Source organism: Saccoglossus kowalevskii, chromosome 4, assembly GCF_978046115.1.
Source record: "Saccoglossus kowalevskii chromosome 4, keSacKowa6.1, whole genome shotgun sequence".
Taxonomy (NCBI): domain Eukaryota; kingdom Metazoa; phylum Hemichordata; class Enteropneusta; family Harrimaniidae; genus Saccoglossus; species Saccoglossus kowalevskii.
In genome coordinates this window covers 18,676,716-18,748,804 of record NC_140644.1, presented here as the reverse complement: position 1 = coordinate 18,748,804, position 72,089 = coordinate 18,676,716, and the positions used below count along the sequence as shown (strand labels likewise).

General features: G+C 35.2%; 1 protein-coding gene and 3 long non-coding RNA genes across 4 annotated transcripts; all 4 read right to left on the bottom strand.

Moving 5' to 3' along the window:
* Window positions 1-31,778: 31,778 nt before the first annotated feature.
* On the bottom strand, window positions 31,779-33,332 carry LOC146746672 (uncharacterized). Its single transcript, XM_085498286.1, has 3 exons — window positions 33,248-33,332; window positions 32,437-32,568; window positions 31,779-31,933 (listed from the first exon to the last, which is right to left on the bottom strand). Exons 1-3 carry the CDS (start codon window positions 33,330-33,332, stop codon window positions 31,779-31,781), a joined length of 372 nt encoding a protein of 123 aa, XP_085354412.1.
* A 97-nt stretch (window positions 33,333-33,429) lies between these two features.
* Window positions 33,430-33,930, bottom strand: LOC146746671 (uncharacterized). Its single transcript, XR_014929170.1, has 2 exons — window positions 33,775-33,930; window positions 33,430-33,487 (listed from the first exon to the last, which is right to left on the bottom strand). It is a non-coding gene; the product is annotated as an uncharacterized LOC146746671 (long non-coding RNA).
* A 4-nt stretch (window positions 33,931-33,934) lies between these two features.
* LOC146746670 (uncharacterized) lies at window positions 33,935-34,637 on the bottom strand. Its single transcript, XR_014929171.1, has 2 exons — window positions 34,591-34,637; window positions 33,935-34,031 (listed from the first exon to the last, which is right to left on the bottom strand). It is a non-coding gene; the product is annotated as an uncharacterized LOC146746670 (long non-coding RNA).
* Window positions 34,638-36,902: 2,265 nt separating this feature from the next.
* On the bottom strand, window positions 36,903-37,392 carry LOC100378528 (uncharacterized). Its single transcript, XR_013421346.2, has 2 exons — window positions 37,221-37,392; window positions 36,903-36,996 (listed from the first exon to the last, which is right to left on the bottom strand). It is a non-coding gene; the product is annotated as an uncharacterized LOC100378528 (long non-coding RNA).
* Between the last annotated feature and the right edge of the window lie 34,697 nt (window positions 37,393-72,089).

Sequence of the window (72,089 nt, the reverse complement as noted above, 5' to 3'; positions counted from 1 at the left end):
GGAAACACTTGTTACTGCTTAAATGGTGAGTTGTTTAATATTTCGGCCTAAAAAAAAAACGAGACCCGATATATCATATTTTTCGGTCGGTCGCTGAGGGCAACAAACCAATTTCTTGACCTTATACTAAAAACATGTATGCAGAAATGACCACCAAATCATTACGTTGATGAAACTTTCTGGGACCAGAATGTTGCTGTATGGCACGCAAATAGCCACAACTGTGAACTACTACATACAGCTTGCCCCTGGGTGTGAAACCCAAAAGGTTGCTTCGCAGGAACGTTGGTTGAAAATGTCGTACTCAAGTACAGTGTTTTCCATTTTTTTTCCATAGTTTTTTTTTTATCCGAACATTAAGCACTTGTTTTCTTTCATTTTCATAAGATAACAAAATAAAAGAAACTATTATTATGTATTTTTAAAAAAAAGTTCGAACAAATGACGCTAGCGAGGTCTGGCATTTTTAATTTTTAATTTTTAATTTATCAATTTAAAGATCTGGAGTCAGTTGTATATACTGGTTTGTGTGAAAGAGCTGTTTGAATTATTTTCTAATTTATATAGTCTTAGTACCACACATTTCTCATAAATAAACACATTCGTGCAAGAAGGGATTGTTCAAATAATCATTAGACTTGCAATCACTATCAGTATGCCCCTTCCAGGGCGCCAACAACTATAACACACCACTAGATACTGGTTGAAGCAACTGTTGGTCAAGAGCAATCCCTTATTTAGCTAGAATTGTTTCAACCCGAATGTCTAAATGATCTGTTCAGTATATAGATCATGCCAACTTACTGAAATTCACACTATATGCTACAGTATACAAAACGGTTCTGAATAAATTGTTTCGCATTTTCAAATACGGTCAGTAAAATGCTCTCATTAACATTTGTACATCGTTTTATAAATTGAAGTGGGATGTAAGAATGCATGTATATTATTGTGCCATGATTTAATTTTTAGTTACTTGGATGGCGTAACATTTTAATAAATTCAATCAAAATGGAGAATAGTCATTAAAAGGTTTCTCTTATTGAGATGAGGTTGCGAAAATTATAGTATGGGTTCAGCTGGTTGATGTGAACTAGCATATAATACAATGTGTTCTACAGCCAGTAATTTTAAGAAGTGTAGATATAACAATATAATGACTAAAACAATGTATTGGTACATAATTTGTTTTAACACATGCCTATGCATATCTACCAGTGAACTTAACTTACTTGACGTATCGATATATGTTACACTCATCAGACACATACATATACTCCATTATATCACAATGTAATAGCTACACATACCTAATTCGCCTAACAAATCTCCTCTTCTTTTTTATTGACGTTTCTTTTATTTCAGTAAAATTCAGGCTGTTCGCTTCAGGTTTGCTGTTATGACTGGCATTCACATTTCTGGATGAAGACATTACTACATTTAATCCCATTTTAAAATAAGTATTTACAAAATACATCATCTTGCCCACAGGCGCACATTATATATTCTCCATAATTCACAATTCTGGCAATATAAAGGAAAAATACCTGTATAGTATCCCAGTGGAATTGTTATTTCCATCTAACTGCTGTACAGTTTCAAGTCTATTCGTTTCAATTTCGCTGTTGTGAGTAGCGTTCACATTTCTGGATGAAGACTTGACTTCATTGAGTTCCCTTTAAAACAAGTTGTCACAAAGTAAAGACATAGTGGAGAATACCAAAAGATACAATACAAAGTCATTATCATAGAAAAGATTATTTAAGTAATATTTATGTTCGTTGTTGTGCTGTAGTTGCAACAAACATAAATGAATCCTGTTTATTTTTTTTATTAAATATTTAATTGGCATGTTCAAATCTATAATTACTGTCATCATATTGTATCATGTGGACACCAAAGCGTCATATTGGAGAGTTAATGGAAATAACCTGGAGATAGCACGACTTAGCTGGTCATGCTTAGTCAATATAAATGAATCTTTTGCGCCTCATTATACATATACATTGGAAGATTTGACCTCGGATCAACTATATAATAATAACTATGTTGTGAAAAACACCCCTTGACTATTAGTACCAAAGAATGGCAAGTCCTCTGCATTAGTATTTGTCGGTCAATGTCAAAGTAGGAGTGAATGCAACACAACGTTTGTATTGACACGGACGCCATACTGACAAAGACAAAAACTGCAGGGCGTGTGAACTAATTTAGCTTAAAACATATTTTTGCTGATCTCAATCTACAGTAAGATATTTATCTACTGTTTGTTATTTACGTTTGGGTCACGCCGAAAAACCATGTTAGGGTTGGCACACCACTTATTTATATGCTTGTTTTTTTAAGATTTACGAGACGCGTGGTAATGTTAAGTGCTGGGTACATAAATGCGTGTGAAATAGTGTAAACATTTCCGTATTTGTTGAATAAAAAAATGTATCAACTAAAGTAGCAGTTTTTAATGTCTTCGTGGACAAGAGAACGCTTTGTAAGACAATTGTACAATACACATACATCGTGTTATGTTTATTTGACACTAGTGCATTGGACCACAAGGTGATCACGTATTGGTTTTAATGACTGCAGCACTGGCTAAGTTATATAACCTTGGTCATATGACCTTATATTGAGTTAGAGTTGAGTTTACTCTTCTTCTCCAGTAGCACGCAACCCGTATGTTTAATTCTGAAGGCCATATAACAAACATTGATTGCAAAATTAGTATGGTGTGTTTGTAAGACATTTACATATGCACAGCTTCAACCTAAACCTAGGAGAGAAAATTGAAAGGAACTGCGGTAATGTGGAATACATGATACAAAAATAGTTATAAAGCTTAACAAGCTTGGTAATTAGCAACAGCTCAAAGCAAAATCACTCTAATGTTCGCGTTTAATCGGTGACAACTAAAGTTTAAACTATTAAGTATTTATTTTAATATGCTTAACATGAATTACACAAATAATTAAAACTTTAGCATATTGCAAATTCTTTGGTTAGATACGTATGTGTACGTACAGGAATTGGTCAATTTAATGGTGCGAGTAAATAACAAACATAAGGCTTAGAATGCATATGCAGAAATATGTACATTTGCATTGAAACAGGCGGTAGCAGGCATGCGTAGAACTATTCACCAAGACAAATAAATTAAAAACGATTAAACATTAGAAAATAATTAAAAATATAGCTTACATATTGACAATACTTCGGGTAGATTCGTCTGTGTAAGTAGAGGGGTGTTGTACAATATAATAGTGCGAGTACATAACAGACATGATGGTTAGAACGCAGAGATAGAACACGTACTTTCGCAATGAAACAGGCGCCATGATGACGATAACTGGTAGCACCTACATGTACATCGCCAGGCATGCGCAGAACTAGCAGTTATTACGTAGTGTAGGTCCACACTAGGCGAACAATTCTGTCAATACTGATTGCATACACTTAAATTCATAGGTACACATTTTATGATTTAAGAGATGCATCAGAAAGGCGAGAGTATCATTGTATTCAAGATTGTATCTACTTATACGGGTACCAGTAAATATTTTCACACAACGGCACGCCTCATTTGAAACAGGCGTGGACAAATTGAGTAAATATAACCGCTGATACTTTTATGACACAGTGGAAGGGTCAAATAACACAGCATAGACGAGTTCCCGTAAATACTATTGAGTCATAAATACCAACTAAAAGGTCCGATCTCCCCTAGAAATTAATGAAAGGTGAATGTCCGTTGTCGTCGTCAACAATTTTATTTTCAACTTCTTTGGTTGGCCTCATGCCATTTGTAAATACTTGCTGTTGGAGTAGTGAGAAAAATTGTGTTCTTATAACCGTGCAGATCACAAGCATGGAAATTGGTACACATATATTTTGCTAAATTGTAAACATTTGGGGATATACAACCTAGTCAGCAGCGCCTCCCATTGACCAGTGTAGTAAAGAAATAATGTTCGCCTTAAGGTAGCGAGACTATTATTTGTGTTGAAAATTACGATTTTCACATTTATTTATTAATTGATGAAATGCACTATAAACTTTCATGTGATAAAGTCAACATAACATAGAATGCCATGTAAGTTGGTTAAAATGTAGATTTTCTGAAGGGAAGCAAGGCAGCCTCAGTAGTGTTCTCCAAAATCAACAACACAGGTTTAATCTGTGTGCCTATAAGTTTCAAAGATAAACTCAAGACAAAGCAATGTTAGGATGTGTTATCAGTAGCTATCTGACACACAATGAGTGTTTCCAAAGATTTGAGTGGTTTGTCTTTGCCCCTGTTTGTTTCACAGATTAGTCATTTGCATATGAATGTGTCAGACACAAGGTCACACAGCCACTGAAAAAAATCATTGATTTTGGTGTTTTCATATGCCGAATTTATCCAATTATAGCTATCCCATTCCTTTATTTTTTTGGTTTCCAATAGCCTTACACATTTGGATGTCCCTACACATGTTAAAGCAGACCTTGATGGGAAAACAAATTGATTGTGCCGATAAACAAGCTTGAAAATCTTTGCTGTTACTTCATGGACGTTTTCTAGGAGTTTATGTTTTTCAAAATACAAGGTCTTTAACAAAAAATAACGTATACTTATTGTCGTCGGATTAACACCAAATTTTCACAGCTTTAAGGTGACAGTGAGAGGCACTTGAATGTGTCCAGACAAACTATTTCATCGATTATTTACCAACGAGATGTGGTTTGAGTTGGGGGCAATGCGACTAAAACAGTAATTGAAATTCAGCACACTATTTTTTAAAACGCGTTGCTTGCATAAAACTGACCAGACACATTAAATTTACCAGACTATTGAACAACTAGGAAAAGTGAAAAAAATACTTCTTATCGCCAGCATAAATGCGTAATTATTTTTTTTACAGAAAAAGTAATTGTTCACCTTTGATTAAGTAACGGGTCATAGAATGCAGATACGGGCATGGCAAACACACCTTTGTAAAACTTGAAGTCTGGCGATTCTAAAAATATATACTTTCCTGGGTCTATTTGTAGTCATTTGGTCACAATTAGAAGATGAAAACAAGTATGCAAATAATAGTCCCGCTACCTTAAAACATTAATGTTATAGGCTGGTTTAAATCTGGCTATACCTTGCAACACAAGAGGGACAAGCTTGTAGTTAATTTTTCCAGTCCTTTCTGAGTTAGAATCTGTGTGACATGTGGTCGGTCACTGTGTATCCCAATAACAAGATGTTGTCATGGTAACTATGACATAATGGCATGATCGCAGGGGGCGAGTCAATAATAAGGAATATCTGTGTCGCCGTGAATAACATGCCATTGGGTTGAATCACAACTACTAACTGAAATGTTCAAATATTGCAGTAAATCATAAGTGAATGGCTTATTACGGAAAAGATAATATTATTTGGGAACTCTGATTGTGCCAGATAATACAAAAACGAGGAAATGCAACGTTTGAAACTTGTACGATACAATATTAAGTTGTTTGTGTTTAGTTGTGCAAATAGTCATAAAGTAAACCACACATCTGATGACCTATGACATTAAATGATTGCGCTGCATTGGCTCTGGTTAGTTGGTATTACATAAAGTCAGAGTTTACAAAATTATATCTTCTTGGAAAGCACACACACCATGTGTTAAAACCTAAACTTTATATATCCGTGGACAGTAAAATGCATTGATCGAATGGTAATCCGCAATATAAAAACAGAAACCAACTGGATATAGGCGAGGAGTTACAGATTTTTTCGCAGGGTGTGTCATCTCTAAAATCCGAGTGGTGTTAGCGGCGACAATGTGATAAGTCTCATAACGTATCCTACATGGTGAAGATTCATTTCGATTCGCCTAACAACGGAAATTTGCTGTTTTACTACTTAAATGCCAGTGACACAAATTGAAAAGGAAACAAATTCCATTAAAAAGAAAACTACTTAGGTTACTTTTGGTTTTGGCAGGTTTGACCGAGCTTTAGCGAAAAAGGTCGACCCCTTGAATTACCTGATTCACGGAATTCATAAGTACTACAGATCACCTGCCACGCATTTTGTGACATTGCGACTGATGCATGGTGGGAGATTCCAATCGAGGTAACCAAGATGGCGACCAAGAATGCATTATTTTTACGTTTGTGTATTTTGACACTGAAAAGTTAGGTACAGTTTAGATCAACCGAAAATATTTTACTTCAGTTTTAAAATGCTGTTGGAGAAAAAAAAAAACTTTTTTTTTTTCATGCACGTTGTAAAAAAAAGGAAATTCTGATACTGCTTTACGTGGAAATAAAATTGCACTATCTGGCCTGTTATTTCTCATACGTGAAAATAAACTCCCGCGTAAATTAAGTATTTCACAGTAATAATAAACACTGCAATAAATATAAGCTTTCAAACCCGAATTTATTTTGTGTGAGTACTACAACACATACTCCGTATATGCTACTCAAAAACATGGCACTTGAAATCGAAATAAACCATTATTACACTTTGTCAAGCTCGGAAATTGTGTGTGTGTACCATCTATGAAATATGTGTAGTATTCACACAAAATATATTTAGTAATCATGTGAACTTAGCATAGATTAATTCATACCCGCTGGTTCAAATACGTGATAGTTGGTTTAAAGCATCTTCAAAAAAATATTTTCAAATAATTGTTTTTTAATTTTTCTTGAATTTTGTAAAATAAAAAACAGTAACTGACAAAAGCCGAGAAGGGACTTCTCACTGTACGTTCGCCAATTTTCAAAAAAACATACATTTTGGGTTGGAATCTTTGAGCAATCTGCACGCAAAATCGGTGTCCGGATCACTTGTGTTCAGAAGACAAAATTCACTAATGCTTAATATTGTTTCAACATATTTAATATGTCAGTACAACAATTAGCTATTAGCGCATCTTTCTTATGCCTGTATTACAGGGTTTTTATACCATTAAACAATAGCATTTTTCCAACGGTGGGGGCGCTAATTAATCTGGTTTGAATGTTCAATGTAGAGGGTGCTATTCCTACATGATCATTGGCCAAACATTAACTGACCGAAATGTAAACAAATTCAAGAGCACACTATATTTGTAATAAACTAAAGATACTCAATGTTCAAACGATGGGGGCGCTGTTGTCTTAGTCTATGACGCAACTTTTTTTTTACTTGATGTAATGATTGGTCTCAACATCTGATGTCTCAGTAACAATCTTCGTTTAGCTAATATGTGCTGACGTAATGTTTATAGTTCGTTCAGGTATTATATATATTGCTGACGTCATCAATGAAGCTTGTCGTTTTATTTATAGATTTACTCAAGTGTTAACGTTGGTGATGGCTGGAAATTCCTTTCTCAGTTCCATATTCAAAACTCGATATCACCGTTTATTCATTTTCTACAACCTCTGTCAGGTGTGGTGCACACTCACCGTCAGAATCTAGATTCCTTAAATATTACGAGTGTTCAACACAGGATAACTCATGACTCAGCTCTGCTAAAGATGTCTTCACAAGGTCGTAGAAGTGAATTCTGTTCCATGTAATGTAGGGAAGTTGAAAATGGGTTTAGGAAAATTAGTCGTCTCTATGCCAACTTGTAAACTTCACCACTCGTTTCCTCGATCGATTGTTCCTGAGTCATTCACTCCTTTTATATCAAAGTTCAACATCTAACAATGCAATCGTCTGTGAACGTTTTCAACTGGACGCCATTACGATAATGTCTTTGTGTAACGTGATCTATTTCTTGTAAATCAGATGCTGTGTGTGCCCCCATTGCCCGATTCCTCATTAACTGTTAAAAACAGACACCCAAGTATATCATAATATCCTAAATAAAATCCGTAATCAAATACAACTAGTTATGTTTCAAAATACACGCACGATACATAGTAAATAATCGATACCATCCTGACATATTACTCAATACCAAACAATGCACTACATGTTATTACAAAAAATAAAAACGAAGGAATCTTTGAAAATCACCAAAAATTGCCGTTAACTCAAAAAGGTTCTATCTCTGTTTGTAGTAAAAGCCCAAATGATCACATAGGTTTAACATACGTACTTTTAATAACCTTCAATTCCCTGATAATATATGCAAATTGTATTTATGTTTATAGAAACAATTTACAGCCACTGATCACCAATCAGTATTAGTCAGTATTGTTTAGAACATACCTTTCCAAATAATTTGTCTTTTGTCACAGACATTGTCAATGATAAATATCAGAAGCTTATTAATTCCAAGGAGGGGACACCTTAGAACAGGTACATGTGCTTTAACCCCGGTAATTATATCTTGTATATTACAGGTGTGTGTACAACTCTGCATGATATGTATGTTTGTTCTCATTATTGGCCATGTTGAAAGTGTGCTACCAGCGTACACACCTGCTTCTTATGGAGCACATCACAACGGTGTCAGAGAGAATTTGATAACAGATTACTTTAATGCTTGCACTTTGTCATGGTATATACAATTCATTAATTCTGTTACTGTATAAGTTAATGTTCTTCATTTTGACCAGTTCAGTCTGTGTAGCTAAATGGAAGTGGAAAGTGTAATGTTTGTGAGTCAATAAAGACAGACACTGTTGCAACATGTGTGGCCACGTCCAAGCTTTATTCCAGACTGCCCGTACTCCCAAAATCTACAGACTCCCTAGCACAATTGTCATTCATAATATATTACATACTACAATGAACTACTGACTCGCTAGCACAATTGTCATTCTTAATATATTACAGAAAGTGTATTGACTACATGTCAATGTGGAAACAGTTGAAGTTGAAATATGGAATGGCTGTTAACAGAGACATTGTACTTTGAGTTGTTACGTCTTGTTGACTCAGATGGTGTAGAGCGGCGTAAAAAACACAGGATGATGAGAAGGAAATACATTGCACTCGGACTAAATTTTATCTGGCACATAGACGGATATGATGAATTAAAACCGTTCAGGTTTGCAGCGATTGATGGTTTCAGCAGAAGAATACTATGGTTGGAAGTATCTCTAAGTAACAACAATCCAGCAATTGTTGCACATTATTACCTTGACTGCGTGAGGCAGACTGGATTTATACCATGGGTTATTAGATGCCACTTTGAAACAGAGAATTTTACTGTTGCCTCCTTACAACCACTATTCAGATGGAATGATTCTGATGATTTGGCTGAAATTAAAATCATGTATGCTAAAAGCACTTCAAACCAACGAATTGAGGCATGGTGAAGCATGATGCCCAGGGCACGTGGAGAGTGGTGAATCAATTATTTTAAAGGCTTGAGAGATAATATTTCATAATTACGATAATATACATGTAGAATACTTGAGGCTCTGTTATATGCATGTTCTACAGAGAAAGCTCCACGGCATCGCTGTTGGAATTTACGTCACATTACCTCAAAACGAAATTCAGAATGTGTTAGCGGGAAACCTGATATATTGTACTATTTACCATCTTTGTCCGGTTGCAATAATTATGGCAGTGTAGCTGATGTGAACACTTTCAGTATCTGAGTTGTATGCTTTCCAACCACATGGTTGTAGTGATGAGTTTTTACAATTGTTAAACGAGGTTAGACCAGGCCAGGACCCACCAATAACTGTTCCTGCAGCTAAAGAACTGTTTGTTAGTCTGGTGAGTGATATTGAAATGTTTTTGGAGTGAATGAAATATCTTATATTGAACTTTACTTACACATTCATGCAATTGTAACTTACAGTGTAGTTTGAAAACATCAATAATATCAGTATTTTATTCTTGTTCTATCACGTACGTTTTTTTACGAATATATATCTTGGAAAAAGTGCACAAGTAAGTTTTCTTTGTTGAATAGTTTGTATAAGTTTACGGATATGGCTAGTAGCTTTGTTTATCTCATTGACATTTTCACTGCTTTGGTTCTTTTAATCCTGGATTATTCACTGTTCTAAGAGATTTATGCTAAAATACATATTTTACCTGGAAATTGATTGCTAAAAGGGCATGTTTGTCACGGATTCACTGTCTTATTTTTAATAATGTTAAATAATTAATGACATAATGGTATTAATAGTAAATTGAGCCTTTCCTTCTCCTGTAGTCAATTTGATATGCATGCATTTTAACAATTTTTGACTGCATAGCTAAAAAAAATGAACGATTATGTTTTTAATATATAACATTTCAGTCAATAATAACGTTAATCAAAACGAATCATATTGACTAGTTGAAATGCATACTTAAAATTTGGGATTCTGTACTGAATAATGAAATACAAAATCATTGCGTAAGAGTGATTATTATGGTATATATGTAGTCAATTAAGGCTTGCTTCAAACCATTTCACAATTGAAGAACATCGAACTAACACTGTCGTTATATTGTCAAGCAGACTCTCGAAAATAGTTTTAGACGTGTCTCATTTGAGAAATAAAGCGTTATTTAAATCTTTCCACACATCAACTTTTAAAATTTGTATTTTCATTAGGTTTGTGCGCGTTTAATTGTGCATATATGCGTTCATTTCATTTCAAGCAATTTTTCTGCACAAGCCGGACATAGTGTGGCGAATTGCGCCCTCTGCCGATTGGGCTACGAACCCAACACATTTGGTTTAAAGCCCTGTCGGCGGTAATTACTGCAATGTTATTGTATTAAAAATTTTCGAATAAGTGTGTTGTGTAACATGCACTACCACGCTACTCAAAAAGCACACTCATTAACCCTAAAATAACTTTTATTTATATTGAACATACCGGATACTATCGGCATAATAGTTTGAGAATACAGGGAGCATTTTAAATATGTCAAACTACACATTACACCACAAAATATATTTCTCGGTGAAGTATTTTTCTAGAAACAAATGCAACATCTGAAGAAGCAATGTACACCCAATCCAATGCTGCAGTTCATAATAATATATACCAATTACAGCATGAAAATGAGCCTGATTTTCAGGCTTATTAATGCAACATTAATGGCTGTGAAAATTATTCATAGATCTAAAAAATATACAATCTCGTCATAAAATTCATCTATCTAAGAACAAATTGAAAATACTACTATTGCTATTCAATTGGATGTTCTGCAGCGGTACAACAATTACTTATGAAAGGTTTATTTTAAAACAAGTCATAAGTCGACAAAGTATATTGCATTTCCAAGTAAAGTTAAACACTGAAACGCTCTTGTACACCAACAATACCAAGTTTGGAAAAGATCAGCATAGATGATTATATCACTATATGCCACTGCGAGCAGCGTGCCATTGAAGTAATCACATTTATTACACTTTGAATCCTAATCAGCACAATTAGTGAACACTTGGGGTTTCTCATTCTCTAGATGATTATGATAAACAATATAATATATGTATTCTTAATCCATTTCCAAATAATGTAGAAACATCAACCCTATGTGCCACCGTGATCTGAAATTATCAACAAGGTTGGGAGCAATCATGACTTCATCTGAAATCAAATGCATGGTATGGCTGCCTCTTGAAGTACATCAATGATACAGATATACGTGTGTATACACAAAATATTGCTTTAAAGTCTGCGAATTTTGAATGAAAGACAAAAGAGAATGAAACAATTCTTCACATAATATCGATAGCGTTTGTGTTTTTTTCTAGATATTCAAGATTTGTTGCTATAGTTAACATGGCAAACAATAACTTGACTAAAATTTATCCAAGGACTAATAGTTTACTTACTTGGGAGTTTCTTAAATAGTCATGAAGTTACAATGTGAATCATTTCTGATATTTCCATATCAGAGGATATTATGTCATACAATGGCTGCATCAAACTAATTTGCACAATAAACTGGCTGCCAATTGAGTTCGACATAGGCTTCATGTTGATTAATTAAAGTAAAGTATGTAGCGAATCAGAAGTGCTATTAATATTATGTAAAGAGTTGTTTCATTCTACTTTGCATTTAATTTAACATATAAAGATTAATAGACTAGGACTTAACTATTCTGAAACTGTTCCTATCGTTTGTGTGTGATCAAGTTGGACATGCTTAAATAATGCTCTGTAAAATCAACAAGGCTGTTAGTCTTTTTTCTGGGTTATAGTCCAATCAATTATCAATATTCACAGCCAGCATATCATGGATATATGTATGTGATGACTTTGTTTTCTCTTTGCAACACTTACTATAGTGGTTCCATTACAGTAGCTAGGGCATCGCTATTTTCTGATCCCTTCGACATCGGGAAAACGAATTTTAAGGCATCATTTTCATCTCATTCATAATTCAGATAACACACCCCTTTCTTTGATAATAACTTGAATTTGTATCCATTGAGTAGTGGATCAAACTCGCATACAGTGTCTACATTAGGTTGTGTAAATGAACATAATTCACGACACTCTGACCTAGATTAAGCTGTTATTGTACACGTTACTTCTAAATAGCTTGACTGCATTTCTTGAAAGTAATAAATCCTCTCCTGTAGACTGTAGGGAAAATAACTGGCTCTCAGTATCAAAGTTCAATACCTTTTCCTCCAAACTGTTGCAGATACTGGAGTCTGTCTGAGAATTGCAGCTGGCAACTGTATTGCTAGCTATAGGTCTCGAGTCATTGCTAATATCTGACGTAGCTTCATGGATTCACGACTCTCACTCGTATCATCATCTGTTGTATCTGCATTCTTGCTTATCATAATGTAAAGCTTTTGCTGGCATAAACACCATGTGATTTCAAATACTCTTCTAAACTGCATTGTTCTCCATCAATGTCAGTGAACGAATCACTTTTGTCTCTAGCAAAATATTCTAACACTTTCTTCATTTCAGTGCTATTGCCAGGCATTTCAATGTACTTGAAACAATTTTGTAGCTTTGTTGATAATCGTTTCAACAGTTATATCTTCATCACCATAATCAATGGCCCTTGTACCACCTCCATCATTTAATTAACTACTGCTAATAATAAAATAATTGTTTGAATGGCTTTTCCGAGTGTAACCAACCAGGGTATAACTTCTTCTGTGTTGTTCGTGGTATAGGGAATCATGTGTATAAGTTAATTACGTTAAAGATATATATTTACATTTACTTTTCTTTACTCTCAACAGGAGTCTGAGCCAGATGTGAAAATTTATACCGGTGACGAAAAACGCCAGACAAACAACTCACGTCAATAGTAAAATTGGCCTGAAAATATATAAAAATTATATTATTTTGATATTGCAATTTACTGGTTAATGTAGACTTTATTATAAAGCATGTTGCATTTATGTGTACTATATATGTTACCATTGTTTGGTGAGAAATAAAACATTGACGTAATACAATATTCTTAATGTTACCTCTATAATTTCCCTGTAGTGCATGACCCTCCCCACTATTACCTTTCGCTTCACTGTTGTAAAGTGGATTATAGGCTCAGTAAAAGACATAATAATAGAAATAATTCTATTTATCCCCAATGGGACATAATGCGGCTCTTGCAGTTTCTGCAACAGAATGTTTGTTTTATGGGATGGAGTTGTTCGCACCATTCCCAATTCCCAACCTAGAGGACCAGTATTTTTCTTGTCATTTCTGCCGAGAGAGAAAGACCAGTCACCCTACGAATATCCGCTAGTCTTACCAAGAGAATGGCAGGGTTATTTTACGTGCACTGATGATATAAACAGTACACAGGACTGGCAGCTTTTAATGTTTTTAGGTACCTATTTACTCCAGGATGGAGAGTAGCAAAGGAAGTTAAGTAACTTGCTCAAAGTTACAACACCATGGTCATGCTAGGACTCAAACTCACAACCTTGTGATTGTAAACGCACAGTCCACGTAAACCACGTACCACTACGCCTCCCAAAACAGACTGGCAATATAGATCGCTAATTTGCTGAGCCCTTGTAGGTATTTTAAGATTGATTATTTAACTGATAAATGTGCTTGACAATTGTATGTTACACCTCAAAGAAGTCAAAAAACAAGTCATTGTCAATGACAATCCCTGTTGTGAACACAAACATTTTCTGTGATTTCCCATGTAGTCGGGGAAGAACAACACAACCAGTTGTTTCACTCTAGTCTACAGTTCCTGTTAACAATTCAGAACTACAGTGCACTTGAAGATCACATTTATAAAACCACAATGCTGCCACTCAGTGATCATTATATGGTAATATTATTGCACGTGCATTTGTATGCCATGATATAAGCTGTTACGTCCCTGGGACAAGGTCGAATTGTCAATTAAGACTCTGCCCCTAAAACTAACGTAGGGTACAAGCCTCCACTTCCGATAATGGAAGAATGACACAATAAAATTGCTACAAAACTAGATTTATTGCACTAGTCCAATCAATGACAGTAATAACAGTGAGCATAGTTTACAAATAATATCTAGTGTAATATAATAGGTGGACGTTTCATATAAATATATTCAACTATGAGCAGGGTTTACTGGAGTGTCATGTCAAACAAGGGCTCTATGCTAGTGCCAGTTTGCTGGGTTAATAGTTCGGCGAGAGTCTAGGGTCTTGGCTAGGTGAACTGTACTTACAGTTCGATAAACGACGTTTTCATTGACGAGAATAAATCTTCACTGAACTCTTGAATTAGCTGGTCAGTCAGTTCACTTGTAAGACTCCACAAAGAAGGAAAACACAGTCACGTTATCAGCAGCAAACTCGGAACCAGCGCACAGTAAGGGCAGCAACCACGTGCGAGACAACTTAACTTAACTTTTAGTTATTTTTGCCAACTGTTCATCTGGAGTCATTCACAGGTTTGAATAACAGTATACCGTGGGTGAAATGATAGAGTCTCAAGATGAGGAATGTATTTCTCTGATACATGGTGCCAATATAGTGATACGCGTTTTGCATGTGGTGGTGACGAGAAGAATTGCGCGTATGTGGAGTTTAGTAAATATGTCCAATCTGTAGGAGCCAAAAATTCCATAATTACCTTCAGAGGTAATCAGTTCAAAATTGTTTTTCTTTTGGCGGCCCAAATTTATTACCATCCCATTCATGGACATATGCCCTTTAGAAGTCACTTCTGAAATTGATATGCAATCTATGCATCATCCATCGGAATTTCTGTTTGGAATTGTTGATTTTCTGTTGAATATTGGCCTAATGCGAGTACATATGCCGACATAGCATTGTACTCTGTCTATAAAACAGACCAATGATTAGAGTCGTTATCTCAACAGAAAAGAAGTGACTTATCAGAATCAAGGAAAGAAGGACCAAAAACAGATCTTTTCAGGCAGTAGTGTCGCGTCATTCAATGTGAGAGGTTGAAAAGGTTGCAGGCGAAGCAGCTTGTTATTGAACGGAAGAAGAAAATAGAACTGAAAGCTAAAACCAAAATCAATGATAACATTATATACTTTGTTCTTTTGAAAAGCGAAGAAGACGTTTGGTTAAAGGAGCTAACCACTGGCAAAGAAAGTTGCACTGGCTGCTCAGCTTACGTAAAGGATGACCCTGTCAGAGTAGAACTCTGCAAAAGTGTTTGAGAAACAACCCTTCTGGCACGCACATGCAAAAATCTGTGCAGCAGCTTGAAGAAGATGTTTTACTGCTTGTGAATGAGGTCAAAGCTGGTACTACCACTGATAGTGTTGCTGGGCGCGTGCCACTGTTGTTAGGAAAGGGTGTGATGAGCACCTTTAAATGCTGGATTGGATACAGAGAACAGGTTATAATGTAGTGCCATGTTTTGGATTTTGGTAAGTGGTTGAAGTGCAAATATCACTAGCTTCTTTATATTTGCCAGCAGTTCAAACACAAACAATACAGGCCGTTTTTGTGCTACAGCTAAAGGTAGTCGAATAAATCAACTTGTATGTTCTTGAGAAAATACTATCTGATTTCCCAATTTTAGGAACTCAACATGATTGGAATTTAACATTTGACCTCTGAATCCCAAGTGGTCAGGTGACTTGTACATGGTTTGTAACTAAACATCTTCTGGTATGACCTATACAAACTGGTTTTCAGGTGACTATAAAAGAAAAAAATATTCTTTGACAAAACTGTATTTTGTAAACGTTGGGTATGGGTTCAAAACTATAGGGTTCTGAGAAAAAAGACAGATTGCCAGTTGTCAAAAATTGATTCACATATCTGATTGGCTTATGTGAGAAGAAAAAACGTTAGATAATCATATTTGCTTAACAATAGTCCAACATACCTACAATGTGCATAACTAATGTAAAAGTCACTCTTGGATTCAGCTGATGGGCGAATCGCGTCATTTGTACCAATTGCATTCAGGAAAAACAGTTAGCACGTAATTATTATATTTCGTGTCCTGTTGGCCATTGCACCATGCCACGGAAATAGTGCAATATATCATTAGTGTAATGTGATGAATGTCACGTCTAGCAACAGATGCACTCACTCTAAACAATGCACCCGCAGTGTCTATATTCAAATAATTACGCAACCATATAAGCACCATCAGGATTCGTTGTTCTGGCGTGGCGACAATTCGTTAAATATTTGTAATAGAGATTGCTGTGTTTCCCTACTCTGTAGATAGTTAGTAGTTGCATCTGTGCTATGGTCGCTTTCGACTCAATTCCCGCGCGTGCGCAGGTGACGATCCTCCCGCTTCAACGAATCACTATTTGATTGCAGAACCAGAACTTTTACGGCTCGGAAGAAATTATTAATTACAGAAGCCAATCGATTTTACTGTTTATTGAAAGTAATATCGTCTTTTAACAGTAATTATTGTGTGTTCTTTATTTGCTCAAACACATACTGGACGGAAACTTCACCAGCGTACTGGTCGAGAATCAGAACATCAAGACAGCCTTTGATAATATTGAAGAGCGCCATCATCGCCGGTTTTCTTTTTTTACTGAATTTTTGTTTATTGAGATTCCTCTGCTTTATGAGGGTACCTTTTCAATGTCATTAGACATTTGCATTTCCTGCCTGAAGGTCATAAAGATTGTCTACTCGCTGGAGGAATGCATTGTGTACAGTTATACCATTTGCCAGTATTGATCTGTTAATTAAATGGTGTTCTTCCGAGGAGGACTGAAACACAATTTTAACGTGTGTGTGCGGGTTTTGTTTACAATCTGAGTCAGAATATGTATATAGTCGCTGTCAATCCCTGTAACAGAGTGTTGTAACGATAACTAAGTAAAGTGCGTCATACTCGCGGTGAGAGAATCATGATTACAGCATATCTGTGTCCAATGAATAGGATGCTAAGGAGTTGAGTCACAACTGCAAAGTAGGTGGTCCGATTGATTGCTTAATTTCGTAATTGTACAACACTATGTCACTCTATGCAGTTAAGAACAACAATCTGCTGTAGAAGTGAATGTATTGAGTGAAGTCGAAATGTTTTAACGTCATCGGGAATACTGACTGTGTTAGAAAAGACGAAAGAATGCTGCATCAGACACGGTATGTGTTTAGTTGACCTTTGGTACAATATGTTACCAAGTGAAACGTACACGAAGTGACCTGTTGCATTTAACGATTGCGCTACATCAGCTCTGTTCCACCGCTCCCTGCTTAGTTATCGTTGCATGATGTTTGAGTTCACAAAATAACATCTTCCCAGGAAGAATATTATCTTCAATCATAAACTGCACAATTCCGTAGATGATCATAAACAATGCAGCGCATATTATTCAACAAAAAGATATTATAGCAGTGTTGTGTTCAATGTCAAAAACACATTTTGGAGTCTGTATGTGACCTTTACATATATATAATTAGTATTATAACCAAAATTGTCAACCTTAGAGAACGTTGTTTTCTTTGAGGCGCTGACACGAAACAGGGGTGGCGGCAGCTGTGTTTGACTGTGGGGGCGAAAATGTTATGGGAATGTCAAGCGACCTTTCTTGGGGGGCCGGGGGTAAGTAAGTAAAATAAAACTTTATTGACATTGGGTATTAAATTGATTACAATAAAGTAAATATGTTTTAGAAAAAAACGTACAATTAAATGTTGCCCCGGGAAAATTTTGAAATGCTGTTTCCTGCATTTTTGGTAGACTAAGCACATTTTAATGGTACACTTAGGTATATTTCTCTTACGTTTTATCGACAAATAAAGATGAGTGTTTCACCTTATTTTATCGTGGGGGCGATCGCCCACGGTGCCGCCGCCACTGCGATAGACAATATTGTTACATTTAAACTGATACAAACAAGCGTTGCTGACGTCACTGTCAGACGCTGGAGTAAACAATTACTAATATTGATATTCCCTAATTTTTTATAACTTTATGTAAAATAAAACGGCATGCAAGAAAAATGAGGTATATACATTTATTAACAAAAATACATCCATATGGAAATATCTGCTTACAACTGTTTTTTAATCCGTGTCGAAAACGTGCACAAAATGGTCAATCTGTGCACGTTTTCGACACGGCTTATCAGCCACCTCAAGTGCCAAATCCATAAAATAAACAACCAATGTCAATAGAGTAGTCTAGGTGTTAAAAATGGATTAAGTATTGGCAAACCAACTTCTGCTTAGGTTTGTTTCTAAACGCATGCTTTTTGGTACATTTAGTCATCTTTTTTTGAACTCAGAAGCCCCCAAAACCTAATATTACATGTATATACAAAAAAAAATCCGTCGAGATTTCACGTGTTCCCCGTAAAGGGGTTGCTGGCTGTTCCCTACCGGACTCCCTCCCCGATAATACTAGAACTAATGGTACTACACAATCATACCATGTCCTCACTTGGTGAGGCATGTCAAGCTATAAACGGGCAACAGTACTCATTTCGCCCAATCTCCCAGTTTTATCGCATTTTAATCAACCGCATATCACTTAATTTTCGACCGCAAAACAACCATATTTTCATCCCTTTCTTTACTCACTCGCTTATTAAAAACACTTAGCGCTTGTCCAAACACTGATCACTAGCAAGTGAGTTGCCGAAATGGTTGCTTTAGTGCTAAAGTTTGAGGATTCAACGAGTATTTAATTTCGAACGACACTCCCAATGCATCACACTTTGTATCGTTTGCGAACGCAACTTGAACTATGACCTCTTGTTATGTGAATGTTCCACAATAAGCTGATAGAGCAGGACTGTGTACCGTTTGCATCCAGGGCTGCTACCTCGTTTCAACAATAATATTCTCGAGACTTTTACGTGATATAGGCAATGCAAACTCCTTAGGGCAGAGAGCAGAGAAACCATGCACAGTTGGAGGCGTGGCTTGTTCAGCATTTTGTCAATAACAAATCACAAGACTTTTACCGAACCACATCGAGGTCACGACTCGGTTAGCCTTGCTCAACTGGTTCGTAACCAGTCTTGTGATTGGTTGTTGACAAATGCTGAACAGGCCACACCTCCAATGGTTTCGTGCGTTCGGACTAACCGTTAGGAATTCCTAAATCGAGTCAATTTGTGTAGTTTTCTTGATTTATTCTGCAGATATCGGTAAAATGTAGGTAAGGCTTTGGCGAAATTCGAAGGAGCAACTAATATTCTTCAACCTGGTATTTTTTTTAGATTTTATTTTTTATTTTTTTCGTCTGTTTTTTCGAGTTTAAAAAATGTGAGCTGGCTGGAGCCTTCATCCCTTGTCTATTTCTTACACTAGATACCAGCCGATACCCCCCCCCCCTCCGCTCATAGAGACTGCGTATTACAGTTGATTATAGTTCCTGGGCTCCCCGAGGTGATAGTTGGTCTGATTTATCATATAGCATTACAAACAGGAAGTCCTCCGCATGAGTCAGAGTACTAATATACCCCAGATCACAGTCCCTCAGTTTTTATGAATGGTCTTGCTATGGCTTGTGGGTAAGAATAGAAAATGCATTTCGATGAAGTTGTGATTATTCAGATTTTTAACAACGAATTTTTACTATTGAAATGAAATCACACGTCTGGGGTGAATTGTTAATAGGTGAAGTGATGTTAAAAAACAGAAGTTGTTCATCGTCTTGCGTACACCGCAACAACAAAGGATTACTTTTCATCACAGATCTCCAGTGAAGATAGTGTTGTCTGGACGTAACACAGGGCCAAAATTGAGCCCATGTGAACACGCCACACCGCGTTATTACTTCCAGACACGGCAGAAGGCATGGATCAGGAAAACATTCTGATCCGGTGGTGGTTTACGACGCACTGTTCACCATAACGCTTATGGATATTTTAGAGCTTTACAGACACAACAATTATCTGTTTATTAGTTTAGTGTACTACATTCATGTTTAGATTTGTGTAATAAGTACATAACCACAAAACACATGTTGTCTTGTCCCTGATTAGCTCAGTGTCAGGTATATATGTCTGGGTTTTCGTGGGTGGCGACACAGTATTAACGCGTCATGTGTGTATCTATGTTTAAATAAAAAAAGTAGTCAATTTTGCGGCGCCTCAAAGGAAAAAATACGTGTCAGCGACTTTCTCCAAGTAATGTGATGTTATGTTATAATACTGTCTCCATGCGTGAATATCACAAAATAACGGGCCGTGCTGTGTCACATTGCATTGTTGACGTAAACATCGGATGATTTGCGTTATAAATATCCTGCACTGATTTGAATACAACAAAATATTTCCCAATAAAAACGAACTTTTTTATATCGCACTGAAATAAAACTCGCACGCCGTAATTCACAACATCGTGACCACGCAACTTTAATAAAACGATGGATCGGCGATACAGTTTCCAAAGTGAATTATCATTACGTCTACGCATTCTACAAATATTAACAGCTATATTTGTAGTAACAAATTGGTTTATATATAGCCGGAGTTCACAACTTTGACAAAACGTTGATAAAACGCTGGATCGACGGCACACCGTTTACTAAATAAAATACCATTACGTCAAACCTTCGAGATCAAACTGTGTGAATATAATTAAGACGCTTTCGTTGACTTGAACGCATTGGCACTAAATACAAATTGGTAATCTCTAACAGAACAGGAATCTCGGCTCTCTGGACCAATTTTTATTAATTTTTCACCGGGAAGCTACATTTTCTAGTACTTGACTAGTTTAACCTGTCCGTATTTAGACAGAAAAAAACAATGATTCCGGTTGACCTCATTAAGAGCTATTTAGTGAAATCGGCAGAGCTCCCGGGAGCTTCGCGGAGCTCCTCGGGGGACATAGTAGCTCCCAGGAGTTCCGCGGGTACCGGGCCGGAAACTGCTTGTTTGATAGCATAATCTGCTTAGGGGAGGTGATCAACATATTTACCTAAATTTTAAGTATTAGGAATTTATTTTTGTTAATTACAACTACAATTGAAAATATAGCTTACATATACCTCCATGCATATTGTGACATATTGACATAGAAGCTTTGATTGCAACAAATATTGCGAAAGATTATATATGTTAGATTTTGGCGGTAGGTACTATATATATTGTCGCCCTGACTACTAGCTAGTTCTTTACGTCCGAGATCTAATGAGGTCAAAGTTAAGATAAAGAAACATAAACCAACATCACTTGTATGGCAATATTCATTTTTCCTGATGTCTCCTCAAATCAAATATTATCCCAACACAGATGGGAAATGTGTTATTGGTGATGGTTTGTTATCGCTTTAATGAGTTAACAATTTGTTTACTGTTGCTGAATGACCAATATTATTGATATAACCATTTATGTGCCAAAGTCAACTTTCACAAAACAAACCTGCATAATAATTAACTGGCACTTATGGCTATCTGGGTAGAAATTGATTAGGAAGTTATAGAAAAAAAGTGTCAACATATAACTTAAAAAAATCAAATGTTTTTCTTCATTGATTAAGCGTTTAGCGAAACAAAATGATAATCATTTTGTAAATTGTAAATTCAAAACTAACTGCGACTGAAAATTTCTGTTGGCGTCATTGTTTTGTATATCCCTGAAAACATTTGATATATAGCAACAATTATTGTTTTCTCAGTTTGATTTTTCCCCTTTATTACCTCATTCAGTTTCAACAGTTGGTAAAGATGTTTAAAATATTAATCGCGAGCTTGTGGAATATAAAATATAGCTGCAAGCAGCAGCAATGTAGTGGTTCGAATCTATAGTGATTGTTATAAACACACTTGTGATTGTAATTTAGTGAGTCTGATATTTTAGAAACAAGTTTTTATCGATAGGCTGGATGGAATAGATATGCTATCCAACAATCTGATGTACTGTGTAGAAATTAGGTGGTTAAGTATTCAACATTCCTGGTAAAGTGACAGTTAAGGAATGGCTTGTCTAGGTATAAGTGAAGTTGAAATAGGGTAAGTAGGTCACCCAGGAATAGGATGGAGAGACTCTTTGGAAATAAGGTAAGGAAATCATCCTGGAACCATGGTATGTTCAATTCAGGAATACAGTTAAGAGATAAAGTGTGTGACCAGTTCAGACATGAGTGTAGACAATTCAGGGCAATACTGAATAGAATGTGCAGAAAAATAGATAGGTAGACAGTATAAGAAGAGATAACAGTTCAGGTCCATGGTAGATAAACAGTGTGAGAATATGGTGAAATAGCAGTTCAGACACAGAGTGAGTAAAAATGTAACAAACTGTTTCAAACTGTGCACGACTATTTTGCATTTACGGTGAATAAATCATGAGTGGGTATATCGTCCCGGAATTGCGCTATCAAGATGCTAAACAGGTCCGTAACAGAGTAGGTAGACTTTTCAGCCATAGGGTTGGTAGACTGTTTGGGTATAGAACTGATGATTGTACAGAAATAAGAGTTGAAAAATAAAAGAGATAAAGTTCTTGCCAGACTGAGTTAACAGCGAGGATAGACAGTTCAAGAACAGATTAGGTGGACTGCTCAGAAATTGGGTGGGTTCACATAAATCACTTGAATAGAATGTCCAACAATCGGACACTTTGGAGTGCTTGAATATGGTAAATAGATCAGTGATAGAAGGTTTGAGTAGTTTTACTAGTGATTGAAGGTGTGTGTATGAGAAATTTTTACAATTGTATAGTTGCATTAGTGATTCATCATTTGTATATTGTCGCATACGATTTGTTTACCACTTCCGTGTGACTGAGAATGTTCTAGAACCATACTGTGTCTGGGTGGAATTTCTAGAAGTTGGTTGAATAGGTAATAGGACACTGTAGAAGGTAATGGAACATTCTAGAAATTTATAGTAAGTTCCAAACTCATTATGTATGCTGATGTAATGGTCTATTTATAGACAGTGTGGGTATATCAGATCGGAGATCTCGCTGAATTGTATTGGAGTTTAAGTATCTAGTTATTGGAGTAGTGGAGTTTTACCGCGTTATTGTACTTGATGTTTGCAGAGTATAATAATACCAGTATCAGTAATGGTGACGGTTTTTGTATAACCACCACAATTGATAGGTCTGAACAAAATCTATGTTGATGGACAGTTTGTATAGTATCATCAGTGATAGGTGTGTATAGTATCAATAGTGATAGAAGGTTTGTATAGTATCATCAGTGATAGGTGTGTAAGTATTACTAGTGATAGAAGGTTTGTATAGTATCATCAGTGATAGGTGTATATAGTATTACTAGTGATAGAAGGTTTGTATAGTATCATCAGTGATAGGTGTGTATAGTATTACTAGTGATAGAAGGTTTGTATAGTATCATCAGTGATAGGTGTGTATAGTATCACTAGTGATAGAAGGTTTGTATAGTATCATCAGTGATAGGTGTGTATAGTATCACTAGTGATAGAAGGTTTGTATAGTATCATCAGTGATAGGTGTGTATAGTATTACTAGTGATAGAAGGTTTGTATAGTATCATCAGTGATAGGTGTGTATAGTATCACTAGTGATAGAAGGTTTGTATAGTATCATCAGTGATAGGTGTGTATAGTATCACTAGTGGTAGAAGGTTTGTATAGTATCATCAGTGATAGGTGTGTATAGTATCACTAGTGATAGAAGGTTTGTATAGTATCATCAGTGATAGGTGTGTATAGTATCACTAGTGATAGAAGGTTTGTATAGTATCATCAGTGATAGGTGTGTATAGTATTACTAGTGATAGAAGGTTTGTATAGTATCATCAGTGATAGGTGTGTATAGTATCACTAGTGATAGAAGGTTTGTATAGTATCATCAGTGATAGGTGTGTATAGTATCACTAGTGGTAGAAGGTTTGTATAGTATCATCAGGGATAGGTGTGTATAGTATCACTAGTGATAGGTGTGTATAGTATCATCAGGGATAGGTGTGTATAGTATCACTAGTGATAGAAGGTTTGTATAGTATCATCAGTGATAGGTGTGTATAGTATCACTAGTGCTAGAAGGTTTGTATAGTATCATCAGGGATAGGTGTGTATAGTATCACTAGTGATAGAAGGTGTGTATAGTATCATCAGGGAGAGGTGTGTATAGTATCACTAGTGATAGAAGTTTTGTATAGTATCATCAGTGATAGGTGTGTATAGTATCACTAGTGATAGAAGGTTTGTATAGTATCATCAGGGATAGGTGTGTATAGTATCAATAGTGATAGAAGGTTTGTATAGTATCATCAGTGATAGGTGTGTAAGTATTACTAGTGATAGAAGGTTTGTATAGTATCATCAGTGATAGGTGTATATAGTATTACTAGTGATAGAAGGTTTGTATAGTATCATCAGTGATAGGTGTGTATAGTATTACTAGTGATAGAAGGTTTGTATAGTATCATCAGTGATAGGTGTGTATAGTATCACTAGTGATAGAAGGTTTGTATAGTATCATCAGTGATAGGTGTGTATAGTATCACTAGTGATAGAAGGTTTGTATAGTATCATCAGTGATAGGTGTGTATAGTATTACTAGTGATAGAAGGTTTGTATAGTATCATCAGTGATAGGTGTGTATAGTATCACTAGTGATAGAAGGTTTGTATAGTATCATCAGTGATAGGTGTGTATAGTATCACTAGTGGTAGAAGGTTTGTATAGTATCATCAGTGATAGGTGTGTATAGTATCACTAGTGATAGAAGGTTTGTATAGTATCATCAGTGATAGGTGTGTATAGTATCACTAGTGATAGAAGGTTTGTATAGTATCATCAGTGATAGGTGTGTATAGTATTACTAGTGATAGAAGGTTTGTATAGTATCATCAGTGATAGGTGTGTATAGTATCACTAGTGATAGAAGGTTTGTATAGTATCATCAGTGATAGGTGTGTATAGTATCACTAGTGGTAGAAGGTTTGTATAGTATCATCAGGGATAGGTGTGTATAGTATCACTAGTGATAGAAGGTTTGTATAGTATCATCAGGGATAGGTGTGTATAGTATCACTAGTGATAGAAGGTTTGTATAGTATCATCAGTGATAGGTGTGTATAGTATCACTAGTGCTAGAAGGTTTGTATAGTATCATCAGGGATAGGTGTGTATAGTATCACTAGTGATAGAAGGTGTGTATAGTATCATCAGGGATAGGTGTGTATAGTATCACTAGTGATAGAAGTTTTGTATAGTATCATCAGTGATAGGTGTGTATAGTATCACTAGTGATAGAAGGTTTGTATAGTATCATCAGGGATAGGTGTGTATAGTATCACTAGTGATAGAAGGTTTGTATAGTATCATCAGGGATAGGTGTGTATAGTATCACTAGTGATAGAAGTTTTGTATAGTATCATCAGGGATAGGTGTGTATAGTATCACTAGTGATAGAAGGTTTGTATAGTATCATCAGTGATAGGTGTGTATAGTATCACTAGTGATAGAAGGTTTGTATAGTATCATCAGGGATAGGTGTGTATAGTATCACTAGTGATAGAAGGTTTGTATAGTATCATCAGGGATAGGTATGTATAGTATCACTAGTGATAGAAGGTTTGTATAGTATCACTAGTGATAGAAGGTTTGTATAGTATCATCAGTGATAGGTGTGTATAGTATCACTAGTGATAGAAGGTTTGTATAGTATCATCAGGGATAGGTGTGTATAGTATCACTAGTGATAGAAGGTTTGTATAGTATCACTAGTGATAGAAGGTTTGTATAGTATCATCAGGGATAGGTGTGTATAGTATCACTAGTGATAGAAGGTTTGTATAGTGTCATCAGGGATAGGTGTGTATAGTATCACTAGTGATAGAAGGTTTGTATAGTATCATCAGTGATAGGTGTGTATAGTATCACTAGTGATAGAAGGTTTGTATAGTATCATCAGTGATAGGTGTGTATAGTATCACTAGTGATAGGTTTGTATAGTATCATCAGTGATAGGTGTGTATAGTATCACTAGTGATAGAAGGTTAGTATAGTGTCATCAGGGATAGGTGTGTATAGTATCACTAGTGATAGAAGGTTTGTATAGTATCATCAGTGATAGGTGTGTATAGTATCACTAGTGATAGAAGGTTTGTATAGTATCATCAGTGATAGGTGTGTATAGTATCACTAGTGATAGGTTTGTATAGTATCATCAGTGATAGGTGTGTATAGTGATTTTTAATAAGCAGTTTGACAAGGACAAGTAACGTAAATGAAAGCAATAAAACGTACAACGTTAAGCTTTGGAACCCTGCAAGTAGGCCAGTCTCACTGGTTCTCACCACAAGGAGTTACGATCCCCCTACCAGTACCAAAACAGAAATAAAACACACAACAAAGTTTAAAAACTACGTGATAATACTACCAGTTGATTTATTCGTGATGAAAAGTGGACATGATTTAAAATGACAGTAGGCGGGTTCAGTGTGTGAAAAAACAATACTTTATTTGAGATTTGACAGTCACCCGTGACACGACGTGGCGGAGCGTACTCAGGCCACCCAACGTAGCTAACTGGAAGCTTGGTGTTTATAGAAACCGACCAAAACTTGAAGTGAAAATCAACGTGATATACATAAAGTATGTCACCCCACGAAGCCGACTTAAAGCCGGTTACACCAGCACCTATGGGTCTTCTCAACTGTGACGACCTTACCCGTGAAAACAATACCAATACAACAGACTGGTCCAGGAATATTAACTTGTAGCAGACTATAAGCGTACTTCTAAGCAAACAGCAAGCTCGTCATTGTGCACCGTACATAACGCATCGCATATAGCCCACTTATTGATAAAAACCTGTAATTTATTACTTATTTTGAAAAAGTAAAATTCGGCTTTTAACCTTGAAATGAAGCGCTGCTTAAAGATTTCAAGTGGTTCGATTACGCCATTTTCTTGGCGTTTGTTGCGCCTACTGATGTGGATCGAAATCTTAGCAGTACAGACAATATAATTAAATAAGTTACGTGCTTGACGAGATACGAATAAACCAGATCTACCAGTTTCAATTCCATTGCACTTGATGTTTATTTCTATGGGAGTGGCAGTCTCTTGTTTTCTATTGTTATGGTAATCTCGTTGCCATATTTACTTCAAGATAAATCCAATTAAATAATTTCCCCTTTTGTTAGTATCTCGGACACTGCTGATCCAATTTAGCTGAACTTTGGTATACATGTGCAGTTGAATAGACTGAAGAGGAATTATAATTCTGTAACATTAATTAGGTTACTGATCAATTAATTTTTTGTTAATATCTTATGAACTAATAGTCGAAATGACTCCAAACTTAGTATAAACAAACTTTATATTTTCTTACCAGGTGTGCACTATGCAGCTTAATTAACAATCTCATTTGCATATTTAATTAATTTTGAATTTTTTTTGATATCTGTGAACTTGGTTTTAGCATACTTTATATTTCCATATAAGATATGCACTATTGAGATGCAACTTAATTAATTAGCTTATTTGCATATTTAATTAAACATCTATCGATAGTGTTATTGACTAAACATGGTATAAGCATACTTATACATTTCCATATGAGCTTTGCACCATGCCATATAGAGTTTCAATTCAATTAACGGGTTCTTTTGCATATTTTATTATTTTGATGTATATATCTCGTGAACTGTTAGTCCAAATGTGACAAAATTTTTAATAGCGACGTAGTGTTTAGCTATAAGAAATGTACTCTTGATTATTATTAATTTAATTTAATTTAATCAATGTGCTCATTAGTATATTGATTTTTGAATTTTTGTTGATATTTTGTGAACTGTTAGTTTAAATGTGACTAAAAAACATACTGTGTATTAATCTATGAGGAATGCACCATCGAGTTCCACTTAATGAGTCGCTTTGCAGGTTTAACTGATATTTAAGTTTTGTTAGTATCTTATAAACTACTGAAATTTATTGTGACTGAACTTGGCAGGTGATGGGTATAATATGTAGTTATGAGTTGCCACCTAATTAATAGCTCATTTACATATTTAATTGTGTTTTTATCTCCCTCATACATGGGAGCATTTTTTCATTGTACATTGCATTGAACTAATTTATATTGTTGCATACAAATATTTATACTTGATTCTAGATTATGTAAAATGAGTTTGGTAACTACCCTGGTCATATTACAAAAAAAGGGACACAACAACCAATGTTGAATTTGTGAATCTGTGTTCTTATTTTCAAAAATATGCTATGCCTTTCATTTGATACATGCTTATATCATATATTCATGGAAGTTTCATAATACCTGTAGGGGAGAAACTTTTAGGCCTGTTTACAAGCGAGTTGGAGATTTCCGAGGCCATTTCACAGGAGCAAGTTTGGCCATATTGAGTGCTACATGCACAGATAAAGTACAGAAGATTATTTTAAACACCTTGCATTTAGAAGCCAAAGAAGTTTTTACAATAGCTAGGCATCCTGACAGGTAAATAACTACAATATTACATAATGTTGATCTTTATTTTAGAATAGTTAAAATGTTTAATGGAAGAAAATGTCATTTTATATAGGCCTAATATTTATTTATCAATGAAGAGTCAGCCAGGAATGAAGTTTTTAGAGGATGTTAGGTGGTATATTGATGAAATTAAAGTAATGGGGAAAAATGCAAGAAAAGCAATTATATACATGAGGTCTGTATTTTTAATTAATCTATGTTGCATATAATCAAATATTCGGTAACAAAAGATAAAAGTTTCTCTCATGAACAAATTTTTATTAGTCTTTGAAGTAAATATTTTTGTAAACTAATTAATTTTATGCTAATAAATGTTTTGTTTTCACATATATTATTGCATGCTTGTTCTTTTGTTATGTTTCTGTATATACATTTACACTGTAATTGGAGTAAAAAAAAATAATTACATGTTCTGACACTATTGGAAATGTACTGCATTGTCACTCTGCACAAAACCATGAACATTTTTACAAAAAAATAAATTAACTTGGAGGTTTCCTGTTAAGACTATAGCACAATTAGACGCCATTTGAAAGACAAAACTTTTTAAGAGTTTATTTTATCCGTACATGATTTACTTATAAACTACAAACACAGTGTAATCAAAATATTAACTTTGAAGTTTTATTTGTTTATTAACCTGGAATTTGTTTTACATGTATATTGCTGCATCAGTAAATACTGTAAAATACTTAAATTTAGCTGGAATTAATTCTCCCTGAAAAGACTTTTTGGATGTTTTGTATGGCATTTTTTTCACTGATTTTTGGTGATTTGAATGTAAAATAAAGGAAAAAAAGGTATATTCACTGAATCACTCCTTCAGCGGAAATAGTGAAAATTAAATCCAACCGAAAATAAAGTATTTTACAGTATACTGATAAGTGTGGCATTAACAGGCTAAAATATAATGTATAGCCCTTAATTGCCAGAGTGGGTATTCACAATATGGACTAGACCAGGTCTAAATATTTCATCTTCTGTTTACCTCCTCTCAGCGAATTATACATGTCTATTATCAGAAATTAAAAATAACTTTATTAGAAGTACATCATCAGTAGAAGTACATCCAAAATGATATTTTTTGTAAAACTTGATCACTTAAAGGGCAATACTAGTCATCATACTGTGCTTGAGCAAGGTCAAACTCCATGCAGTTTGTTGACAACACACCCCATGATGCAATGTTTACATTAGCAATACAAATACAACTGTGACTGAAAGAGAGCTTCCATAAAGTTAAAGAAATAAGGGAAATTTGCTTGCTTGGTTCAATTTTTGTAAGAAAAGTGATGTGTTAACGGTAAATCATAAATTGTTTATTAACACAAACGATGCACATGAGCAGTGCGATGACTATCACTTTTTAATTAAAGTATGACGTTTTGATTTCATAGTATTACATGGTTACAATGTATTATATAAACAAATGTTCTACTAATAGGCTACTAACAGTATAAATTAATTTAATGTCAAATTTAACACTACTGTGTTGTCAATACAATTTCCAGAACTCAAACCCAAACTGGTAGACAGTGGAGTAATATCATGAATTACTTGGGCAACCATGCATACATTGACCAGAAAAAAAAATGTAAGATGTAGAATGGTCGATGTCTTTCATGCCAATGTGGAATTAGAGGACCAGAAAAGAGTACTGGAGAACTTTGCTCTATCAGACAGCACAATCAGATGCGTTGTTGCTATTGTTGCATTTGGCATGGGGATCAATATCCCAGATGTCGATTTGGTACTGCACTGGGGAGGGAGCAATAATATTTTGCAATATTGGCAAGAAGTTGGGCGATGTGGGAGAGATGTCACAAGGAAGGGTGAGGCTTACTGTTATGCAGTTAAAACCGATATTGTAAGGTGTGACGAAGACATGAAGAAACTTTGCAATAACTTGAATACAGGCAAAATGAAGTGTCTCCGAATTGCAATTCTTGAAGAGCTGACAATACCTGAAATGGATGCAGAATACCTGAAGGGTCTCACTAATCGAGATAGGTGTACACAAGCATGTCATCACTGTGTATGTTGCTGCATCTGTAGAGGAGCCTGTCCATGCCAAAATGTATCAGCTGGAGTATAGCCATACAACCCCTTCACACTAATCCAAACTTCATTACAACATATATTGCCCACATGCATTATCTAATATTGATACATTTGAGTGTAATAATGACACTGATTTGCAGAAATAAACAACTCAACTTTCCATCTTTTTCAAAACATATTGTAAGGTCTGAACATTGCTACCCAAATCTGCATATTTATCATTCTTGTAGAAGAATGGCAGGACTTACAATGGGCCATACTAGTTTATATCTGCACCCTTTGTTGATGAGGCAGAATTTTCCAAAACTATTATGGGAAAAATATTTCATAATTCAGGTTGTATACTTGTTTGATAAAAGAGACCAGGAAATCTTATGTATGGAAACAACTATCAAGGTGACACAAATGAACTCCCTAACACTTCAAGGATTATACTTTTGGATTTCCATCATATCATATGGTGAATTGTGATTTGGAAATATAACTATGCATGAAGGGATGCAGATATAAACTGGAATGACCCAATACTGTGTAATACTTTATTTTCACGTAATTTTATTTTTAAGCCATAATACAAAACAGTAAAAATCTAATATCAACACTTAATGTCTAAAAACTGTCTTTCCTATACTTTACATTATGTCTAGATATAAATAAAACATATGTACACTTGTCAACAAATGTTGTGATAATATTCATGAAAAACATATATAGAATATCATGGAAACAAAGTATGTATTGGTGGCAAAATGCAGTGACCATTTTGGCAAATTGCTAGCCTTCCCCACATATATTTTGGCGCTATTTATTGTAATTGATGTTACTCAGTTGGGAGACAACTTCTTTCAGCATCTAAATTTGTAGAATATTTGTGCAATCTGGTTCTTAATTTCTGTGGCATTTCTATTGTGATTTTGTTTTCAAAGTCAGGAAAATCTTTATGCCGCCTGCCATCCACTACATCAAAAAGACCATCATGTCTGTATGTTAAAATAAATTTCCTAACATCATCTACCTAAGATTCTTTGGATGCTCTTGTCCTTGAAATATGAATGTCAATGACCTTAGAAAAATAGGCTTGGTCCATCTTAGAGCCCAGATTCCCGACCAATTGACTGGTATGTGCAACTTGAGAATCACTGTACTGTCCATGTGTGTGCTTCAAGTTATCTGAAAAAATATAAAAGCAAATTTAGTGTGTGCTTTCTGTCTGCAGAAATACTTTTAACCAAATTGTATGTACATGTACACTGTAAAACATGTCTTTTTAGCAAGCATGATATATTGGCTGATTTAGCTAAGCTGTTATGTAGTTAATGTAATTATACAGTTCATGACTCAATTGGGTTTATGGCTATTGAAAAGACATCTAAAGATGTATTTAACACATAAAAGACAAATACGGTATGTAGATAATTCAAAGTGTTGTACAGGATCTTTAGGGTGACAATTAGATCTGGTGATATTAAAAAGCTGATTAGTATATTCATTGTTTAGGTTAATTTTAGAACTGTATGTTGGGCTAAAACAAAATGTACCTATACTTTGTTTGGTTGTGCTCCAAATAGCTCATTAATTGCTTGACCATGTATAATTATTCATTTCAAATTGCATTATGTATCCCATTTCATGCAAGATCTGTTAAGAGTTTAACTTTAGTCAGAGAGACTTACCTTTGAATTCATTATTTAGGAATTCATTTACCAAATCTAATGGAATATTATGTCCAGCTCCACCTGTCAAATTTGCAGTCCTGTTATACTTTAGTTCATGGCTAATTCTTTGTGTCATCCAACCATTTATGCCTATAAATGTGATTTTATATTGTCTTAATAACTTTGCATGTGTGGTTATTTATTTGCCCATGATGATTAACTGTAAAAACTAGCACCATAGTGCATGATCTCTTATAAAAAACCAATCTACTCTTAATCAGAGTATCTGTAAATCTTGCATAGTAAAAGCTTATGTTTTACTGTACATATTTGGAGACATTATTGGGGCAGTGGTACCAGTACTAGCACTCTCAGAATTGTATTGAAAATAAAAGACAATTTAATGTAAAATTTTGTTCAATTATTCACACCAACATTTTTTTCAAACTTGAAACATGAAGAAAACTATTATTTGGACAGGTAAAAATGTTCTTCTCTGCAACGTTGTGCTTTGCCAATTATGGGTGTCTGGGTTTATACAAGCTTTCAGATTTTGTCTGTAGTGGTGATAATAGTGAGAGATACCTTGTGATGGAGACTTTTGACTTGCAACTATTACCGTATTTCCTCTATTAGAAGAGCATCTCCAATTGTAAGCCAACAGTTGCATTGATTGTATACTGATTTATTAAATTGTATGATTTATCAAATTATCACCTTATCAGTACCTCTGTCATTTACACTAGTACCGGTAGGTGCTATTAATAGAGCAAATACAGTAATTATGTATGCACTTAATCATGTTATAATTATAGCAACATATCATTACCTGCCAATAATCTGTGCCCAAGTATAAGATACTTGTAGTGATTGTTTGACCAAAAATCAATCATATTGATTCTCCAAGTCCGCATCATTGCTTCACCATCATTTTCTCTTTCCGAATCGTTTTCACAGAAATACTTCAAACCTTTCCAGGTCAATGCAGTGGTGTACTCTGCAATGTGATCCTTTTTATCTGATGCTTCTTTATACTTGTAACAGGCAACTGAACAATACCAGTCATCAACTAGATAATACAATTTTGTCAGATGAACAAAATGTAATAGCTGTGTGGCTGTCTGTTACAAGTTTGTCTATAGGTTAGCAAACATAATTAAAGTACAAATTTAAAACACTTCTTCATTTGAATGTAAGCAAGCAAATACACTGCAGCTACCAATTTATATTTACATAATGACAACAAGTTCTGAATCATACAGCTTATCTGTATTCTTAAATAAATATACATGAGAAGGTAATTATATAGTCTACAAAAGAAAGTGTCTATGGGCTTGATGAATGTATATATATTACCTGGCAACTCAACTAATCCTTTGCAGTCAACATGAAAACGTTCACCATTCAGACAGTTATTACCGGCCATACATTTAACAACTTCTATACCAGGTTGATACACCTTACAACAAAATGAAACACTTTTTTCACAGTCTGGTGAACACCACCACTCTTCATCTTATCTTCTTCTAAATTTACACATTCAATGTGGTACCACCTTCCTAATGCACAACTTTTGCCAGCGGAACATTCAATCCAGGTTTCACAATCCACACCTTTTTTAAAACAAAAATTTAAACATAAATACTTGTGACACCTTACTTTGACATATACAAAAGATAATGAATAACATGAATAACCCAATACATAACCCCACAAAATTATGTTTTTGTGTTAACACAACACACTATAGCAGTAGTACAAGCCCTTTAAAGCAGAGTGAAAAAAAATCATTTTAAAAACATGATGTTGGTACACACGTTTATTTTTTATATTTTATCTCACTTTTTGACTACTTTTAGCTTTGATGTTAATTTCTGAGTAAAAAATGAAAATTAATCATTCACACTGTGACCAGAAACACTATAGTTATTATTATGTTTTTGTGCACTTGATGAAGATTACTAAGAAAATTATTAGTAAGTAAGCTTCATACAAATTCACTAGGTATAGAACCAAAAATTATTTTTTGGCAATTTCACGTTGGTTATAGTCCAATTTAACACACATACTGACTACCACCCGATATTGTTAGTGGCCAGGAGAAAAAATGAATTTGGAAATTTACAGAAAGTCTTGTGATTGAGAAAATTGTGACATAAATTTATAGAATACCTTCATCTGGGTCACATATGCAGAATACTCTTGCATCTTCTTCATCATCACTATTAGCAGCTTGTGAAATAGAACAAGTATCTATAACGGGCCACACATGTGTAACTACATTCTTTGATACAGTCTGTAGGTATTGTTGTCTCAACTCTTTCCTTTCTTCACAAGGAGAATTTGCAGGTTTGTCATCAATATCATCTAATCCCAACAGTTTGATGCAAAGCAGTGACACCAATCCCTCAGTAGTGAATGTTAATAAATCTGTCACTTCATTCATGTTATCCATTACTTTGGTTTTCACATTTTTGTGTTTAAAAACAGTCTTTATATTGTATAAAGTGCCTTTACTGCCAGCACTTTTAGCATTATACATCTTATCCATGATGTCCTAGAAAATATAAAGTTTTACTAATTACTACAATACCATTAAGATATAAACTTTGTATCTAAGGAAATTATGATACTGATCACCAAGTTGTGTAGTATTATTCATACAATAAATTACACGAATCAAGATGCACATGACTGTATAGTTCCATACATTTATGCCTGCAACTAGAATATAAAATGCTGTTGTTTAACTCAGTTAGAGAAGCACTTTTAATACAGCAAAATGCAATATGTACTAATAATACCAATGACATAAGAGCAGAGGTAGATTCTTACTTGTAATACAATGCCACGTCTATGAAACTCCTGTGGAGCCGGTTCAAGTCCAGCTAGCCTATTAGCTGGGTCTTCACTAGCAGCCATAGATATGCGGGCATCAATCATTCTTTCAACTGACTGTTGATCACCATTACACAGTATAGTATATGGGGTTCCATCTGGCTGCATTGGCACATACTTTTTCAGGTGTTTCATTATTGCAAGCACCCCTTTGCTACTCCCTGGGTTTTCTTGCACTACTCCTAAATTTATCTGTTTACAATGATAAAGAAAGAATACATCATTGCTTTATCCTATATCATAATTTCACATGCTTATAATGCAGAATACTTGCACATGCACACATGTTAAGAATATGATATTATCTAGATATTAATTTACATACACCTGGTATTTAGGGACAGGCTTAACTTACCACTTTACTTTTCTTCTTAGATAACTCAGACTGTTCATGAATAATATGTTCCACTACACAATCAGAATAATAGCTCTTAAAATGTGTGAGATGTTTGCAGATTATCCTTGAAACAACAACTCCCATACGTTTTTCAAGGGCATCCCAATCCTCTTGAGAGGGAAGGAAATAATTCAATGGAATTGTTGTAGCCAGCTCTCGTTTTTCATCATTTAAATGCATAGCAGGTACTCTGTTCTGTGTAGCAAAACACATCGCCCACATTAAAAATTTGTTCTGTTTAGACGATGTATGATACCGAGATAAACTTAGTTTCTGGACATTGTCCCAGCACAGACTGTATCCAGGACCTGAAAATATAATGAAAACAGACAAGTGGGTAAACATTATGAAAGGCTACTGCTGCAGGTGCAAGTTCAACTGGTAGCAAACTGCCATCTCCATGGAGCCATACATTTCCTATGTTATGTCAATCAAATGACCATGCATTTTACTGGTCCTGGTCTAAAGTACAAATAATATAATTTGTTGCAGATAACAATGAATTTGAATATGAGTATGCATGCTTGGTGGTTCATAGTAATAGCATAATTGTCACAATAAACTAGGGCTGCATGGGTATGAAACTATAACATATACTGATCATTTTTATAATTGAGGGCTTTACAGAATATGTAAATGCTGCAAAACCCAATACAAAATGAAGGAAAAACTAATTTACAACAATGTTAATTTTCTCTTTAGTGCAAAACACTATATATAACTTACATTCATTCATTCAATGGTTGAATTCCACCATCACCTGTGTCTGGTCCAAAGAGAGAACGTCTGTAACTAACACCACCCTCCTCTGTAGATTTATCATCACTGCTTGCAGAAGTAATGGAAATTTCACTTTCACTGGCACTACAATCACTTTCACTGCTAGTAGTAGGACTAGTCATTAACTCTTGAAGAGGAATGGTAGTTACACCATCCGTTGTATGAACATTAGGCCTACTGTCCATATTATCAAATGCAACATCTATGTCACCATCATCACTACTGATATTAGGAGCATCATCTCTTAGTTCTTCCTGTCAAAATATGTATTTAAAATGACTTTTAACATACACTTTTATTGTTAATAGTATTCACATTGACATTCATTGTATCCATTATCTATCCACCACCAATAGCTATGCAAATAAATTCTTATACGTTACCTCTATCTTGCTTTTCATGTCATACATTTCTTTGTCAAAGTTTTTTCTCATTCTGTCTATTGTGCCACGTGTTCCATTTACGCCCAAACAAATACCAACATGCTGGAAGCACTTGAAAAGCTGCATAATTGAAAAAAATAACATAATCTAAAATAAAGTCAGTTGTTTAATAAAATTAGATTAGTAAATACTGTGGGCATACTGCATACTGATAAATAAAGCAGATAAATAATACAGATTGTGCAGAAGCCAGAGATTGACATGAAAATATAATTTAAAAGTCTGTGTATTTACAATGTCTAAACATTGGTTGGCATGAAATTATTGTTATGTATGTTCCATACCTTCTGACTACAGCCACTTTTATACATTTGAATGGAGTTAAATGCTTGTATTATATTAAATTTTCTTCTTTTTCTTAAATGTAGCAAATTGCACATAATCATTCCATATGCTGGAGTTAGTTTGCCACAGCTACCATCAGAACGACTACAAACACAAATATGAAATAAATGCCATTAATTCTTAAAATAATGCTAAAGCAGTTTTCTTTAAATATTATGCAATAAAGTAAGTGATAAATCCAATCAACACTCAATTGAATAACACCCTCTCCCAAATATGGTTTAAAAACTTTTGTTTTTCTAAACTGGCATACTTTATGTAAGTGATAATTCACACAACCTTGTTTTCTTTCCTGCGGCACATTTAATAAAATTTATACTGAAAAATTGTCATCTATAACAAACTTTACTTATGACTACGTTGGGTAGTTAAAGCTGCTCTGATGATACTGGTCAGCAGAGGTAGACCACAATTGACCTCTTCAATTATTTTTTCTCATTGAAAAGACTCGCATGTCTCTTTAGAAAGTGTCATTGGTCTGCTTTTTTTAATGTAATTACCAACTTCCTTCCTTACCTATAATAATTTTCAGTCAAAGAAGTTTAAATATTTTAAAAAGAAACATTAAATATCAAACATTTTCCTTGCATTATATTACTGGAAATGACATTTAAAATACTGTATACAACTAGTTGTTTGATTATGCAGTAATCTGAGGTTAACCATTAGGAGCATCATCTTGCATTAATTAGTAACATCTCTACTTAGATGATTATTTCCACAATGTTTGCTAACTTTGTGTCCTTGGCTTGTTTTAGCACAAATGCCAGTCATCATTGTCTGACCTCTAAACCATGTGATGTTTACAATTCCTTTGTTTTATGCCTAACTGCCAATCAGATTTGTTCTAGCTTTATTATTCTCATAAATAAAAGTGTGTTGAACCAAAGACAATTGGTTGAACACACCAAAAACAACAACTTTAAAACCTACCTTGTTGCTTATAACAGTAGCAATTTGTTTCCGTACACGAGCACTTCTGTGATACAGAATGCTAATAGCAGACTCATAATCATGTCTCTTAACAGCAAGAATGACTCTTTTCACAAATGTTAATTTCTGTTGAAAAAGAAGCTTTAATTAGGGTTATTGTAACATTTTTTTTTAAGATTTGAAACATGTGAAATTAGGTTTTTGCCATTCAATCAATGTTTGAGAGAAAGTAGTACAATAAATTGTGGCACTTTCCTTTCAAATAATGAATAGAGTATCAAACACTTTAAATAAATTATTTTATTTAACACAAGTATTTAATATAATACTAACCTTGTGGCCTAGGGGTGTCAGGTTTGTTTCATATACTTCATCCAGTGCATCCTTGACACACTCTACTTTACCAACTTGTTTCACAAGAGAATGTCTCTTATATCCTTTTGCCTTTACCTCAAATGCATTCCCACAGTTGATACACATAGACATGGTAATGGATATGGAGGTGTGGCAAACACTGGCTTGTGTGAGAAAATACCCACAATTCATTTTTATTATTATCATTTTTTTTTTCAAAATAAATAATTAAAATAATACAATTATTAATTTATATTATGTTATTTTATTTCTAATACCATGTTTCGATTTTTTTTTATACATTGCATATATATTTGTGATAGTTTTCATCCATAATATTCATTAAATCTCAACACAACTCCAATCGAGTGGCTTATTCGTGAAATTGCGAGACTATGACGCGCCGTGACGTCACAGGTCAAAATTTCCAAGATGGCTGACCTTGAAGCGTAAATAGTGGGTTTTCGCCGGTATTCGTCTGATCTTAGTAGATAGCGTCGGTAATTTAGAACATCCAAATCAGAATAGTTGTCAAATGTGTTTAGATAACGATCGATCATACACAGGTGAGCGTAGACAGCCAATTTTGCTAATAAAGTGTCAATAACCTGGCCGACACGGATTTGTGTCGTCCGGTATGGTAACTGACTACGTCTCGTACTGTAGATTTAGGGTTTCGCAATTACCAATAGACGACCGAATCAGACTACCGATGCAACAGAAAACGCCAAAAACGGACACCAGCGAAATCCAGAGCTACAGAACTGCAGCTAGTGCCATCCCCGCTAGCCGCCTCGAGTACACATTTACTTTACTATGTATGGCGTCAACGCCTAACCATGAACCATTATTAAAAAGGTCACCGACCTTTGTGAGGCCAGCCTCACGAAAATGTAAAAGATTCAAAGGTGTATTTTGAATTGAATGAATAACGAGTTGGTTAAAAAATAACGGCTCTTAAGCAACCTCGTGAAGCGTAGTAGGTCTGTCTTTTCTGATTGTTGGAAGGGAAGACCAGACTGTTAGCAAGTCAGAGTAAAACTGTGGTATATGAACATTGGGTGTTGGAATGTCAATAATAAATAACTGCTTATCATAGTTTAAATGGTTGAACTCTTTTAAAAAGTAATCTTTAAAAGCAAAACAAGCATGACTGACACTGGAGTGAGGTAACGTTGGATATACTGAATGCGAAAAGACGCAATGCGAGTAAGTGAATGTATCAGGCCGCGGCCGCCATCAGCTGCTGGTAGATAAACTGTCTCAGCAGGGACCCAGTGACGTCCCTGCCAGAAAAAATTCAGAAACAGTTTCTGTCTGTTTGGGTGGACTCGTGCACATGCAAGAGTGAAGTAGTTTTGACGCAATTAGTTGGTTTATTACTATAGTGCGCCCTCTATAGGTCATAGCAGGGGCGTAGCGTGACCACCAACCCAACTTGGCTTCAACGTTTCCTATAACACCGTCCCAGTTTTGAGCAACAAAAGTGTCGCTATTACCTAGATAGGTACCAAGAACTTTCAGCCCTTGATTATTCCACGCTATATTTAGTGGATTGTCAGTCCTATCCTTCCACTTGCCTACCCACAATCCTTTTGACTTGCCATAGTTTATACGAGAATTGCTGGCAGACTCGTACACACGTAACCAATGTTCAAGTTTGTTAAAATCACTGTTTTGAGTTAAAAAGAAACTAACGTCGTCTGCATAAGCAGACAGATTAGCAGGTTTGTGATTATTGTTATGCAAATAAACCCCATGTATTTCACTTTCAGTTCTTATTTTGTGTAAAAGTGGTTCAATGGCCAGCGTGTATAGCTGCCCAGACAGAGAACAGCCCTGACGAATACCACGTTGGAACAATACCGGACTGGTTATAGAGTTATTAACACGAATTAAACTTTCCGTGTTTGAGTAAATTAATTGCATATACTTAAAAAACTCGTCCCCATAGCCGAAAGCTTTGAGGGTTTTAAAAAGATAGTCATGGTTGATACGATCGAATGCCTTTTCCTGGTCCAGGGCAACGATCCCAAGTGGCAAGTTAGTGATGTTAGAATAATCGATGACGTCACGCACCAGATGGATGTTGTCGAAAATCTGTCGCCCTGGAACACAGTAAGTTTGGTCGGGGTGGATGATTTCAGGTAAAGTGGTTTTAAGCCTCATGGAGAGCGCTTTAGTAAGTATTTTGTAATCGGAGCAGAGCAAACTAACTGGTCTCCAGTTTTTCAACAAACTGTTGTCACCTTTTTTGGGAAGTAAAGTGATGACGGCGCGTCGACATGACAATGAAAGTTAACCGTCCTTAACTGAGGCGTTAAGGACATCGTGAAGATCCGGTCCCAACAATGACCAAAAATACCTGAAAAATTCACCAGGCAAACCGGCAATGCCAGGAGATGTACCTTTTGACAACAATTTAACAGCGGAAGTTAATTCATCAAAAGACAGAGGGGCGTCACACATGTCTTCAAGCGCTTTGTCAAGTTGGGGAAGTCCTTTGTGTAGACGAGCTTGACAGTCAGTTGACACGGGGTCAGGTAAGAACAGATTAGAATAAAAAAAATTTGGTGAGAGTGCGCATTTCAGCTAGAGACTCGGTAGTAGTAGCATTTGGTCGTTGTAAATGGGTCGAACCCTCCTGCCCTGTGCCATCGGGATAACAGTCACCCGTTTGACACATTTCTCGGTTCAAAATTAAACGATTACAAACGACGGTCACGAACAAGTAAACAATGAACAACCGTTTTTCAATAGCTGAGAAAAAAGAGGTAGGCGCATTGGTTTCATTCAGAATTTTATGGCGCGATCTAATGGCAGCCCCTTTTGATTCATTGTGTATTAAAGTTTGAAGTAATGCCTTTTTTTCATTTAATTGTGTTGTGAGTGCATCACTGGATGGATCAACTTGTTCAAGGGTGTGTATGTCATCACAAATATTTTGTTTTATGCGCTTATAGTTATTGCTGAGTTTCGTGCTGTATTGTTTTGTTAGTTCCTTTATTTTAAGTTTACCCATATTCCACCACATTTGAACGGAGTCAAAGCGACCCTTTTCCTTACGCCATACAACCAGAAGTCATTGAGGATATGGCAGTACTCTTCGTCATGCAGTAGACTAGTATTGAAGTGCCATATTGGGTTTCTGTTTGTGACGTCTTTGATTAGTATGCATATCGTAACAGGTGCGTGATCAGATAGGTTACAGTGAGTTTCTATTGTGCTACGTTTGATTTTGGGTGAGAAAGCTTTGGATATGTAAAACGTGTCTATGCGGGACTTGCTGTCATTTCTGACCTATGTATAGTCTCGCATGTTTGAGTTAAAATAGCGCCATGTATCAATAAGTTTAAAACGCGTGGCTATGTTAGATAACGACATAGCTGATTGTGCATGTGGTTCCGGGCTGCCAGCTCTGTCTAAGTCGGGGTTAAGGGTGCAGTTAAAATCACCGCCAATAATGATTGGATCTTGATTAAGATCATTGAGCGTTTTCTTAAGTATTTTAAAAAATTCAAGCCAAAACACCCCAACGGTGGGCGCATAGACATTTAGCAGGTGAACGAGCGACCCGTGTATCTCCAGATGTACGTGAAGCAAACGCCCGGAAAAACACTAGCAACATTCAACACCTTGATGTTTTTATTGGTATTTTTATTGACTAAAATAGCCACACCAGCAGAGTGTGAGTTACCATAGCATGGGAAAATAACAACAGAGAAGCTCATGATGATTAGCATAATATAAAAAGTTAAAACAGTAATATATGGAGTATAAATTTTATTATACATGATGAGCAATTAAATTATACTGTATTGCAATAAAATAACTATTTTATATTTGCGACGTCGGTAGCTGGTGATGGTTGAATACCACGTTTTTTCTTTAGAATTCCTTCTTTTAAGGTGTCGCGGTTTTCGACCACGAAGGTAGGTCTTTTATTTTTCTGATATGTTTTATTATTTTAGTAGCAACCCGTTGAATGCGCACTTTTTCGTTGCTTGGTAGGTCCGGGGTTTTACGCACCTCATTGAGCGAGCGTGCTAGCAACCTTAGATCGAGACAAAGACGAGTGGCCACATCAATGATTTTTTTTAATTGAAAGATTCAACCAAGAAAATGTTTAAAGCTTCACGGGAAAGCAGTTTTACTTTCTCGCACGAGACAGAGAGCTCCATGGCTTCTGAAGATAAGATCGATAGTTCAGAACAGTCAGACACAACAGACTCCGCATCATCCCTGTCCTTAGACAGACCCACAGGGATATTGTGCTTTGTCGTTTCAAATGGGTCACATGACTCTCCTGGTAAAATAGGGGGAGTAAAGTGGTGGGTTAGTACCACCTCTTCATCATTTACATTAACATTTGTTGTTTTGATATCAGTTGACATTGTATTATTTGTATCGGTTTTGCTCGTACCAGGAGCGTGTGTTATCAAGTTTTCATTTTCATTAATGTCATTATCGTTTATAACCTTGTCACTCATTTCATTTTCTTCGTTTTTGTCGTTATTGTCACCATTATCATTTAATGTGTCACCCTTATCGTGATCCACATTTTCGGGTAGACTTTCAGTTTCCATAGTTTCATTATTGTCAACAGTTTATCAAGGGAGGGGCTATTTTCATCAATAACAGTGTGGCCAATAGGTAGAGGTTCGGGGTCGGGGTGTGTATCGGTATTTTGCACGGAATGCCCACGAACAGGGTCACCCGAAGATGACTGTTAGGTTGCTGTACAGTTTCGCATAATATGCCCCTTTTTAAACCACTTGTGGCACACGATCTTATCAGTAGACAAGTAAATTCTATATTGTCTCTCCTCAAATGTGACATTAATAACACCGTCAAGTTTATTACCATCACATAGCATATAAACTTGGCGGCGAAAAGATTTAACATGTTTCAACTCGGGTTGTTTACACCCGAGTGGAATTAAACGCAGACTACTCACGACACGGCCATACCGTGACAATTCAGTTTCGAGAACGTGATTGGGTATGAAGGGTGGTACACCCGAAAGAATCACTTTAGTGGCGGGTTTTATGAGTGGTTGTACGTGAATGAAGCAGTCTCCCACTGAGAGACCAGTAGTGCAAACAGTTTCAACAGCGTTGATCGAATCCAGAAAAATTATGACACTTCCGTGTGCACGAGAGGCAGCAATAATACAAGCAGGTTTGAGTATAGACGAAACACTGTTAACATAGGTTTCAATTGAAATCCCATCAATCGACTCACATTTGAGACCGTGTTTACGTGTCAACCCTGCAAAATGGTTGACACGTGTACCCGCCGTGGAGGCCGCAATCTTGGAAAGGCCCCACGACGAGCGAACTGAAAGTGAAAAACAAAATCAAACTAAAACACGGTAGACCTATACCGTAAAATCAAAATAAATAAGCGTACGTATGTAGTGAGTATTAACAAAAAAGATACTAGTAGTACAAAAATAGTAGTAACTTACTAACTATTTGAGGCAAAAAACAGTTCCAGTGTTTTGTTGTAGAGTATTTTAGACTGTGTTGGTTCAGTTTTGGAGTATACTAATTCAAGCTATAGGCTAAGCGGGTTTGATAATTCTGGGACGATTGGTCCAAATAGTTGTAAATATCATGTACAAAATATTTATTGCTGAGATCAAAGACAAATTAAAATATGTCTAGTATTCTTAGTTTCTGGAAAAGAGGAGCAGCATGAGAAAGTGAAGAGGCGTTCTATTTTTTTTCTGTAAGAGATATATTGGTTAAAGTTGAGTTGCATATGTATTACCCCAGATTTCGAGGTAATATGTAATGTGTGGAAGAAGTAAGGAGTTGTATAAGAGAATAAGGATATGTCTAGGTACAAAATGATGTGAAATCAATCGAATTTTTGGTGCAATAACTTTTATCAATGCGAGTTTTCCATGACATAGTTGTCGTCCAGACCTGGTTACTACATTCTGTTCTAACATAGCACTGTCATCACTGTCACTATTTTCATCTTCTTCACTGCTGTTGTTGCCTATTTCCTGGTCCACAATGTCTGATTCTGATGTCTGTAATGTAGGTGGTAGTGACGACAGGAGTGGAACTGGTGCCACTTATGTTGGTGGCAATGAAGATTTTGTTACTGGTGATACCAGTGGGGCTGATGCGTGTCATGTGGATGATAGTGATGATGTTGGTAGGCCCACATGTAGTGGTAGCAGGTGTAATAAGGATGTTGTTACTGGTGATAGCAGTGGGGCTGTGGTGTAGGTGGTAGTGATGATATTGTCACTAGTGATCGTATTGCGTCTAATACCACTTGTGTTGGTGGCAATGAGAATGTTGCTCCTGGTGATGGTCTGTTGCCAATGGTTTAGGTGGCAGTGTAGATGGATTGTCAGGTTTAAGTAACACCTGTTTTGCAATAATGGATACTTCTTTTAATTATATTTACACATATTTTAAACACAAGAGATTTGTTTGATTTTGTGATATATATTATTTTACATCTGTTAACAAAATACTTTCTATATGTATATTTTTATTTTAATATATTTTAAAAAATATTCAGTTTATGTATTTATTTTGTGTTCAATAAAAAAAAGGCGTAAAGTAAAAAACATGTGTCTCAATCTTTAAGAGAAAAATATACCGCCCTCTTCAGCCTTGATAAAAAATCCCTGTGGCTTTGGAAAATATGCTGACCCCCTCAGGAATAATAAATGGTCACTCCCTACTTGTAGTAACAATATCATATAACGCCTTAATTCATAACATCATGACTACGCAGCGATTCATTTTTTAAACCATTAGGTCTAGCTGCGTGAATATACACAGGACAGGAATTTCGGTTGCCTGAACTTTGAATCAATTTCTATTATTTTTTCAAACACGCACGTTTGGCAGTTACATTTTCTACTTGAATCTGCTCATATTTCGAATTACGTTTCCGGGTGTTCTAATTAAAAGCTAATCGGTGGAGCTCCGCGGTTACCGGGCCGAAACCACTGGTCGGATTTTGATCAACTCCCTAAGTCCAGGGTATTTTTAAGTCAAAAAATATTGCCTACATATACGATATCTAAATCTATACACAGTATAGAGGACGAGCATTTGAATATTTGTTGTTATGGCCTTTTAACTTTATTGTTTTTACGGAGCACTATCTGTACGTTTGCATCCTTACGAAGACAAAAACAAACCTCACCATTGAAATATTGCACTGGCACAGGTCGTATAGTTACAAGGAAGTGACAGCACTAAAAGCAGCGCCAGTAGATGGGTTCGAACTTGCAATTCATAGGTCACTGACAATTCAATATCAGTCGTCTGATAATGTTCTGTGTCACATTTAATGTGTGTATTTCGCAGTTTTTTTTTTCAGCAAAAATGTATATATGCTTATTAAGGCAATGTGCCACTTGTTATAGTACATAAAATATAAATGTTGTTTTGTTGGAGAGTGATGTGAGTGATGTATGGTAGATGTGATTTTGCATGGTGGATGTCTGCTCGAGGTGATACAATATATAACACATGATTATTCGGGAAATATCTCGATTTGTTGCCTGCTTTCAAACTATTTGTTATGACCATCAATAATATGGTCATGACCACAATCTCTTGGGCAGGCAACAAATTGTGATATTACCCTAACAATCATGTGTTCTTATTTAACTGTATCCTCGATGCATTTTAATAAACGACAATTTGTTTTAAATGTGTTTTTTATGTTTGTTTTACAGACTATATTAAATATAATTATAATTATAGAGAGAGTAATGGGGAATTAACCATTAAAGTCGATGACAGAAATGAAGTTGATCGATTACCATTGCAGTTCCAAGGCAAGCCTAAAAAACCTCGTGGATGGCTTGTTGGAAAGGTTCATGACGTGGTGGGTGAATTCCCTTCCTCTTTCGCGGATTTTTCTTTTTGGCAAGGATTGTCACCATTGCCTTCAGCTTCAAATGTATGTAACAGAAAAATCTTGAGAATTAACAATAATTACTTTTATTCATGTATGTGCTTTTTATAAAGAAGAGATGAATGTATATATAACGGTTTCATAAATGTATGGCAATCCTATGGCAATGACCACTAAGCCAATAAAAGTGTATTCTCTGGATTAGAATGGAATGCTTGGGTCTCCAAAGTAAATGTTTTATAAATATTTCACATTTTTCTTAAAAACATTAATGCCTTAAAGACTGAAATTGCGCTATATAATGAGCGAAATTGGGTATAATTTGTCAATTAACACCTCACTTACCAGGGGCATTACTGCTTAGTAGATACATTAAATGTACATCATTCTTAAAAGTAATCTTAACATAATATTAAAAAATATTGTTAAAAATGGATTATGATGTCCTTACAAACCTTAATTGTCTAACTATGATACATCAAATGTAACAAACATTTTGAGAATATTTTCCTTGTACGTTCTCAATACGTTTTTCTGTTGTATTTTTAATAATTTCCAGTGACAGTTATTTATCTATTTTTTTTTTCATTTTTCAGCAGTAAATGTACATTTACAGGTACAATATAAGAGCAGTTCATTTCTGTGTTTATTTCTACTTTTGCAATATCTTACTGTACAATAAATAGTTTACCTGTTTATTTGGTTAAAGGGAATGGTAATAACTTCAATACTGTATATGCTGCTTTTTTTCATTATATATATGATAAAATAAAATTGTTATCATACAATATGAAATAAAAATCAATGGTAGTTAAAGAAATATTTTACCAGAAATGATTTTTCACCCAAGATTTAGCTAGAAGAATTGGTATAATTTGATCTGCTACAGGCTCTTTCAAAGAGACGAAGATAAGAACCTCATCTATAAGAGGAACTAAGAATTTAATTTCTTTATTAATTTGTTTCAATAATTAAGTCAAGCAATTGAAATTGTTGACGATAACAGTATAGTTTAACCATAGACCTTAGAAAACAGGGACATGCCTTTCATGTAACCTTAGTTATAATTCTCTACCCAATTAACACCTTAGTGAAACTGACAATAAAGCTATGTCAACACCACTGTTAGATCCTCTCCTCCTCCCATAAGCCAAACATGGCTGCCAGGGTGTAGCTACACAACATGAGTCAACTTTGTGGTTAGAATATAATCAGAAAAAATACATTTGATTAAAACTGAATAGCCAAGTCCATTTTATTGATACAAGTGAAACTAACAATTGCAAAGTTTTTATTCCACTATGAAAACAGGAAAGGGAAATAAAAATGGTCAGTTTTCTCTACAAGAAAACAAAACTGCCTAAACGTAAACAATGACCTGTCAAAATTTGTGTCAAGTGGATTTTTCATCATATTTAGAAGAGATATAGCATAGTGCACCCGTTATACACTGACAAATGTGAATATTGGCACAGCATAACTTATCAAACATATAAAAAAGCGTAGAAAGGTAAGAACTAAAACTGTTTCAGATGTATACGTATATTTATTAATGGAATTATCTATACAGGAGATTATAACCCACGTTGCACACAGGAAAATAGATTTTCCTTTGTCTCAGAGAGAAGTTGCATGTCCCTGTTTTCTAAGGTCTATGGTTTAACTTACATAATTGATTAAAATATATTGTATTTAAATATCCTAATACATAAAAGTAATCAATATTTCATTTTTATTTGCATTGTACTGACTTATTTAAACCCGTTTTTCACATATAGTTTATAACTCTTTGAGTTAGGCAAAACAATTTTGTACTGGTATTGACAAAATTTGTCCAGTGTGTTAAGCTGTCTTCTTTAAAATTATTTAATGCTTGATGTGGATGTCAATAAATGTATTGATGAACATGTAATTTAGCAATTTAGTAGTAGGGTGCTGAAATATGTACGTTATATGTACTAACTGGTCATTTTACTTAACTAATTGTTTGTAAATCTAATTTCCAGAATTACACATATTTACTAGTCATTTTGTACACATATAAATGTATTTGACACATGATCTCATTAATTTTACACACAGATAATTTAAAGAGATACTCATGAGTATAAAAATCTGGATAAATTGCCCTGGCCATGTACCTTATATGTATTTACAGGAATAATTAAACATTTACCACTAACTGGATATTGTTTATAAAGATTTGAATGAATGCGAGCTCATTAATTATGCACATATCAAATTATAATGATTATGATATTAATGACAGGTATCACATTCTTTGATCTTGATATTATAAAATATAATATGGTCATGTGACCTTTATTATTATAACATCACGTATTAATTTAATAAAAATATTGATTTTCAAATGACATATTCAAAATATTCTTTTACTTCACCCAAAACACTAAGATTTGTCTTGAGCTGAGATACAATTTAGTCGGATAAATGTTATAGAAATTTCAGTATTCAGTTTGAATTAGTTTACACGAATTATAATTACGGTTATTGGTTAATTTGTTACGCGTGACATTTTCCAATGTGCAGTTTGAGCACACCTTCCATGTGCAGCTCCTTCAAAAATTCAAACTCCGATGGCATAGAATGCGAAGATCTTGTCTTCCTCGACCATTCGAGATCTTCGGTATAGTGATATGGTAGAAAGTTACCCTTTTCATCAGTATCAAACGGCCAGAAACCAAACAGATGCATTTCTTCGCAGTGTGTAAGCGCTAAACTGAACAACATCAACCCTGTAGAAAATATAGTGTTCTAATGAATCTATTGAAACGTACATACCAATTATTGTGGTTTGGGCAACATATGTGTAATATGGCTATGTTGTGAAGAAGTGGTCTCACATAACTGAAAAATTGGGCGACATTCGTCAAGACAGAAACACAAACACATTAAATATCCCTAATTGCTCAACATAAAGTAGCTGGCATGGCACGTATGCATACATAAATCGTAATAACTTTCTTTAATACATTTATCATTGGAATTAAAGTAACATTTCAGGGCTATACATGATTCAATATTGGCAGTTTGAAATCAAAAATAATTCAGAAGTAAGGCATGGATTGTGAGAGACAACTAATGTTGTATATACATAACGAGCATTCACATAACGACATGCAGCGGGAGATTCAACGCGCTAACCACTCCACAAACTGACCAAATACACCCCGACAGCGACTGTATATTATGTCAACTTTACATTCATTGGTACGTCCTGTGAGATTTATCACAACACTGATAAACCATGTTCGAAACTTAAGGTAGAGATGCAGTTTATCTGACAGGTATTTTAATTAGTTAATTAGAAAACCAAGATGACCTCCCTTGTCCACAAAACTATATATTTACGGAAAGCCTGCTGTATGAATTTTTAAACTTTGTTAGTATTTTTTGTTATGGACACTGTAGTTTGAAATATGCACAAAAATGTGCTTTTTTGGTCAAAAGTGATTTTAAAAAAATAGCTTCTAAACCATGCTTCTGTTTCCCGTCAAAATTGGTTTACGGGTACAGCTGTTTACTATGAAGAAATTGCCATCTTGAAAACTGTCTACCAGTTGTCAATTTTGCAGGGCAGCAGCTCCAATTTCACTACTTCAAGTTTATGCATAAATTAACACCCAGGCTAATTGTCTGTACGATTGTTGTAACACTGTTCAACCAACAACGGCGTTTTGAAGATAAACACATTGTCAATCATTTGTGAAAATTTCAAAACAAAAGGTCAAAGCGTCTAGGAGCTAGTTCTGGGATGTGCACTAAAAAGAAGCTGAGATAATTGCTAATTTGCATAACAATTCACTCAGTAAGAAGTTTGCTAATGCTCATAATTAAAATGGCTGTAACAGTTTCAAACTTAAATGTATTATGATTTTGTAAAAAGTTAAATAAAGTGCATAATATGGAGATCCCGTCATTTCTTGTTTTCACCATGTGTCTTTTTTATTATTTATGTACAGCCTTTAAAATCGTCTATCGAGTATGTTCCACTTTTCACAATTCTACAAAATGTTAACAGTCTATAGATAAAACTGTTTGGATAATAAAAAGCCAAAAAAAAAAATCACTCCCAAGTGCCCACGAACCTGCATCTCTACCTTAACCGCGAGTTGACAACATGTCTATATCAGCGATAGTTAACATACCTGAAGATACACTCTTATTGAATTTCCAAAGTTCTTTCAGTGAATACAAGTACGTATAATCGAGTAGAAAAACATTTAACGTGGTATTCTGTTTCACATGAGCATGGAAATCTGTGTAATTTCTAGTTCCACTGAACATTAGAATGCCTTGGTATTCATTCAAATCTTTATTAAATGCTGTTTAAATTACGGTTATAAATTAAATTAAAAAGCAGCAAGCGTTGTTGGTTATGTCTAAGCTTTATTGAATATGACACGTGATTAGTAAATAATTTAGGCCTACAACATCGATCAGTTAATAGATAATCTTCTATATTTAGTGCCATTCTGTTTGTGATTGCTATTGGCAGTGGCTTTATTCGGTAAATCCGACGAAGACTATCCCGTCTTTACTCAGACCGCACTATTTAATTTCCCGTATATATAACTGAACCATCTTAGAATTAAATTCAAGTTAATTCCAATGATACTTCCAAGCAAAGCATATCTCACACGAAAAGTATAACAACGTGGAGAAGTTTAACAATATATATATTATAAATTTGGAACATGTCATCTTTCCACAAGTATGTAAATTATTCGATAAACTAATTTCAATATATGATTTGTACAGTAAATCAAATAGCAGTATCCAAGTGAAACACATGAAACAGTAACATTACTACACTGCACAACCATATAGTCTCACCTGCGGCTAATCATACTTGGATTGAAAGTGGTAAAGTTTGTTTTCTTTCCTGCGTCATCAGTAAAGTTTCTAATAGAAGGAAGATTTGCCCTACAAAACAAAACAAATTTATGGTATGTTTAGTGAGTCATGAGCATTTTCCTATTTGATTAAATACAATACAAACATTTGAGTATAAAACACAACAAATCTGAAATCATTGAATATTTCTTCTCTATGATAAACACGTGTTTTTATTTTTGTTGTGTGCTGAGTGTTTTTGACGTGCGATGCTAGGTATACGATGCTAGGGATCTCCTTCCCAACCATAACAATGTTTCTGAATAATAACTATGTATAGCTACAACTATAAAAACTCATAGCAAAGCCGCAAATAGGTAAACAAAGTGATGACGTCATTCATAAATTAAATAATGCAGTAATTATAATCGCCTTCACCTGAGCACGTAATCAGCTCTGTCGATTTCTTCTCCACAGCCACTGTCTTTTAGAATACCTCCATTTCCAACAATACTACATCTTTTATACATGGTGCTATTTAAGTGGAATTTCTTCTGTGAACAGGGTAAACCAAAACAAATACAATGACATGTTATGATTTATGTTGGTCAGTTTTTGTATCTGAACTGATTCCTGACAAGATACTCAATATGTTTAGTCAACTTCCAAGAAATGACCCAGTGATAGGGTCAACCATATTAATGTAAAGTGAAAGTGACCTGGCAAGGCACATCAAATAGGAATGTTCTGAAATAGTTAGAAAGTTATATTTATATATATATATTACCTCAACATATGTAGGTAAATTGTCAGCATAAAATAACTACAGCTTGAACAATTGACCAGTTTGACTGACATGAATGCATTTTGAAATATCATAGCGGCTACTTGGGGTGGAAGTTACAAGCATTGTTTAATAATTGCATGGAAATATTATCTTCTATTAGATGAAATTCCAATAAATGAATTAATGCTACATGTATGTAATATAATAAAAACTCTGAGGTTAGGATATATTATATGATTTCCGGAATGTGCCACGTGATTGTAAACGCCCTTATTTGAAGTGAGTGTGCGATATTAAATCGAGTCATCTATACAATGATAAAATAATGCATACCACGAAATAATCAAGGAAGGCGCTCGATTCCAGCTCAGCTTTTGGAAAACACAACCCGGATACATGTTTGTGTAAAATGTTCCTGCAAAATACAGATCATATCATTGGAATTTAAAAATCATCACTACCCATAAGATTTTACAAATACTCAAGTATATAGTCAATCGTGTGTATTAAACTATTAACTACCTCATTTCATACAGGCGAGTTTTGTTGAATGTCCAATTTTTCACATCTCGGATAGCATTTTGTTTTATCTTCCGACTAACCTTGCTGTGTTTGCTAGAATAAAACGAAAGTATTACTATTCCATGTATATTAATTACGCCAAAAAAACTTATGTTGCCCTCAAGTCGGAAAATTGGGTCGGTCGGTCGGTCGGATTTTTTTTCAGAGAAATACAGATCAACCTGAGGTTCAAAGTCGCCATTAATCCCCCGGGACCCTGGGGATAAAACAACGGTCCGGGGTCGTTATTTTTTAGAGGAAACACTTGTTACTGCTTAAATGGTGAGTTGTTTAATATTTCGGCCTAAAAAAAACGAGACCCGATATATCATATTTTTCGGTCGGTCGCTGAGGGCAACAAACCAATTTCTTGACCTTATACTAAAAACATGTATGCAGAAATGACCACCAAATCATTACGTTGATGAAACTTTCTGGGACCAGAATGTTGCTGTATGGCACGCAAATAGCCACAACTGTGAACTACTACATACAGCTTGCCCCTGGGTGTGAAACCCGAAAGGTTGCTTCGCAGGAACGTTGGTTGAAAATGTCGTACTCGAGTACAGTGTTTTCCATTTTTTTTCCATAGTTTTTTTTTTTATCCGAACATTAAGCACTTGTTTTCTTTCATTTTCATAAGATAACAAAATAAAAGAAACTATTATTATGTATTTTTAAAAAAAAGTTCGAACAAATGACGCTAGCGAGGTCTGGCATTTTTAATCACACATACAGTGACAAATTTATCAATTTAAAGATCTGGAGTCAGTTGTATATACTGGTTTGTGTGAAAGAGCTGTTTGAATTATTTTCTAATTTATATAGTCTTAGTACCACACATTTCTCATAAATAAACACATTCGTGCAAGAAGGGATTGTTCAAATAATCATTAGACTTGCAATCACTATCAGTATGGGGCATACATCCAGGGCGCCAACAACTATAACACACCACTAGATACTGGTTGAAGCAACTGTTGGTCAAGAGCAATCCCTTATTTAGCTAGAATTGTTTCAACCCGAATGTCTAAATGATCTGTTCAGTATATAGATCATGCCAACTTACTGAAATTCACACTATATGCTACAGTATACAAAACGGTTCTGAATAAATTGTTTCGCATTTTCAAATACGGTCAGTAAAATGCTCTCATTAACATTTGTACATCGTTTTATAAATTGAAGTGGGATGTAAGAATGCATGTATATTATTGTGCCATGATTTAATTTTTAGTTACTTGGATGGCGTAACATTTTAATAAATTCAATCAAAATGGAGAATAGTCATTAAAAGGTTTCTCTTATTGAGATGAGGTTGCGAAAATTATAGTATGGGTTCAGCTGGTTGATGTGAACTAGCATATAATACAATGTGTTCTACAGCCAGTAATTTTAAGAAGTGTAGATATAACAATATAATGACTAAAACAATGTATTGGTACATAATTTGTTTTAACACATGCCTATGCATATCTACCAGTGAACTTAACTTACTTGACGTATCGATATATGTTACACTCATCAGACACATACATATACTCCATTATATCACAATGTAATAGCTACACATACCTAATTCGCCTAACAAATCTCCTCTTCTTTTTTATTGACGTTTCTTTTATCTCAGTAAAATTCAGGCTGTTCGCTTCAGGTTTGCTGTTATGACTGGCATTCACATTTCTGGATAAAGACATTACTACATTTAATCCCATTTTAAAATAAGTATTTACAAAATACATCATCTTGCCCACAGGCGCACATTAAATATTCTCCATAATTCACAATTATAGCAATATAAAGGAAAAATACCTGTATAGTATCCCAGTGGAATTGTTATTTTCATCTAACTGCTGTACAGTTTCAAGTCTATTCGTTTCAATTTCGCTGTTGTGAGTAGCGTTCACATTTCTGGATGAAGACTTGACTTCATTGAGTTCCCTTTAAAACAAGTTGTCACAAAGTAAAGACATAGTGGAGAATACCAAAAGATACAATACAAAGTCATTATCATAGAAAAGATTATTTAAGTAATATTTATGTTCGTTGTTGTGTTGTAGTTGCAACAAACATAAATGAATCATGTTTATTTTTTTTATTAAATATTTAATTGGCATGTTCAAATCTATAATTACTGTCATCATATTGTATCATGTGGACACCAAAGCGTCATATTGGAGAGTTAATGGAAATAACCTGGAGATAGCACGACTTAGCTGGTCATGCTTAGTCAATATAAATGAATCTTTTGCGCCTCATTATACATATACATTGGAAGATTTGACCTCGGATCAACTATATAATAATAACTATGTTGTGAAAAACACCCCTTGACTATTAGTACCAAAGAATGGCAAGTCCTCTGCATTGGTATTTGTCGGTCAATGTCAAAGTGGGAGTGAATGCAACACAACGTTTGTATTGACACGGACGCCATACTGACAAAGACAAAAACTGCAGGGCGTGTGAACTAATTTAGCTTAAAACATATTTTTGCTGATCTCAATCTACAGTAAGATATTTCTTAACTGTTTGTTATTTACGTTTGGGTCACGCCGAAAAACCATGTTACATCGTCTGGCACACCACTTATTTATATGCTTGTTTTTTTAAGATTTACGAGACGCGTGGTAATGTTAAGTGCTGGGTACATAAATGAGTGTGAAATAGTGTAAACATTTCCGTATTTGTTGAATTAAAAAATGTATCAACTAAAGTAGCAGTTTTTAATGTCTTCGTGGACAAGAGAATGCTTTGTAAGACAATTGTACAATACACATACATCGTGTTATGTTTAGTTGACACTAGTGCATTGGACCACAAGGTGATCACGTATTGGTTTTAATGACTGCAGCACTGGCTAAGTTATACAACCTTGGTCATATGACCTTATATTGAGTTAGAGTTTGCTCTTCCTCTTCACTAGCACGCAACCCGTATGTTTAATTCTGAAGGCCATATAACAAACATTGATTGCAAAATTAGTATGGTGTGTTTGTAAGACATTTACATATGCACAGCTTCAACTTAAAACTAGGAGAGAAAATTGAAAGGAACTGCGGTGATGTGGAATACATGATACAAAAATAGCTTAACGATCATAGTACACCTAATTAGCAACAGCTCAAAGCAAAATCACTCTAATGTTCGCGTTTAATCGGTGACAACTAAAGTTTAAACTATTAAGTATTTATTTTAATATGCTTAACATGAATTACACAAATAATTAAAACTTTAGCTTATTGCAAATTCTTTGCTTAGATACGTATGTGTACGTACAGGAATTGGTTAATTTAATGGTGCGAGTAAATAACAAACATAAGGCTTAGAATGCATATGCAGAAATATGTACATTTGCATTGAAACAGGCGCCATAATGGCGATAACGGCGGTAGCAGGCATGCGTAGAACTATTCACCAAGACAAATAAATTAAAAACGATTAAACATTAGAAAATAATTAAAAATATAGCTTACATATTGACAATACTTCGGGTAGATTCGTCTGTGTAAGTAGAAGGGTGTTGTACAATATAATAGTGCGAGTACATAACAAACATGATGGTTAGAACGCATAGATAGAACGCGTACTTTCGCAATGAAACAGGCGCCATGATGACGATAACTGGTAGCACCTACATGTACATCGCCAGGCATGCGCAGAACTAGCAGTTATTACGTAGTGTAGGTCCACACTAGGCGAACAATTATGTCAATACTGATTGCATACACTTAAATTCATAGGTACACATTTCATGATTTAAGAGATGCATCAGAAAGGCGAGAGTATCATTGTACCCAAGATTGTATCTACTTATACGGGTACCAGTAAATATTTTCACACAACGGCACGCCTCGTTTGAAACAGGCGTGGACAGATTGAGTAAATATAACCGCTGATACTTTTATGACACAGTGGAAGGGTCAAATAACACAGCATAGACGAGTTCCCGTAAATACTATTGAGTCATAAATACCAACTAAAAGGTCCGATCTCCCCTAGAAATTAATGAAAGGTGAATGTCCGTTGTCGTCGTCAACAATTTTATTTTCAACTTCTTTGGTTGGCCTCATGCCATTTGTAAATACTTGCTGTTGGAGTAGTGAGAAAAATTGTGTTCTTATAACCGTGCAGATCACAAGCATGGAAATCGGTACACATATATTTTGCTAAATTGTAAACATTTGGGGATATACAACCTAGTCAGCAGCGCCTCCCATTGACCAGTGTAGTAAAGATATAATGTTCGCCTTAAGGTAGCGAGACTATTATTTGTGTTGAAAATTACGATTTTCACATTTATTTATTAATTGATGAAATGCACTATAAACTTTCATGTGATAAAGTCAACATAACATAGAATGCCATGTAAGTTGGTTAAAATGTAGATTTTCTGATGGAAAGCAAGGCAGCCTCAGAAGTGTTCTCCAAAATCAACAACATAGGTTTAATCTGTGTGCCTATAAGTTTCAAAGATAAACTCAAGACAAAGCAATGTTAGGATGTGTTATCAGTAGCTATCTAACACACAATGAGTGTTTCCAAAGATTTGAGTGGTTTGTCTTTGTCCCTGTTTGTTTCACAGATTAGTCATTTGCATATGAATGTGTCAGACACAAGGTCACACAGCCACTGAAAAAAAATCATTGATTTTGGTGTTTTCATATGCCGAATTTATCCAATTATAGCTACCCCATTCCTTTATTTTTTTGGTTTCCAATAGCCTTACACATTTGGATGTCCCTACACATGTTAAAGCAGACCTTGATGGGAAAACAAATTGATTGTGCCGATAAACAAGCTTGAAAATCTTTGCTGTTACTTCATGAACGTTTTCTAGGAGTTTATGTTTTTCAAAATACAAGGTCTTTAACAAAAAATAACGTATACTTATTGTCGTCGGATTAACACCAAATTTTCACAGCTTTAAGGTGACAGTGAGAGGAACTTGAATGTGTCCAGACAAACTATTTCATCGATTATTTACCAACGAGATGTGGTTTGAGTTGGGGGCATTGCGACTAAAACAGTAATTGAAATTCAGCACACTATTTTTTAAAACGCGTTGCTTGCATAAAACTGACCAGACACATTCAATCTACCAGACTATTGAACAACTAGGAAATGTGAAAAAATACTTCTTATCGCCAGCATAAATGCGTAATTATTTTTTTTACAGAAAAAGTAATATATAATTTTTCACCTTTGATTAAGTAACGGGTCATAGAATGCAGATACGGGCATGGCAAACACACCTTTGTAAAACTTGAAGTCTGGCGATTCTAAAAATATATACTTTCCTGGGTCTATTTGTAGTCATTTGGTCACAATTAGAAGATGAAAACAAGTATGCAAATAATAGTCCCGCTTCCTTAAAACAATAATGAAAATTATTGGTTTAAATCTGGCTATACCTTGCAACACAAGAGGGACAAGCTTGTAGTTAATTTTTCCAGTCCTTTCTGAGTTAGAATCTGTGTGACATGTGGTCGGTCACTGTGTATCCCAATAACAAGATGTTGTTATGGTAACTATGACATAATGGCATGATCGCAGGGGGCGAGTCAATAATAAGGAATATCTGTGTCGCCGTGAATAACATGCCATTGGGTTGAATCACAACTACTAACTGAAATGTTCAAATATTGCAGTAAATCATAAGTGAATGTCTTATTACGGAAAAGATAATTAATGAGCAATTATACATTATAAGCCATTCTATGCGATAAAGGAAAAAATATTATTTGGGAACTCTGTGCCAGATAATACAAAAACGAGGAAATGCAACGTTTGAAACTTGTACGATACAATATTAAGTTGTTTGTGTTTAGTTGTGCAAATAGTCATAAAGTAAACCACGCATCTGATGACCTATGACATTAAATGATTGCGCTGCATTGGCTCTGGTTAGTTGGTATTACATAAAGTCAGAGTTTACAAAATTATATCTTCTTGGAAAGCACACACACCATGTGTTAAAACCTAAACTTTATATATCCGTGGACAGTAAAATGCATTGATCGAATGGTAATCCGCAATATAAAAACAGAAACCAACTGGATATAGGCGAGGAGTTACAGATTTTTTCGCAGGGTGTGGCATCTCTAAAATTCGAGTGGTGTTAGCGGCGACAATGTGATAAGTCTCATAACGTATCCTGCATGGTGAAGATTCATTTCGATTCGCCTAACAACGGAAATTTGCTGTTTTACTACTTAAATGCCAGTAACACAAATTGAAAAGGAAACAAATTCCATTAAAAAGAAAACTACTTAGGTTACTTTTGGTTTTGGCAGGTTTGACCGAGCTTTAGCGAAAAAGGTCGACCCCTTGAATTACCTGATTCACGGAATTCATAAGTACTACAGATCACCTGCCACGCATTTTGTGACATTGCGACTGATGCATGGTGGGAGATTCCAATCGAGGTAACCAAGATGGCGACCAAGAATGCATTATTTTTACGTTTGTGTATTTTGACACTGAAAAGTTATGTACAGTTTAGATCAACCGAAAATATTTTACTTCAGTTTTAAAATGCTGTTGGAGAAAAAAAAAAACGTTTTTTTTTTCATGCACGTTGTTAAAAAAAAGGAAATTCTGATACTGCTTTACGTGGAAATAAAATTGCACTATCTGGCCTGTTATTTCTCATACGTGAAAATAAACTCCCGCGTAAATTAAGTATTTCACAGTAATAATAAACACTGCAATAAATATAAGCTTTCAAACCCGAATTTATTTTGTGTGAGTACTACAACACATACTCCGTATATGCTACTCAAAAACATGGCACTTGAAATCGAAATAAACCATTATTACACTTTGTCAAGCTCGGAAATTGTGTGTGTGTACCATCTATGAAATATGTGTAGTATTCACACAAAATATATTTAGTAATCATGTGAACTTAGCTTAGATTAATTCATACCCGCTGGTCAAATACGTGATAGTTGGTTTAAATCATCTTCAAAAAAATATTTTCAAATAATTGTTTTTTAATTTTTCTTGAATTTTGTAAAATAAAAAACAGTAACTGACAAAAGCCGAGAAGGGACTTCTCACTGTACGTTAGCCAATTTTCAAAAAAACATACATTTTGGGTTGGAATCTTTGAGCAATCTGCACGCAAAATCGGTGTCCGGATCACTTGTGTTCAGAAGACAAAATTCACTAATGCTTAATATTGTTTCAACATATTTAATATGTCAGTACAACAATTAGCTATTAGCGCATCTTTCTTATGTCTGTATTACAGGGTTTTTATACCATTAAACAATAGCATTTTTCCAACGGTGGGGGCGCTAATTAATCTGGTTTGAATGTTCAATGTAGATCATGGTCATTAGCCAAACATTAACTGACCGAAATGTAAACAAAGTCAAGAGCACACTATATTTGTAATAAACTAAAGATACTCAATGTTCAAACGATGGGGGCGCTGTTGTCTTAGTCTATGACGCAACTTTTTTTTTACTTGATGTAATGATTGGTCTCAACATCTGATGTCTCAGTAACAATCTTCTTTAGCTAATATGTGCTGACGTAATGTTTATAGTTCGTTCAGGTATTATATATATTGCTGACGTCATCAATGAAGCTTGTCGTTTTATTTATAGATTTACTCAAGTGTTAACGTTGGTGATGGCTGGAAATTCCTTTCTCAGTTCCATATTCAAAACTCGATATCACCGTTTATTCATTTTCTACAACCTCTGTCAGGTGTGGTGCACACTCACCGTCAGAATCTAGATTCCTTAAATATTACGAGTGTTCAACACAGGATAACTCATGACTCGGCTCTGCTAAAGATGTCTTCACAAGGTCGTAGAAGTGAATTCTGTTCCATGTAATGTAGGGAAGTTGAAAATGGGTTTAGGAAAATTGGTCGTCTCTATGCCAACTTGTAAACTTCGCCACTCGTTTCCTCGATCGATTGTTCCTGAGTCATTCACTCCTTTTATATCAAAGTTCAACATCTAACAATGCAATCGTCTGTGAACGTTTTCAACTGGACGCCATTACGATAATGTCTTTGTGTAACGTGATCTATTTCTTGTAAATCAGATGCTGTGTGTGCTCCCATTGCCCGATTCCTCATTAACTGTTAAAAACAGACACCCAAGAATATCATAATATCCTAAATAAAATCCGTAATCAAATACAACTAGTTATGTTTCAAAATACACGCACGATACATAGTAAATAATCGATACCATCCTGACATAATACTCAATACCAAACAATGCACTACATGTTATTACAAAAAATTATAACGAAGGAATCTTTGAAAATCACCAAAAATTGCCGTTAACTCAAAAAGGTTCTATCTCTGTTTGTAGTAAAAGCCCAAATGATCACATAGGTTTAACATACATACTTTTAATAACCTTCAATTCCCTGATAATATATGCAAATTGTATTTATGTTTATAGAAACAATTTACAGCCACTGATCACCAATCAGTATTAGTCAGTATTGTTTAGAACATACCTTTCCAAATAATTTGTCTTTTGTCACAGACATTGTCAATGATAAATATCAGAAGCTTATTAATTCCAAGGAGGGGACACCTTAGAACAGGTACATGTGCTTTAACCCCGGTAATTATATCTTGTATATTACAGGTGTGTGTACAACTCTGCATGATATGTATGTTTGTTCTCATTATTGGCCATGTTGAAAGTGTGCTACCAGCGTACACACCTGCTTCTTATGGAGCACATCACAACGGTGTCAGAGAGAATTTGATAACAGATTACTTTAATGCTTGCACTTTGTCATGGTATATACAATTCATTAATTCTGTTACTGTATAAGTTAATGTTCTTCATTTTGACCAGTTCAGTCTGTGTAGCTAAATGGAAGTGGAAAGTGTAATGTTTGTGAGTCAATAAAGACAGACACTGTTGCAACATGTGTGGCCACGTCCAAGCTTTATTCCAGACTGCCCGTACTCCCAAAATCTACAGACTCCCTAGCACAATTGTCATTCATAATATATTACATACTACAATGAACTACTGACTCCCTAGCACAATTGTCATTCTTAATATATTACAGAAAGTGTATTGACTACATGTCAATGTGGAAACAGTTGAAGTTGAAATATGGAATGGCTGTTAACAGAGACATTGTACTTTGAGTTGTTACGTCTTGTTGACTCAGATGGTGTAGAGCGGCGTAAAAAACACAGGATGATGAGAAGGAAATACATTGCACTGGGACTAAATTTTATCTGGCACATAGACGGATATGATAAATTAAAACCGTTCAGGTTTGCAGCGATTGATGGTTTCAGCAGAAGAATACTATGGTTGGAAGTATCTCTAAGTAACAACAATCCAGCAATTGTTGCACATTATTACCTTGACTGCGTGAGGCAGACTGGATTTATACCATGGGTTATTAGATGCCACTTTGAAACAGAGAATTCTACTGTTGCCTCCTTACAACCACTATTCAGATGGAATGATTCTGATGATTTGGCTGAAATTAAAATCATGTATGCTAAAAGCACTTCAAACCAACGAATTGAGGCATGGTGAAGCATGATGCCCAGGGCACGTGGAGAGTGGTGAATCAATTATTTTAAAGGCTTGAGAGATAATATTTCATAATTACGATAATATACATGTAGAATACTTGAGGCTCTGTTATATGCATGTTCTACAGAGAAAGCTCCACGGCATCGCTGTTGGAATTTACGTCACATTACCTCAAAACGAAATTCAGAATGTGTTAGCGGGAAACCTGATATATTGTACTATTTACCACCTTTGTCCGGTTGCAATAATTATGGCAGTGTAGCTGATGTGAACACTTTCAGTATCTGAGTTGTATGCTTTCCAACCACATGGTTGTAGTGATGAGTTTTTACAATTGTTAAACGAGGTTAGACCAGGCCAGGACCCACCAATAACTGTTCCTGCAGCTAAAGAACTGTTTGTTAGTCTGGTGAGTGATATTGAAATGTTTTTGGAGTGAATGAAATATCTTATATTGAAATTTACTTACACATTCATGCAATTGTAACTTACAGTGTAGTTTGAAAACATCAATCATATCAGTATTTTATTCTTGTTCTATCACGTACGTTTTTTTTACGAATATATATCTTGGAAAAAGTGCACAAGTAAGTTTTCTTTGTTGAATAGTTTGTATAAGTTTACGGATATGGCTAGTAGCTTTGTTTATCTCATTGACATTTTCACTGCTTTGGTTCTTTTAATCCTGGATTATTCACTGTTCTAAGAGATTTATGCTAAAATACATATTTTACCTGGAAATTTATTGCTAAAAGGGCATGTTTGTCACGGATTCACTGTCTTATTTTTAATAATGTTAAATAATTAATGACATAATGGTATTAATAGTAAATTGAGCCTTTCCTTCTCCTGTAGTCAATTTGATATGCATGCATTTTAACAATTTTTGACTGCATAGCTAAAAAAAATGAACGATTATGTTTTTAATATATAACATTTCAGTCAATAATAACGTTAATCAAAACGAATCATATTGACTAGTTGAAATGCATACTTAAAATTTGGGATTCTGTACTGAATAATGAAATACAAAATCATTGCGTAAGAGTGATTATTATGGTATATATGTAGTCAATTAAGGCTTGCTTCAAACCATTTCACAATTGAAGAACATCGAACTAACACTGTCGTTATATTGTCAAGCAGACTCTCGAAAATAGTTTTAGACGTGTCTCATTTGAGAAATAAAGCGTTATTTAAATCTTTCCACACATCAACTTTTAAAATTTGTATTTTCATTAGGTTTGTGCGCGTTTAATTGTGCATATATGCGTTCATTTCATTTCAAGCAATTTTTCTGCACAAGCCGGACATAGTGTGGCGAATTGCGCCCTCTGCCGATGGGGCTACGAACCCAACACATTTGGTTTAAAGCCCTGTCGGCGGTAATTACTGCAATGTTATTGTATTAAATATTTTCGAATAAGTGTGTTGTGTAACATGCACTACCACGCTACTCAAAAAGCACACTCATTAACCCTAAAATAACTTTTATTTATATTGAACATACCGGATACTATCGGCATAATAGTTTGAGAATACAGGGAGCATTTTAAATATGTCAAACTACACATTACACCACAAAATATATTTCTCGGTGAAGTATTTTTCTAGAAACAAATGCAACATCTGAAGAAGCAATGTACACCCAATCCAATGCTGCAGTTCATAATAATATATACCAATTACAGCATGAAAATGAGCCTGATTTTCAGGCTTATTAATGCAACATTAATGGCTGTGAAAATTATTCATAGATCTAAAAAATATACAATCTCGTCATAAAATTCATCTATCTAAGAACAAATTGAAAATACTACTATTGCTATTCAATTGGATGTTCTGCAGCGGTACAACAATTACTTATGAAAGGTTTATTTTAAAACAAGTCATAAGTCGACAAAGTATATTGCATTTCCAATTAAAGTTAAACACTGAAACGCTCTTGTACACCAACAATACCAAGTTTGGAAAAGATCAGCATAGATGATTATATCACTATATGCCACTGCGAGCAGCGTGCCATTGAAGTAATCACATTTATTACACTTTGAATCCTAATCAGCACAATTAGTGAACACTTGGGGTTTCTCATTCTCTAGATGATTATGATAAACAATATAATATATGTATTCTTAATCCATTTCCAAATAATGTAGAAACATCAACGCTATGTGCCACCGTGATCTGAAATTATCAACAAGGTTGGGAGCAATCATGACTTCATCTGAAATCAAATGCATGGTATGGCTGCCTCTTGAAGTACATCAATGATACAGATATACGTGTGTATACACAAAATATTGCTTTAAAGTCTGCGAATTTTGAATGAAAGACAAAAGAGAATGAAACAATTCTTCACATAATATCGATAGCGTTTGTGTTTTTTTCTAGATATTCAAGATTTGTTGCTATAGTTAACATGGCAAACAATAACTTGACTAAAATTTATCCAAGAACTAATAGTTTACTTACTTGGGAGTTTCTTAAATAGTCATGAAGTTACAATGTGAATCATTTCTGATATTTTCATATCAGAGGATATTATGTCATACTATGGCTGCATCAAACTAATTTGCACAATAAACTGGCTGCCAATTGAGTTCGACATAGGCTTCATGTTGATTAATTAAAGTAAAGTATGTAGCGAATCAGAAGTGCTATTAATATTATGTAAAGAGTTGTTTCATTCTACTTTGCATTTAATTTAACATATAAAGATTAATAGACTAGGACTTAACTATTCTGAAACTGTTCCTATCGTTTGTGTGTGATCAAGTTGGACATGCTTAAATAATGCTCTGTAAAATCAACAAGGCTGTTAGTCTTTTTTCTGGGTTATAGTCCAATCAATTATCAATATTCACAGCCAGCATATCATGGATATATGTATGTGATGACTTTGTTTTCTCTTTGCAACACTTACTATAGTGGTTCCATTGCAGTAGCTAGGGCATCGCTATTTTCTGATCCCTTCGACATCGGGAAAACGAATTTTAAGGCATCATTTTCATCTCATTCATAATTCAGATAACACACCCCTTTCTTTGATAATAACTTGAATTTGTATCCATTGAGTAGTGGATCAAACTCACATACAGTGTCTACATTAGGTTGTGTAAATGAACATAATTCACGACACTCTGACCTAGATTAAGCTGTTATTGTACACGTTACTTCTAAATAGCTTGACTGCATTTCTTGAAAGTAATAAATCCTCTCCTGTAGACTGTAGGGAAAATAACTGGCTCTCAGTATCAAAGTTCAATACCTTTTCCTCCAAACTGTTGCAGATACTGGAGTCTGTCTGAGAATTGCAGCTGGCAACTGTACTGCTAGCTATAGGTCTCGAGTCATTGCTAATATCTGACGTAGCTTCATGGATTCACGACTCTCACTCATATCATCATCTTTTGTATCTGCATTCTTGCTTATCATAAGGTAAAGCTTTTGCTGGCATAAACACCATGTGATTTCAAATACTCTTCTAAACTGCATTGTTCTCCATCAATGTCAGTGAACGAATCACTTTTGTCTCTAGCAAAATATTCTAACACTTTCTTCATTTCAGTGCTATTGCCAGGCATTTCAATGTACTTGAAACAATTTTGTAGCTTTGTTGATAATCGTTTCAACAGTTATATCTTCATCACCATAATCAATGGCCCTTGTACCACCTCCATCATTTAATTAACTACTACTAATAATAAAATAATTGTTTGAATGGCTTTTCCGAGTGTAACCAACCAGGGTATAACTTCTTCTGTGTTGTTCGTGGTATAGGGAATCATGTGTATAAGTTAATTACGTTAAAGATATATATTTACATTTACTTTTCTTTACTCTCAACAGGAGTCTGAGCCAGATGTGAAAATTTATACCGGTGACGAAAAACGCCAGACAAACAACTCACGTCAATAGTAAAATTGGCCTGAAAATATATAAAAATTATATTATTTTGATATTGCAATTTACTGGTTAATGTAGACTTTATTATAAAGCATGTTGCATAAAACATTGACGTAATACAATATTCTTAATGTTACCTCTATAATTTCCCTGTAGTGCATGACCCTCCCCACTATTACCTTTCGCTTCACTGTTGTAAAGTGGACTATAGGCTCAGTAAAAGACATAATAATAGAAATAATTCTATTTATCCCCAATGGGACATAATACGGCTCTTGCAGTTTCTGCAACAGAATGTTTGTTTTATGGGATGGAGTTGTTCGCACCATTCCCAATTCCCAACCTAGAGGACCAGTATTTTTCTTGTCATTTCTGCCGAGAGAGAAAGACCAGTCACCCTACGAATATCCGAATATCCGCTAGTCTTACCAAGAGAATGGCAGGGTTATTTTACGTGCACTGATGATATAAACAGTACACAGGACTGGCAGCTTTTAATGTTTTTAGGTACCTATTTACTCCAGGATGGAGAGTAGCAAAGGAAGTTAAGTAACTTGCTCAAAGTTACAACACCATGGTCATGCTAGGACTCAAACTCACAACCTTGTGATTGTAAACGCACAGTCCACGTAAACCACGTACCACTACGCCTCCCAAAACAGACTGGCAATATAGATCGCTAATTTGCTGAGCCCTTGTAGGTATTTTAAGATTGATTATTTAACTGATAAATGTGCTTGACAATTGTATGTTACACCTCAAAGAAGTCAAAAAACAAGTCATTGTCAATGACAATCCCTGTTGTGAACACAAACATTTTCTGTGATTTCCCATGTAGTCGGGGAAGAACAACACAACCAGTTGTTTCACTCTAGTCTACAGTTCCTGTTAACAATTCAGAACTACAGTGCACTTGAAGATCACATTTATAAAACCACAATGCTGCCACTCAGTGATCATTATATGGTAATATTATTGCACGTGCATTTGTATGCCATGATATAAGCTGTTACGTCCCTGGGACAAGGTCGAATTGTCAATTAAGACTCTGCCCCTAAAACTAACGTAGGGTACAAGCCTCCACTTCCGATAATGGAAGAATGACACAATAAAATTGCTACAAAACTAGATTTATTGCACTAGTCCAATCAATGACAGTAATAACAGTGAGCATAGTTTACAAATAATATCTAGTGTAATATAATAGGTGGACGTTTCATATAAATATATTCAACTATGAGCAGGGTTTACTGGAGTGTCATGTCAAACAAGGGCTCTATGCTAGTGCCAGTTTGCTGGGTTAATAGTTCGGCGAGAGTCTAGGGTCTTGGCTAGGTGAACTGTACTTACAGTTCGATAAACGACGTTTTCATTGACGAGAATAAATCTTCACTGAACTCTTGAATTAGCTGGTCAGTCAGTTCACTTGTAAGACTCCACAAAGAAGGAAAACACAGTCACGTTATCAGCAGCAAACTCGGAACCAGCGCACAGTAAGGGCAGCAACCACGTGCGAGACAACTTAACTTAACTTTTAGTTATTTTTGCCAACTGTTCATCTGGAGTCATTCACAGGTTTGAATAACAGTATACCGTGGGTGAAATGATAGAGTCTCAAGATGAGGAATGTATTTCTCTGATACATGGTGCCAATATAGTGATACGCGTTTTGCATGTGGTGGTGACGAGAAGAATTGCGCGTATGTGGAGTTTAGTAAATATGTCCAATCTGTAGGAGCCAAAAATTCCATAATTACCTTCAGAGGTAATCAGTTCAAAATTGTTTTTCTTTTGGCGGCCCAAATTTATTACCATCCCATTCATGGACATATGCCCTTTAGAAGTCACTTCTGAAATTGATATGCAATCTATGCATCATCCATCGGAATTTCTGTTTGGAATTGTTGATTTTCTGTTGAATATTGGCCTAATGCGAGTACATATGCCGACATAGCATTGTACTCTGTCTATAAAACAGACCAATGATTAGAGTCGTTATCTCAACAGAAAAGAAGTGACTTATCAGAATCAAGGAAAGAAGGACCAAAAACAGATCTTTTCAGGCAGTAGTGTCGCGTCATTCAATGTGAGAGGTTGAAAAGGTTGCAGGCGAAGCAGCTTGTTATTGAACGGAAGAAGAAAATAGAACTGAAAGCTAAAACCAAAATCAATGATAACATTATATACTTTGTTCTTTTGAAAAGCGAAGAAGACGTTTGGTTAAAGGAGCTAACCACTGGCAAAGAAAGTTGCACTGGCTGCTCAGCTTACGTAAAGGATGACCCTGTCAGAGTAGAACTCTGCAAAAGTGTTTGAGAAACAACCCTTCTGGCACGCACATGCAAAAATCTGTGCAGCAGCTTGAAGAAGATGTTTTACTGCTTGTGAATGAGGTCAAAGCTGGTACTACCACTGATAGTGTTGCTGGGCGCGTGCCACTGTTGTTAGGAAAGGGTGTGATGAGCACCTTTAAATGCTGGATTGGATACAGAGAACAGGTTATAATGTAGTGCCATGTTTTGGATTTTGGTAAGTGGTTGAAGTGCAAATATCACTAGCTTCTTTATATTTGCCAGCAGTTCAAACACAAACAATACAGGCCGTTTTTGTGCTACAGCTAAAGGTAGTCGAATAAATCAACTTGTATGTTCTTGAGAAAATACTATCTGATTTCCCAATTTTAGGAACTCAACATGATTGGAATTTAACATTTGACCTCTGAATCCCAAGTGGTCAGGTGACTTGTACATGGTTTGTAACTAAACATCTTCTGGTATGACCTATACAAACTGGTTTTCAGGTGACTATAAAAGAAAAAAATATTCTTTGACAAAACTGTATTTTGTAAACGTTGGGTATGGGTTCAAAACTATAGGGTTCTGAGAAAAAAGACAGATTGCCAGTTGTCAAAAATTGATTCACATATCTGATTGGCTTATGTGAGAAGAAAAAACGTTAGATAATCATATTTGCTTAACAATAGTCCAACATACCTACAATGTGCATAACTAATGTAAAAGTCACTCTTGGATTCAGCTGATGGGCGAATCGCGTCATTTGTACCAATTGCATTCAGAAAAAACAGTTAGCACGTAATTATTATATTTCGTGTCCTGTTGGCCATTGCACCATGCCACGGAAATAGTGCAATATATCATTAGTGTAATGTGATGAATGTCACGTCTAGCAACAGATGCACTCACTCTAAACAATGCACCCGCAGTGTCTATATTCAAATAATTACGCAACCATATAAGCACCATCAGGATTCGTTGTTCTGGCGTGGCGACAATTCGTTAAATATTTGTAATAGAGATTGCTGTGTTTCCCTACTCTGTAGATAGTTAGTAGTTGCATCTGTGCTATGGTCGCTTTCGACTCAATTCCCGCGCGTGCGCAGGTGACGATCCTCCCGCTTCAACGAATCACTATTTGATTGCAGAACCAGAACTTTTACGGCTCGGAAGAAATTATTAATTACAGAAGCCAATCGATGTTACTGTTTATTGAAAGTAATATCGTCTTTTAACAGTAATTATTGTGTGTTCTATATTTGCTCAAACACATACTGGACGGAAACTTCACCAGCGTACTGGTCGAGAATCAGAACATCAAGACAGCCTTTGATAATATTGAAGAGCGCCATCATCGCCGGTTTTCTTTTTTTACTGAATTTTTGTTTATTGAGATTCCTCTGCTTTATGAGGGTACCTTTTCAATGTCATTAGACATTTGCATTTCCTGCCTGAAGGTCATAAAGATTGTCTACTCGCTGGAGGAATGCATTGTGTACAGTTATACCATTTGCCAGTATTGATCTGTTAATTAAATGGTGTTCTTCCGAGGAGGACTGAAACACAATTTTAACGTGTGTGTGCGGGTTTTGTTTACAATCTGAGTCAGAATATGTATATAGTCGCTGTCAATTCCTGTAACAGAGTGTTGTAACGATAACTAAGTAAAGTGCGTCATACTCGCGGTGAGAGAATCATGATTACAGCATATCTGTGTCCAATGAATAGCATGCTAAGGAGTTGAGTCACAACTGCAAAGTAGGTGGTCCGATTGATTGCTTAATTTCGTAATTGTACAACACTATGTCACTCTATGCAGTTAAGAACAACAATCTGCTGTAGAAGTGAATGTATTGAGTGAAGTCGAAATGTTTTAACGTCATCGGGAATACTGACTGTGTTAGAAAAGACGAAAGAATGCTGCATCAGACACGGTATGTGTTTAGTTGACCTTTGGTGCAATAGGTTACCAAGTGAAACGTACACGAAGTGACCTGTTGCATTTAACGATTGCGCTACATCAGCTCTGTTCCACCGCTCCCTGCTTAGTTATCGTTGCATGATGTTTGAGTTCACAAAATAACATCTTCCCAGGAAGAATATTATCTTCAATCATAAACTGCACAATTCCGTAGATGATCATAAACAATGCAGCGCATATTATTCAACAACAAGATATTATAGCAGTGTTGTGTTCAATGTCAAAAACACATTTTGGAGTCTGTATGTGACCTTTACATATATATAATTAGTATTATAACCAAAATTGTCAACCTTAGAGAACGTTGTTTTCTTTGAGGCGCTGACACGAAACCGGGGTGGCGGCAGCTGTGTTTGACTGTGGGGGCGAAAATGTTATGGGAATGTCAAGCGACCTTTCTTGGGGGGCCGGGGGTAAGTAAGTAAAATAAAACTTTATTGACATTGGGTATTAAATTGATTACAATAAAGTAAATATGTTTTAGAAAAAAACGTACAATTCAATGTTGCCCCGGGAAAATTTTGAAATGCTGTTTCCTGCATTTTTGGTAGACTAAGCACATTTTAATGGTACACTTAGGTATATTTCTCTTACGTTTTATCGACAAATAAAGATGAGTGTTTCACCTTATTTTATCGTGGGGGCGATCGCCCACGGTGCCGCCGCCACTGCGATAGACAATATTGTTACATTTAAACTGATACAAACAAGCGTTGCTGACGTCACTGTCAGACGCTGGAGTAAACAATTACTAATATTGATATTCCCTAATTTTTTATAACTTTATGTAAAATAAAACGGCATGCAAGAAAAATGAGGTATATACATTTATTAACAAAAATACATCCATATGGAAATATCTGCTTACAACTGTTTTTTAATCCGTGTCGAAAACGTGCACAAAATGGTCAATCTGTGCACGTTTTCGACACGGCTTATCAGCCACCTCAAGTGCCAAATCCATAAAATAAACAACCAATGTCAATAGAGTAGTCTAGGTGTTAAAAATGGATTAAGTATTGGCAAACCAACTTCTGCTTAGGTTTGTTTCTAAACGCATGCTTTTTGGTACATTTAGTCATCTTTTTTTGAACTCAGAAGCCCCCAAAACCTAATATTACATGTATATACAAAAAAAAATCCGTCGAGATTTCACGTGTTCCCCGTAAAGGGGTTGCTGGCTGTTCCCTACCGGACTCCCTCCCCGATAATACTAGAACTAATGGTACTACACAATCATACCATGTCCTCACTTGGTGAGGCATGTCAAGCTATAAACGGGCAACAGTACTCATTTCGCCCAATCTCCCAGTTTTATCGCATTTTAATCAACCGCATATCACTTAATTTTCGACCGCAAAACAACCATATTTTCATCCCTTTCTTTACTCACTCGCTTATTAAAAACACTTAGCGCTTGTCCAAACACTGATCACTAGCAAGTGAGTTGCCGAAATGGTTGCTTTAGTGCTAAAGTTTGAGGATTCAACGAGTATTTAATTTCGAACGACACTCCCAATGCATCACACTTTGTATCGTTTGCGAACGCAACTTGAACTATGACCTCTTGTTATGTGAATGTTCCACAATAAGCTGATAGAGCAGGACTGTGTACCGTTTGCATCCAGGGCTGCTACCTCGTTTCAACAATAATATTCTCGAGACTTTTACGTGATATAGGC

What these genes read in the sequence shown, in the direction of transcription:
- LOC146746672 (XM_085498286.1), bottom strand. Translation starts at nt 33,332, where the DNA reads ATGCGGACTTGGAGAATCAATATGATTGATTTTTGGTCAAACAATCAC. An exon ending in TGGGCACAGATTATTGGCAG is followed by an intron (nt 32,569 to 33,247) that starts GTAATGATATGT and finishes TCACATTTATAG; the next exon opens with GCATAAATGGTTGGATGACA. An exon ending in CCTAAATAATGAATTCAAAG is followed by an intron (nt 31,934 to 32,436) that starts GTAAGTCTCTCT and finishes ATATTTTTTCAG; the next exon opens with ATAACTTGAAGCACACACAT.